Genomic DNA, 72,089 nt, shown 5'->3' with positions numbered 1-72,089 from the left:
CGAGGGAGCACCAATTATGTCAGGTACATTCTCTATAAACCATCACCCCACAATTATCTTATTTGATTCTGGTGCATCTCATAGCTTCATTAGTTCTAAATTTGGAGCAAGAGTTGGGTTAGATTTTTGTCACACTAAAGGTTCATATATGATCTCTACACCGGGTGGTAAAGTCGCATCGAATTAAATCGTTAATAACGCACCACTTAAGTTGGGTAGTAAAACAATTTCTACCTAATCCTATTACCACTCGAAGGGATGGATGTTATTCTAGGAATGGATTGGATGAATAAACATGGGGTACTGTTAGATATCTCTTCCCGAGCTGTCGAAATTAATTCACCTACCCATGGCCATTCGGTTCTATATCTACCTCATTCGGAACATGTCAATTCGTGTGCTTATGCCATGAAAGATATTCGTATCAAAGATATTCCCGTAGTCCGTGAATATGCAGATGTTTTTCTGGATGATTTATCTGGTATACCACCAGACCGGGATATCGAATTTGTCATCGAACTACAGCCTGGTATAGCACCTATATCAAAAAGGCCGCACCGAATGCTGCCCAAAGAGTTGGCAGAGCTAAAAATCCAATTGCAAGAACTGTTGGACAAAGGTTTTATCCGTCCAAGTGCTTCACCTTGGCGCTGTCCAGCATTGTTCGTGAAGAAGAAGGATGACAGTCTGAGGTTGTGTGTCGACTACCAGCCTCTCAATGAGGTAACCGTCAAAAATAAATACCCACTTCCCCGCATTGATGTATTGTTCGATCAATTGGCTGGAGCAAAGATCTTCTCTAAGATTGATCTTCATTCAGGGTATCATCAAATAAAAATCAGACCTTGCGATATTCCCAAAACCACATTCTCAACCAGATATGGTCTCTACGAATATTTGGTTATGTCTTTTGGTCTCACAAATGCTCCCGCATATTTTATGTATCTTATGAATTTGGTGTTTATGCCGAAACTTGACAAGTTCGTCGTGGTTTTCATCGACGACATTCTGATCTATTCCAAAAATGAGGAGGAACATGAGAAATATATGCGCATTGTTCTTCAACGCCTCCGAGATCATCAGTTGTATGCTAAATTCTCTAAGTGTGAATTTTGGCTGGACATAGTCAAATTTTTGGGTCACACTATATCTAGTGAAGGTATCTCAGTTGACCCCAGCAAAGTTCAAGAAGTGATGGACTGGAAGCCTCCTACTTCTGTTCATCAGATTCGCAGTTTCCTCGGATTGGCGGGATATTACCGCAGGTTTACTACGGACTTCTCCAGAATAGCCAAGCCAATGACGGAGCTACTTAAGAAGGACGTCAAATTTAAATGGGACGCGAAGTGCAATGAAGCATTCCATACACTGAGAGCACATCTCACCACAGCCCCAGTCTTAGCTCAACCGGAGAACAGCAAGTCCTACGATGTTTATTGTGATGCATCGGGCACTAGTCTTGGTTGTGTCCTAATGCAAGACAATTGAGTTATTGCATATGCTTCCCGAGCCCTTCGACCACACAAACTGAATTATCCCACTCATGATCTTGAGCTAGCAGCGGTTATTCATGCTCTAAAAATTTAGAGACATTATCTTATGGGTTCTCATTGCAATATTTTCACCGACCATTAGAGTCTCAAATATATCTTCACTCAAAGTGAGCTGAATATGAGGCATTGAAGATGGCTGGAATTAATCAAAGATTATGACCAAGAAGTTCATTATCATCCGGGCAAAGCCAATGTCGTAGCCGATGCGCTCAGTCGTAAGGTGAGGGGCAGTGGAGGCCTGCTCCTTGGTGTGATGAGTGATTGCCAACACGTGGAGTGGACTAACTGTATGTAGTCGCGACTTTGTGGAGATTGCGCCAGTTCTTGGTCTGTGGTGTGCAGGTACACGGATGGCGCGGTGGCAGCGAGATGGTTTGGACAAGAGCGAGGCGCGTGCCGATGGACCATGCGGCGGCGTTGCGGTGGCAGGGAGCTCGATGACCATGCGGAGGCGGGAGACCTTGCGGTGGCATTGGAGGCCCGACCGGATGACCGTGCGGTGGAGAAGGGCGGCCCAGATGCTTGGGCCACTGCTGGGCCGCGTTGCGATCCACCCCTGGCGCCAAGGCGGGACGGCGTGGAGTTTGTTGGTAGCTCGCGAAAAACCAACGGCGGGGATGCGTCGACGTCGGCCAAGTCGGACAGAGATGGCGATGGCGTCAGGTATGACGAAGGCGCTAGGGTTCCGGCGGGAGGTCGGACACGTGGCGACATCGCGCTTGGCGGGTGTGCCTGGAAACATCGCGCGGGAAGGTTTCGCGGTTCCTCCAAAACCGCACCCAAACTCGGTTTCGGCAGTTTTCCCAAAACTGCCCCCATGAAGATTCCAGAAGGACGCGTGGCGACATCAGAGGAATTGCGTCGGGTAGAAGCAAACTTCACCAAGTCGTTGTAGCCGTCGGATGGTCTTCAATGTATCTTTTCCTGTTTTGCCCCTAAGGGCCTTCTAGTTTTATTTCAGCACTTAGGGGTATTGTAGTCTTTTAGAAGAAGGCTTGGAAGGCAAGGAAAGGAGGTAGCAGGGAGTGGGTGGTGGTCTGTTGGAACAAAAGGAGCGCCCTCCTCTCCCTGGTCGTGAGTGCGCTGGAAAAACAGAAGTCAGGAGCCAGGCGCCACCCCCTTTTCTTCTCTTCTCTCCCTCTCTTCTTCCTCCCTCTTCTCTCTAAGGATTAGAGGTATGTATTCTTGAGGATTTTGTACTGAATTCGTGTGGGAAAGGAGGCCCTTCCCTCCTTGTGCCCTCCGGGGTTTTGAAATGGAATTCATTCCATGTCCTTTGGAGCTTTTTGGTGCTTGAATCCTCCAAGTTCTTGAGTTCTTGTTCTCGGGATTTAATCACTTGTTTCCGTGTTCCTTGATGCTCTTTTGTGCGACCTGAATTGTCCTAACCAAATGCTAAAACCCATCTAGGTCGCGATCCCTCAAGAACACAATTTTTGCAAAATCCTGAAAACCCCGTTCTTGCTCGGTTTCTCGTCGATTCCTCTCAAACCATGGAGTGAATCGTTGATTCCTTTGGTGGGTAGGTTCACAAAGTCTTTGTGATTGTGCCTGCAAATTTTGGTGAGCTTTCAACTTGATTTGGGCCTTCAATCGTCGAGATTTTCGAGGAACGTGGGCTGGAAAAACTCTGCTCTGCTCGGGCAGGATTTTTCGTAATCGCCGGTTGAACCGACGCTTGCTTCCTGTGTGTCGGATCAACCGGTGAGTGATTTTGTCACCTGTTAGGGTTTTTGGGGTTTTCTGTGGTTGCACCGGTGTATCAGTCCTCACATGCATCGGATCAACCGGTGTTACCGTGGTACTTGCAGTTTTTCATCGTTCGACCGGCGTACACAGTGTTGCTAGTGTCGGTTGAACCGGTGCTCTACACTTGATGTTTTTGCTGACTCTCTGGACAACCGCACCGATGTTTTGGGTTAGCCATCGTCAGTTAAACCGGTGCTAGTTGAGTTCGTTTTCGAGTCTCTCTGGACAACTGCACTGGTGATCGATTGTGATTTTGTCGGATCATCCGGTGCAGGGGCGTCGGTTCAACCGACGCAGTTCAAAACGTTGCGTCGGATCAACCGGTGCTTGCTGTTTGCAGCTGCCGGCTCTGTGACACCGGATAGACCGTTGGGGCATTTCAATATGCGTCGGTTCAACCGGTGTTAGTATACCGTGCTGATTCTTGCGCTGTTTCATGTGTTTGCTTCCGCGCTTGATCACTCTCGTTCCTTAGGTCTTTTAGTGTTAGTGTAGCTCCTCTACACTATGCCTAGGACTCTAGGGTTGGGGTGCGCACTTGGATTCTGAGCCGAAGCTTTCCTTGCGAGAATTTTTATTGGCTCACATTCACCCCCCTCTGGTCGCATTTCTCGGTCCTACAATTGGTATCAGAGCCAGGACGGTTTCTCTATAGCCTTCTCTAGTTCGAAACCGTTGTGCGACCATGGGTTCACCGGGCAAACGCCCGATTTTTGATGGAACTGATTATGACTATTGGAAGGTGCGCATGCGTGCCAATCTCTTGAGTCTAGGTTCCGAAGTCTGGGAGATTTGCGTGGACCCTGACTATGTGAACCTTGCAGTCTGCACGACTGAACTTCAGGTCAGGAGACATGAGTATAACAGCAAGGCGTACAACGCTCTCATTGCTTGTCTTGCTCGCCCTGAGTTCGATCGTGTCAGCGACCTTCTCACAGCCCGGGAGATTTGGGCACGGTTGGCCAACTTCCATGAAGGAACCAACCATGTCAAGTCTAGGCTGTATGAGACTCACCGGCGGGAGTATGAGAACTTTTCTCAGTTGTCCGGTGAGAGCATCGACACCATGTTCAGTCATTTCCAGTCGATTGTGAACAAGGTGCGTGCGAACCAGCCACAGGGCACCCAGGCCTACTCCGATCATGAGAAGGCTATGAAGCTTCTCTATGCTCTTGATCGCAAAGTCTGGGAGGTGAAGGTCTAGACTATCATAGAGTCTGCTGGCTATGAGACCCTCACCGTGGATGAGCTGTTCAGCAAGCTCAAGGCTTCGGAGGTGGAGAAGCTCTCTCGAGCTAAGATGGAAGGCAATCATGCTGATGCCTCTGCCTCCAAGTCTATGGCCCTGGTAGGCACCTCTGGAGCTAACTCTGACCCTTCTCTTGGAGGCTTTTGCTTGTCTTCTCTTATGTCTGTTACAGATGAGCAGTTGGAGGTGCTGGGAAACGAGGAGCTTGCGCTGATCATTCACAAGTTCCAGCGCGCCTTCAACAACGGACAAGCACGAGCGAAGACCTGCTTCAACTGCGGCAAGACCGGCCACTTTGCCGCCGAGTGCCCCAAGAAGAAGAGCTCCAGGGAGGAGGACGACCGCTCCAGGCACGAGGAGTACCGCGAGCACCGCCACAAGCACAAGAGTGGGCACTCCCACAAGAAGAATAGCAGACGCTCCAAGTGGCACCATGAGCGGAAGAAGAAGAACGTCGGCAAGTACAAGAACAAGCAGGCGTTCGTCGCCCAGAGCGAGGATCACTCCTCCACCAGCCAGATTTCGACGTCTTCGTCCTCTTCCAGCTCCAGCGACTCCGACTCACACCACCGCGGCGAGAAGAAGCGGAGCACCAAGAAGAAGGCCACGGAAGGCTTCACCAGCCTTTACCTCCATACTAGGAAGGCGGCTGGTTTCTGCTCCATGGCCATCGACTCCGACGCCGACGGAACTCCTTCCACAACTGCAGAGCCTGCAACTCAGCCAGAGCTAAGCTCTGAGGTACGTCCTGAGCACCCCACTCCTGAGGAGTTGGAGGATCTTTACACTGCTCTAGATAATCAGGACTTGATCATTAAGGATGCTAAGAGGTAGTTTAGAGCTTTGAGATAGGAGTTGAAGGAAGTTAAGCTAGCTCTAGAGATTGCTCAGTCTGCTCCTGTTGTGGAGGATTGTGTTGAGGAGAATGAGTGCAGTCAGTGCATCGGATTGATGTCTGACCTTTCCGAGCTCAGGAGCAAGTATGATGAGAACTTGCTCAAGCTCGAGGAGGGAAAGAAGGCCTTGGACGAGCTCAAGTCCTGGCCTACCCTCATGGGTGCTTGTAAGGAGTGCCCAGCACTTAGAGAAGAGCTTAAGGAGAAGAATGCTGCTTTGAGGAAGTTGGAGAAATCCGCAGTTCCTAGCTCTTGCTCTGCTAATTGTACTGTGTGCCCAAGCCTGATCTCTGAGCTTGAGGAGGCACGGAAGGACAAGACCCGGATGGAGGAGAAGAACTCCCACCTTCGGGAGATTCTCAGTTGGGTGTCCGCCCGTGAGCCTCAGTTGGGCATGATGGTTCAGCAGTTTAAGCGTCCTGATGGTGTTGGGGTTGGTTTTGCTTTTACTCCTGCTGACTTTGCCCAGCCCTATGGCAAGATTGGTGAGATGCTTGAGCCAAGTGTGAGTGCACTTTCTTCTTCCACAGCTCCACCAGTTCCTAAGCCAGCACCAGTTAAGGATGGAATCCTCACTGAGCCACCAAAAGCTCCACCTAAGAATCCAGTGTGGGTTCCCAAGCCTAACCATCTCAAGAACCGACTGGATACACTCCCTCCTAGTGGTAAGCCAATTCCTAAGCCCAAGGTGAGGACTCAGCCCCCCAGAGTACCTCAGAGAGCCCCAGCTCCTACACCACAGCCTACACACAAGAGAGTGCCTTACCAGTGTGAGTGGTGCGAAAGGGAGGGTCACTTGGCAGAGTTTTGCTTCCAGAGGTTGAGGTTTGAGCGCAGGTAGCCTGAGAGGCGCACTCCGAAGGTGTTCCACCAGCCTACAGGTGGACGCACTCCAGCTCTACGTGGGCAGAGGCGGGATGCCAGGCCACGTCGTGTAGGTGAAGGAGGGGGAGGCGGTGGTGGATACCGCGCTCCTGTTGGTGGTTTCGCCGGCCCTGTTCCACACCGTGCTTTCGGTGGTGGTCAGCGTGGCCGAGGCCTTGGTGGCGGAGGCGCACCACGTTTTCCTCAGCGTGGTGGTCGCTAGCCACAGTTTTCGTTGGAGGATACTTACCCTGCTTTCGAGCAGATGGCACGACACTGGTTTGCTTCTTTCTATGCTAACCCCAGTGTCGGGCCATTTGCCCGCTCTTTCTCTTCCTACTGAGCAGGACACTCGAGGCCTAGAGGACATATGGCTCATGGACTCCGGTTGTTCGCGCCACATGACCGGAAGTCACAGATGGTTCTCCAGCCTCACCCCGATGAAGGACAAAGAGTACATCACCTTCGGGGATAACAGCAGAGGAAAGGTACGTGGAGTTGGTGCTATTCGGATTTCTGATGACTTCACCTTGAGAGAAGTTGCTCTTGTTGATAAGCTGGGTTTTAATCTGCTCTCTGTTTCGCAACTTCTTGATGATGGGTTTGAAGTGAGTTTCAAGAGAGGTTGCTCGCGTGTTCTTGATTCCAGAGGGGAGTTTGTGTGCGGCATTGTTCCTCTTGGCCGTGTGTTTCGCATTGACTTTTCTGGATCTTCTTCAAGCACTTCTCACTATCTGGTGACGGGTCAGTCTTCTGAGCTCTGGAAGTGGCATAGGAGGCTTGGTCACTTGAGTTTTGACCTACTAGTTAGGCTATGCTCACTTGATTTGATCCGAGGATTGCCCAAGCTCAAGTTGGACAAGGACCTTGTTTGTCACCCGTGTCGTCACGGGAAGATGGTTTCCCTTCCGCACCCACCTGTGAATCAAGTGATGACATCACATCCAGGCGAGCTTCTTCACATGGGCACCGTTGGTCCTGCTCGTGTGCGCTCTATCGGTGGGAAATGGTACATTCTTGTGATCGTGGACGACTTCTCGCGATACTCTTGGGTTTTCTTCTTGGAGACTAAGGATGAGGCTTTTCAGTACTTTCGAGACCTTGCCTTGAGGTTACAGAACGAGCTTCCACATGCCATGAGGGCTATCCACAGTGATAATGGCTATGAATTTAAGAACGCTCGTTTTGATAACTTTTGTCGTGGCTTTGGTCTTGATCACCAGTACTCCTCTCCTTATGTTCCTCCACAGAATGGCATGGTTGAACGCAAGAATCGGACCCTAGTGGAGATGGCCAGGATGATGCTCGATGAGCATAGGACTCCTAGGCGTTTTTGGGCCGAGGCGATCAACACCGCATGCTATGTTGCCAACCACATCTTCCTTCGCTCATTCATGAAACAGACTTCGTATGAGTTGCGGTTTGGTCCACAGCCCAGAGTGTCCCACCTGCGTGCTTTTGGTTGCAGATGCTTTGTTCTGAAGGAGGGAAATCTTGATAAGTTCGAGTCTAGGAGCTCTGATGGCATTCTTCTTGGCTATGCTCTTCTATCTAGAGGCTATCGAGTTCTTATTCTTGAGAGTAACCGGATCGTCGAAACTTGTAATGTAACCTTCGACGAGTCCACTCCTTCCTTGTCTGCTTCTTTGGAGTGTGCAGGTGATGATGAGTTTGGCCAGGACATCTTCAAGGATGAGGATGAGCTTGAGGCCTTTGAGGGTGATGGTGGTGTCCCTGCGCCGGCTGCAGGCCCACTTCCTGGAGATTCGAGTTCTGACGACGATGGCGGCCCGCTCCCCACAACTTCGACTACGGCCGATCCACGTCCAGCTCAAGGTTCTTCCTCCAGGACCCATGCTGAGGGCAGTGGCGAGGTGACTTCACCTCAGCGAGTACACCACCGAGCCCTGCAGGATCATCCTCCAGAGAGGATACTTGGGGACCTTCACCATGGAGTTCAGACGCGGTCGAAGGTTACCTCTACCGCTTTCTGTGCTCACTCTGCTTTCGTAGCCACCTTTGAGCCCAAAGATGTTGGACATGCTTTATCTGATTCTAACTGGTCAATGCCATGCATGAGGAGCTAGAAAACTTTGAGCAAAACCAAGTCTGGGTCCTTGTAGAGCCTCCACCAGATTGCCACCCTATAGGTACCAAATGGATTTTCAAGAACAAACAGGGTGAGGATGGGATGGTTGTGAGGAACAAGGCTAGGTTAGTAGCTCAGGGTTACAGCCAGCAGGAGGGGATAGATTATGAGGAGACCTTTGCTCCTGTAGCTCGTTTAGAGGCCATCCAGATCTTTTTAGCCTATGCAGCTTAGAAAGGGTTCAAGCTGTATCAGATGGATGTGAAGAGTGCTTTTTTGAATGGGTTTATAGAGGAGGAGGTCTATGTGAAGCAACCTCCTGGCTTTGAGAGTCCCAAGTTTCCAGACCGAGTCTTCAAGCTTCAGAAGGCTTTGTATGGTCTGAAGCAAGCCCCTAGAGCCTGGTATGCGAGATTGAGAGCCTTTTTGCTTAAGCAGGGGTTTGTCATGGGATCGGTAGATAAGACTTTGTTTCTCCTCAGGCGTGGTGCTGATTTTCTGTTGGTTCAGATTTACGTGGATGATATCATCTTTGGTGGCTCCTCTCACTCTCTTGTTTCTCACTTTTCTGATGATATGAGCAGGGAGTTTGAGATGTCGATGATGGGTGAGCTTCAGTTCTTCCTCGGGTTGCACATCAAGCAAACCCGGGATGGCACCTTCGTCCACCAGGCCAAGTACACCAAGGACATGCTCAAGAAATTCGACTTCGGGGATCTCAGTCCCATGCCGACTCCGATGAGCACTTCTACGGCGCTGGATGAGGACACTGAAGGTGTGGCTGTGGACCAGAAGGAGTACAAGAGCACGATCGGCTCGCTCCTGTACCTGACGGCCACCAGACCCGACATCCAGTTCGCGGTCTGCCTCTGCGCGAGGTTCCAGGCTTCTCCACGCACTTCTCACAGGAACGCAGTGAAGAGGATTTTCAGGTACCTTCGATACACTCCTGAGTTTGGCTTATGGTACTCTGCTTCCTCTTCTCTTGCGTTGGTTGGCTTTTCTGATGCTGATCATGGTGGGTGTCGGATTGATCGCAAGTCGACTTCAGGCACCTGTCAGTTTATTGGAACTTCTCTTGTGTCTTGGTCTGCCCGCAAGCAAACTAGTGTAGCTCTTTCCACCACAGAAGCCGAATACATAGCTGCTGCTAGTTGCTGCTCCCAGATCCTTTGGATGAGACACACTCTCAGCGATTTTGGCCTAACCTATGGCAGAGTTCCCATTTTCATTGACAGCACCTCAGCCATTAGCTTAGCCAAGAACCCCGTCCTACACTCTCACTCCAAGCATATAGACGTGAGGTTCCACTTCCTGAGAGATCACTATGAGAAGGGTGATGTCGAGCTGACCCATGTGTCCACTGATAATCAAGTAGCCGACATCTTGACCAAGCCCCTAGAACAAGCCACCTATGCTCGCTTGCGGGGAGAGCTTGGCGTGTGCTACCCATTTTGAGTTGGGTAGTTGTTTTGTAGTTTAGGATTTGTTTTTCCTTCTTTTCGCTTTTTCTTGCATTTTGTGTACATACCATCTTGCATTGCATTTGCTCATATGCATTACACTTGCACTAAGCTTCTCATGTATGATATGCTTTGTGCTATGCTATGAGTTGTATATATGCTTTGACCATGAGTAGCTAGCTCCTTTGAATATGTTGTATATTGGCTTTGAGCTTAGCTATTTTATTCTTTGAAAATCATAAAACATGGTCACCTTTTGGATCTGCTACTAGCATGTGTAGGCTCGTAGGCTTTTGCTACCTTGTTTCATGTTTAGTGGCTAGGTCTTCTGCTATCACATGCAACAAGATACCCTCTTTTGCTTCGTGTTGGAATGTATTAATTGGACTCTAATTTCAAAAATCCAACTCTTCCTTTGCTCTGAGTGAAAAGATCCAGGTGGGATTGCTTGCACCACTAATCTTGTACTGAGACTACTCCTCTGGAGAACTTGGACAAGGCGGTGGATGACTGAGAGTGTTGTCTTAAGCTTCTAATGGTCATTGACCTAGGCTTGGCACATTCGCTAAGTTAAGCACTTGCAAGTTTTCAACCCCTGGCACCAATTCTTTATGTTTGAGAATTTGAGAGTTTTTCAATTGGTTTCAAGGTTACTTGAGTGGCAGTTGCTGTGATATGCTTTGGGCAGCTCACCTGTATGTTCTTGCTAGCACTAGCATGCTTGCTTACCTTCTAGTATGCTAAGTCCTTTATGGTGATGCATTTCTTTTACAAATGACAAATGCTTGCTCATGATCTGTATAGATATATTCTTATGAGCTTCTTCATACATTGTCTTTGTATATGCACCCTCATATGCTATGTTGTTTCGACCCTTGCAAATGTTTTTGTTCTGTACCTGGAAGCTTTTAGGCACGCATGCACTGCACTTCATGGCATATTTCCAGGGGGAGCATCTAGGCAGGGGGAGTTTCCTTGACGTGTGCCTTGTCAACAAGGGGGAGAGATTGTTGTTTGGTGTCTCACCTTAGGTTGTTGGTTGGTGTGAACCTTGATCTACGGCCGATCCACGTCCAGCTCAAGGGGAGACACCAACCAACAACCTAAGAAACATGGTTGGTGTCTCACATTAGGGGTTAGGGGGAGAATTTCTTGATCCTTGTCCTAAGGGGGAGAGATAGTTTGTTTGGTCTCAGGGAGAGATTCAGACTTTGAGTGTGCACACATCGGGGGAGAGTTGCATAGTGAGGGGGAGCTGCATTTCAGGGGGAGTTTTGATCTTTTTCATGATCTTTGCTGGTTGCGTTGAGCTTTGCCTCTTTCTGGAGGGACCAGCTTTGCACATGCTTGGCTGTGTTGAGCCCTGCCTCCTTCTTGAGGGGTCAAGCATGTTTTGGAGTCAGTGCGTCGAGCCGTTGCCCTTGTCTTAGGGGCTGACTTTTTTGGCTTTGCTATCTCCAAGTGATCTTTTCTGGCTTTCATTCGCTTTTGATCACTGGAATTAGCTCTCTTTGTTTTCTATTTCTTTTTGGTTATCTCTTTCTTTCACCAGTGCCCGTGTGGGGTGTGGTGTTGACAATGCACTCATCAAGGGGGAGTGTAACACCCTAATTTAATTTTCAGTATTTAATAATAAATTTAATTGGCTTTATTTAAAATTCTAAGGTTTATTGTGTTTAGACTTTCATTTAATCTAATTTTGATCCTCCAGTAACTAAAATTTATCATAGGTTTAATTTTTATTGTTGCATCATGCTGGAGCATTGTTTTATTTGTTGAGTGCTTGTGTGAATTCAAATTCAAATTTGAATTCATTTGCCTTGAGTTTGAAATAGAATTAGAATTAGAAAGGAAAAGAAATAGAAAGAGAAAGAAAAACCCAAAACCCAAACTCAAACCCAATCCCGTGGCCACTTCTCTCACTCAAGCCCAACCCTTTTTCCCACGCGGCCCATATCCACCCCGACGGCCCAGCCCGTCTCCTCCTCTCCATCTCTCCCGGGCCTGCAGCCCACCAGTTTCCGTAATCAGAAACCAACCCAGGAAAACCGGAGGCAGCCCAACCCTTCTTTCCTTCCCAGCCCGCTACCCACCGCAGCCTAGTTTCCTAGCCCCGCCGCGAAGCGCAGCAGCCAGCGAGCCGCTCGCTCGGTCCGGCTCGCACCCTCCAGCGCTCGGCCCACCCCCTTCTCCCACAGACCCAATGACCCAACGCTCTCCCGCTCGCTCTCCACAGCTCGCGCGTCGCCGCGTTCCCTGTGAGCCGCTGACACCGCGGCCCCAGCCCGTCAGGGCCTAACCGCGACCCTCGCGCAGCACGCATTCCCCGCCTCAGTCCCGCGTCCCCGCTATCGCGCCAGGCCCAGCAGTCAGCGTCCCACACCCCAGCTTGGCCCGCACTCCAGTCCCGCGCTGGCCTGCTCCCACGCACTCGGCCTGGCTCCACCCGCCTCCCTCCGCAAAGGCCCAACCCGCTCTCACCCTCATCCCAGCGCCCACACCCCGCTCAGGCCGGCCCAGAACGCAGCGCACCAGCCCAGCTCACCCCTCGCCCTCAGCCCGCGCGGAGCGCTCAGCCCGCTCGCTCGCGACCGCGTCGCCCTCCCCCACTGCGCGCCCGACCCCACCAGCCAGCACCCGCAGCCCAGCCCCGTGCGCGTCGCCTTCCCTCGCTGCCCGCCCGGACCCACGGGACAGGGTCATCTCCTTCCTTTCTCCGTTCCGCGCCCTTCGCTCACGCCCGAACGACCTCACCGTGATTCTCGCGCGCGATCCACCCCGCACGCCGAGGATCCCTTGCCGTCTTAAATGCCCCAGCCCACGGATCCCTGCGTCCTCATCTCCACCCCGCAGCCCCAACGCCGAGGCCCAGAGACCCCGCACAGCTCCGCCGCGCAGAAGGCCGTGCGCCGCCGTGGTCCCGCACTCCCAATCCACCTCCGCCACCAAGAGCCGCCGCAGGAGCTCCTCCTTGGCGCCAGGAGCCTCCTCAAGCCCGAATCCGCCGACTCCGGCCCCTACACGCACGGGAAATCACTGCGGAGGAGGAGCCAACCACCTCTGCGCCGCCCCGATTTCTGCCCTGCGCCACCTCTCGTCGACTTCTACGGCCGACATCAGCTTCGCCCGTTCCCTGGCCGGCCCCTTCCCCCTTCTGCTGCACCTAGTTGGCCTCGCCGACGAGCTAGCGCCGCCTGCACCGCCGCGAGCCCCCAACCGAGCTGCAATCCCCCGACCTGAGGGCACAGGTGGGTTACACGTATCCCGCCGATGCTCCTTGACCCAACCGCGACCCGAATCGAGCCCGGGAACGCCGGATTCGGTTTACACCGACGATCCCCCACCGCGGGAGCACGCCGCCGGCGCGTTCCGCCGCCGCCCCGCGCCCTGCTGAATCTGGTGTGTCCGATCCGAAACTAGCGCTCTAGATTAGATCGAAGTTTCAATAGATCTAAACCGTTAGATCCAGATCCAGCGGCCTGGATCCACTCGTACCGGTTCAGCCTTGGAATTTTGTTAAAGAGACCCCTGCCTTTCCGAATATCAACCCGCAGTCCTTGCCTGTGTAAACATATTTACAGATCAGCCCAAATTTTTACACGGAACCCCCTGACCTTTCCAGATTTCAAACCCGCGGTCCAGCACCTGGTCTTTTGCACGCTGGCCCTCATATCTAACCTTGAATTATGTTTAGGCCCTTGGTTTTTGCAGAAAAGCCCCTGGAACCTTAGATTTCTTACAGTTTAGTCCATGAACCTTGTTTTTAGCCTAGAAAATGCGTTTTAGCTCCGATTTAGGCGTTCTTTATGTCCGCGCGATCGTTGTAACATGTAGAATAGTTTTAGACTAGTTTAGTGTGCTGTTTTTATATATTGTTGTACTATTTCTTAGTTTTTGCTAGTGTTTGCATGTATGTTTACTGTCGTGCCTTGTTTTGGCCATGTGTTCGTGAGTAGACGTTGATCCATCTGAGGAGCCCCAGTACCAGTACCCGGAGCAGCTGTCTTCTGAGCACTTTGAGCAGCAGCAGGAGCAGTACGAGGAAGGCAAGTATAACATGAACAACACCTATCACTTTAAATACATTTTCATACTGCATGTTAATACTGTATGCCTATAAGGACTTTCCTAGCCACTTTATATCCTTTTATATATATCCCTTGGGTTGCATTTTGGTTAGTTGTGCTAGGTGCCGCGCTATAACACACTCTGGTCCTTTTTAATTAATTTGATTAATGGTTTACTTAAATTTATTTCTGAGAGTGGCCCTCTGTGCTTCGTGCTTGGGTGGCTCACGTCTCGTTAAAATATGGTTTTTTGTAGAAACATGGTTTAGGGGGCCAGCACGGTGCTTAGTGCTTGGTTGGCCACTCTCCATAAGGACCGGTTCATAGAGCGATAACCTGGGACAACAGCGCTACCACAAGGCTAGAATGGGATAGACTTGGCGTAATAATTAGATCTTTTTGGTTTGGAGTAACTTACCTGCGGAGCAGGGGCAGTAAGCTTCTATGTCCCTCGTACTGACTGGCCTCGTCTGTGCTTCGTGTCTTGACGCCCACTAGACCTGCTCCATAGTCGCTGATCCACCCTCGCGGTTACTCCCTACCAACGAGATTCTTTGTAAAGGCCTCGTAGTGAGTCGCTAGCCATCTCACCTAAGGAAGTGTGATGAACAACTGGCGTAGCTCACGGCTTGTGGGTAAAGATGTGCAACCTCTGCAGAGTGTAAAACTGGTATACTAGCCGTGCTCACGGTTATGAGCGGCCCAGATCCTCCTTTTGATTAGTGGGGTTGTCTCCTTCCGACGAGGGAGGTGCCTCTCGGGGTTACCTTGGTATGGTTTTGGTATGGTTCTCAGTAGTTACATAATTAATTCTGATTAACTACTATGTAACTGGGTTAATGGTAATTCATCAACTCGTAGTAAATAGCTTTAATAAAATTTTGCCAAGATTAAAAGCTAATGCAGTTGAGTCAGCTAACCTTAGAGCCTCATAGTTTGTGTTATACTTGTTGAGTACAAGTTGTGTACTCACTCTTGCCTCTTCTCTACTTTTTCCTCTTGGTTACGCTACTGCTGCTCAGTTCCTGCTGACACGAGGGAGTTCGTCCAGCACTACAGGGACTACGAGGACTTCTAGGTGTTCATCTCCCAGTCGACGTCCCTGTGGCGCCCTGCTCAGCTTCGGAGAGTTTTTATCGTACTTGTACTTCGCTTCCGCTGTCTGAGACATTTTTGTCTTTAATGTAATAAATAACATCCGTATTTTGATTTATTATGTCTTATTCGTGATATGTGCTGTGATATACTGTTGATTCTGTTGTATATACGTGTGACTTGATCCTGGCACGTATATGATTGCTCGGCTTATGTTCTTTTATAAACCGGGTGCTACAGGGAGATTGAGGGGCAGTGGAGGCCTGCTCCTTGGTGTGATGAGTGATCGCCAACACGTGGAGTGGACTAACTGTATGTAGTCGCGACTCTGTGGAGATTGCGCCAGTTCTTGGTGTGTGGTGTGCAGGTACACGGATGGCGCGGTGGCAGCGAGATGGTTTGGACAAGAGCGAGGCGCGTGCCAATGGACCATGCGGCGGCGTTGCGGTGGCAGGGAGCTCGATGACCATGAGGAGGCGGGAGACCTTGCGGTGGCATTGGAGGCCCGACCGGATGACCGTGCGGTGGAGAAGGGCGGCCCAGTTTCTTGGGCCACTGCTGGGCCGTGTTGCGATCCACTCCTGGCGCCAAGGCGGGACGGCGTGGAGTTTGTTGGTAGCTCGCGAAAAACCAACGGCGGGGATGCGTCGACGTCGGCCAAGTCGAACAGAGACGGCGATGGCGTCTGGGATGACGAAGGCGCTAGGGTTCCGGCGGGAGGTCGGACACGTGGCTACCTCGGGCTTGGCGGGTGTGCCCGGAAACATCGCGTGGGAAGGTTTCGCGGTTCCTCCAAAACCGCACCCGAACTCGGTTTCGGCAGTTTTCCCAAAACTGCCCCCGTGAAGATTCCAGAAGGACGCATGGCGACATTAGAGGAATTGCGTCGGGTAGAAGCAAACTTCTCCAAGTCGTTGCAGCCATCGGATGGTCTTCAATGTATCTTTTCCTGTTTTGCCCCTAAGGGCCTTCTAGTTTTATTTCAGCACTTAGGGGTATTGTAGTCTTTTAGAAGAAGGCTTGGAAGGCAAGGAAAGGAGGCAGCAGGGAGTGGGTGGCAGTCTGTTGGAACAAAAGGAGCGCCCTCCTCTCCCTGGTCGTGAGTGCGCTGGAAAAACAGAAGTCAGGAGCCAGGCGCCGCCCCCTTTTCTTCTCTTCTCTCCCTCTCTTCTTCCTCCCTCTTCTCTCTAAGGATTAGAGGTATGTATTCTTGAGGATTTTGTACTGAATTCGTGTGGGAAAGGAGGCCCTTCCCTCCTTGTGCCCTCCGGGGTTTTGAAATCGAATTCATTCCATGTCCTTTGGAGCTTTTTGGTGCTTGAATCCTCCAAGTTCTCGAGTTCTTGTTCTCGCGATTTAATCACTTGTTTCCGTGTTCCTTGATGCTCTTTTGTGCGACCTGAATTGTCCCAACCAAATGCTAAAACCCATCTAGGCCGCGATCCCTCAAGAACACAGTTTTTGCAAAATCCTGAAAACCCCGTTCTTGCTCGGTTTCTCGTCGATTCCTCTCAAACCATGGAGTGAATCATTGATTCCTTTGGTGGGTAGGTTCACAAAGTCTTTGTGATTGTGACTACAAATTTTGGTGAGCTTTCAACTTGATTTGGGCCTTCAATCATCGAGATTTTCGAGGAACGTGGGCTGGAAAAACTCTGCTCTGCTCGGGCAGGATTTTTCGTTATCGCCGGTTGAACCAACGCTTGCTTCCTGTGTGTCGGATCAACCGGTGAGTAATTTTGTGACCTGTTAGGGTTTTTGGGGTTTTCTGTGGTTGCACCAGTGTATCAGTCCTCACTTGCATCGGATCAACCGGTGTTACCGTGGTACTCGCAGTTTTTCATCGTTCGACCGGCGTACACAGTGTTGCTAGCGTCGGTTGAACCGGTGCTCTACACTTGATGTTTTTGCTGACTCTCTGGACAACCGCACCGATGTTTTGGGTTAGCCATCGTCGGTTAAACCGGTGCTAGTTGAGTTCGTTTTCGAGTCTCTCTGGACAACTGCACCAGTGATCGATTGTGATTTTGTCGGATCATCTGGTGCAGGGGCGTCGGATCAACCGGTGCTTGCTATTTGCAGCTGCCGGCTCTGTGACACCGGATAGACAGTTGGGGGCATTTCAATATGCGTCGGTTCAACCGGTGTTAGTATACCGTGCTGATTCTTGCGCTGTTTTGTGTGTTTGCTTCCGCGCTTGATCACTCTCGTTCCTTAGGCCTTTTAGTGTTAGTGTAGCTCCTCTACACTATGCCTAGGACTCTAGGGTTGGGGTGCGCACTTGGATTCTGAGCCGAAGCTTTCCTTGCGAGAATTTTTATTGGCTCCCATTCACCCCCCCTCTGGTCGCATTTCTCGGTCCTACATAAGGTTCACTGCAATTGTCTTTCAGCAGAATCATACAATGACTCCTTGTGTTCTGAAATGCAAATGCTGAAATTTGAAATCATTCCTCAAGGTTTGCTGACTCAAATTTCTATGGAATCGACGCTCCATGACCAATTCATCATGGCACAATTGCATGATAAGAGTGTCGGGATCATCAAACAAAAAGTGCTAGAAGGCGAAAATAAATACAAGTGTTTCCGTGTGGACCATAAAGGAATTTTGTGGTTCGAGGATCGCCTAGTCGTTCCCAAAAATCATGAGCTGTGGAAACAAACCTTGGACGAAGCACATCTCTCTTAATTTTCCATTCATCTGGCAGCACCAAAACGTACCAAGATCTCAGACAAAATTTTTGGTGGACTCGAATGAAGAGAGAAATTGCTAAATATGTTGCAGAGTGTGACACCTGTCAGAGAGTGAAAGCTAGTCACTTGAAAGTTGCTGGAACTCTCCAACCTCTGCCAATTCCATCCTAAAAATGGGAAGATTTCAGTATGGATTTCATTGTGGGCTTACCCAATACCTCTCAACATCATGATTCCATCTGGGTTATTGTGGACAGGCTCACAAAGACCGCTCATTTTATTCCAGTTCATACGGAATATCAAGCTAAGAAGTATGCTGAAATCTATATCGATCGAAATGTTTGTCTACACGGGGTACCAAAAGCCATTATCTTAGATCGTGGTACTCAGTTTGTGGCATGGTTTTGGGAGCAACTCCAAGAGGCTCTCGGAACTAAATTAATTCGAAGCTCAGCTTACCACCCACAAACTGATGGGCAAACCGAAAGGGTAAATCAAATTCTTGAAGACATGTTTCGAGCGTGTGTCATTCATTATGACAAAAATTGGGACAAATGTTTGGCTTTGGCTGAATTCTCCTATAACAACAGCTATCGGGCTAGTCTAAAAATGGCACCATTTGAAGCTTTGTATGGTCGACGGTGTCGAAATATTCGGACCCGAATTAGTAGTCGAGGCGGAGGAGAAAGTGAAAATCATACAAGCAAATCTCTGAGCAGCCCAATCTTGGCAAAAGAGTTATTTTGACAAGCGGAGGAAACCTTTGAAATTTAGCGTTGGTTATCATGTCTATTTACGAGTTTCACCAACTCGAGGCGTTCAATGCTTCGGAGTCAAAGGCAAGTTAGCACCTCGCTATGTCGGGGCTTATGAAATTATTGAAGAATGTGGACCCGTGGCTTACCGTTGCGACTTCCTTCATGACTCACAGCCATCCATGATGTTTTCCACATATCTCAACTCAAGAAATGCATCCGAGTTCCTACCGAGATCATCGATCAACAGGAAATATTGGTGGAACCCGATCTCTCTTATAATGAATATCCACTCAGAATCTTGGATCAAAAAGAGAGAGGTACTCATCGAAAGATGGTAAAAATGTATAAAATTCAGTGGTCTCATCACACTGAAGAAGAAGCCACCTGGGAGACAGAAGATTATCTCAATCGACATTATCCAGGTTTTCTTAGCTTCACCCCTGGTATCCTATTCTCTGTCCTAAATTAAATCATTCAATCACGGGACGAGATTCTTTTTAAGGGGGGTAGGCTGTGACACCTCTGGTGTCTGTGTACTAAAATACAGATCAACTCACTCAAATAAATTGTAGAAAGGTTTGGAAATTAAATTGAGAAAGAAAAGGTCAAATAAAAGTCAAACTATATTTTTGGAAAATGGAATGTGACAATAAAGGGGTTAAAAACCTTGTCAAAATCCTATTAAAAATGTTCACAAAAATATGTTTGGGTTATAAATGGTACCTTAAATGACATGTGCTCATTTCAACTTTCAGCAAAATCCCACCAAAAAATCAGATAAAAATCAAAGCCCTTTAGTGTAAGTTTGAAATTTTAAAATAGATCAAAATGTGGACTTCAAATAAAAATTTGCCTAAAACAAAAGTTGTAGATCTTGAAAAGTTACACAAGTTTGTTATTCAACACTTTTTCATTTGAGCCCCGGAAAATAGAAAAAAATTTTGTTTACCGAGAGGTCCTTGAGAATTTAGAAATTACAAATAGGTCCCTACCTCCATCTCCCTCTCTGTTCCGCCGCCGCTCGCCCGTACGCCACCGGTGGACCTCGTCCACAGCGCGCCCGCGGGCATTTGGGCCCAGGAAAGCCGTTGAGGACACCTGGATGTCCGCTTGGCCTCTCCTCGCGCCTACACGCATCCGTGACCCCTTGTCAAGGAGCCACGCGTCCCGGCCTAGACCAACCTTCCCCAGGCGCGATTAGCTTCGCCTCGACGCCCTCTCGCCGATAAATCAGACCCAAACCCCCGCCGTCGCGCGACCCCTTGATTTTCCCCTTACTCCGCCACCCGCCATCGCCGGCGAGCTCGAGCTCGTGCGGACAGGCCAACCCCGACCCACATTGCCCCCTCTAACCACACCAGCAGCCTCACCTAACCCCAGAGCAGCTCACGCGCACTCCAAATCTCACTAGAACCCACCCAATTGCTGCCGCCCAATCGCGCCGCCGCCGGTGAGCTCGAGGCTCGCCGTGGACCGGTCGATTCCGGCAAAGACCGAGCACGACATCTACCCCAGAAGCTTCCTCACTCTCTCGTGGTGCTCGTGCGCTCGATGTTCGTCCACCCGAGCCCTTCTTCACCCACACCGTCGATGACTCGAGCGCCACCGCCGCCATCGACGCCGACGAGCACGATTCCGGCCACCCCAACCCTCGGCATTGGTAGGTAGCTCTCAAACTCCTCTACTCAGCGTGTCTCCCCATTGTAGCCCCGGTAAGCCCTGTCTAGCAGAACACCATCGGCAAGATGCAACGGCGGAGAAGGCCGGTGAAGGACCCGGTTGTAATTTTTCTTTTTCGTTCGAGGGTCTGGATGCAAGTTTTACACAGTTTGGCAGTGAACTTCAAAAATGCATAACAAATCACAGAAAAATCGTAAAAATGGAAACTCAAATGATCTGGAATCCTGAGAACGAAATCTACAAGTTTTATTACATACAAATCTGTAGAATCCATACACATTTTAATCTATGAAAAAGAATAGCAAAAACACCAAAGGTTTGTTCTGGAAGTTCTGCTCATGGAATGACCTGGATTTTTGGATATGTTGGTTCTGGTAGAATATTAGGCTTATGGTACAAGTAAGACACACAGTTGATTCTGTTAACTTGCTTAAACAGCCAAGATTCTCAAATCTGTTAATACACTTCATTTTTTAATACCGGAAAACATATACCTGATCTAGCTCTGCAATTTTTCCTGGATGCATATATAACTAAATTGCTGATCTATAAGTTTCAGAAATATTAGTCATTTTGCTATATACCATGTTTAATGCTTATTTAAACAACTTAATTCATCATATATAGTTGTTATGCTCAAAAAAATCTAGATTTATTTCTGGAGTCTTATTTTGGTTCTGTAATCATGCCTGCAAAGTTTGAGCTATAGTTACTGAGTTTTGCTTCAGTTAAAAATCATGCTTAGTATATCGTGGCTAGGTTTACTATTTTTGTTCAGAGTAAAGTAGACCCTATTTTATCATGATTTTTGAACATGTTTTTAGTAAGAGCACATACTTGCTATGGTAAACGTTTCACACACAGTACTGATCATCTTGAACCTTGAATTAATATGTTAGCTCATGTAAAGTTAAATGCATAATTAATTTATATTGTAGAGGTAATGCTTGATAATTTTTCTAGAACATGTCTAGGACATATCTAGGTTCTGGTAAAATTTTGAGATCCATATTCCTGGTATAACTCTCTATAGAAATTATCTCGCTTAATAGCTTAGTTATTTGTTAATTTTATAACCCCGGATACCTAAGGAAATAAAACCTCAAAAATTGAAAGTACTGAGTAGATGATAGCTAGATGCTCCTGTAAATTATGTAGCACCAGAACCCATGTAAATCATTCTGTGCAAATTGGTGAAGTCTTTATAGTGAACTGCGTACAAGAATTCTCATGATTAAATGCTTTATAGTTAGATGCTGAAATTTATACAGTAGATGCTAGATTACCTAAGTTATTCTACATTAAATATTCATCACTAGATTATGAGTGGATTTTCTATTATGAAATTGTGAAAACATGCTATGTTGTAATGTTAAAAATGAAAACCAACCCACACCTGATTCATGAAGAAACATAATGGCAATTACTACTCCAGAAATGACTGCCCAGTAAATGAACTCAGTAAGATCATCATTATGTTAATTTTGTTGAACTACAACTTTATCGTGAAGGAAAGAAATCATTTATCCTATAGTAACCATGATAATCTTGCATTGCATATAGAAACGGTTAATCTTGCTGACGGAGAATACGAGCTGGTGCCCGCGGACTCTCTTGCTTCTTAGGAGGTTAATCTGAATTGCACTAACTTAGCTCAAGACCTGGGCCAAGCCCCAGAAGACTCTCAGCATGACAGTGCCCAGGAAGGCAAGCCCCGGTGCATAATCCCATTATTTTTAGCATTATTATTCATCTAACTATTCATAAGTGTTGTAATAATTTTATTTCTGCATTTACATTTTATAGGAGTTGATCGAAAACCTTAGATACATGATCCCTAGGTACCTATGTTTGACATCCGGATCTTTTTATCGACTAATTGCCCTGCTAATTAGGAACGGTAGAAGTCGAGTGATTTCCTGCCTCTCGCGAGCATATAGGACTTGACTGACATTAAATTCTTGCTGAAATATAAGGACAATGGGCGAGGTTGTGTAGTTGTGATACCCCGTTGGTGTAGTCAAAAATGGTTAAGGTCGCGGTGTGTGGCTCATTTCGTTAAATGTTTGAAAGTACTAGCCACATACCGAGAAATATGGTAATCGGTAAGCTTAAGTACCTGATTGGACCAGCGAGTGGAACGATGTGGCACCCTCTTGGTAGAAGTAGGTTTTATTTTTATCTGGACGTACGGGTACAGAGTGGTCAGACTCTGTAGTCAGGGAGGGTGTCCCGAATCCACGACCTGGAAAGAAAGAGGAACAATAGAGTGGGCGGGAGCGAAGTCGATCCTCATGCGTGTGGTTTAGGTTCCCCTGGCCAGGTTGAAATTCGATTCAGAATTGTCCACCTCTCATGGCATGAGATTGCTTAATATTTTCGGCCACATAGAGTAAAAAGTGGAACAAATGTTGATAATACTGCTGGATGATTAAATGTTTGCTCTACCATGTTTTGAGTAGAGATAGTTGCAAACTTAGAATGGTTAATCCAACTAGAAAGTGGCTAAAATAAAATCTGAAAGTAAGAATCCACTCTTAGTGGCATTTTTGGCAAAACAAACCCCACAAACCAAAAAGCCTTGCATGTCTAGTTATCGGACTATGGTATATCCGGTGACGGGTAATTCTTGCTGAGTATTAGTATACTCAGCCTTGCTTGTGGCACTGTTTTCAGGTACTAACTTCGAAGATATGATTGCAAGTCTGACTTGGCCTTATACTCTGCCTTGGGGCTGGTCTGTTGAGTGGAATGGTCCTTTAGCTAGTGCTGACCACCTCCCACTGAGTGACGTGTTTTGTATGGGTTTTATCGATGCGTCACATCCTTTCGCTAGTTATCTTTTACTGCTTCCGCTGAAACAATGAGACTTGAATAATTTGAGTAGTTGAACTCTGTAGTACTTTACTACTCAGAACTTGGTTTGTAATAAATTTATTTTCCGCTGCAATCACTCTGAGATGTATGAGATGTTCTGTGTTGTAATCTCTGGGCTCACCTTCGTGTGAGTGTTGTCTGCACAATCCTGGAATAGCGTGGCTTTTATCGAGGCTTCACTCGAGGAACTACAGATGCATGCCGATTTGGGTCCGAGTTGCTTAGCAACGAAGATCAGTGCACCCGGGCCCAGTCTTTTGGGTGGTTCCGCCACAACGATCAGTCGCTCGCTGATCGTCACGTCGGCCGACTGCTGTAGCACCAGCCTCAGGTTGAGGCTACGGCGCGCCAGCGCCGCGCCACACACCTTGTCTCTCATGAGAGAGCAAGCGCCCCGGAGGTGACGGAGATCGTCCATGGGGTTCTCGGACGAGGCCGCGACGTAGGCGGCTGTAACACCCGGTTTATAAAGGACATAAACCGAGCAATCATATACGTGCCAGGATCAAGTCACACGTATATACAATAGAATGAACAGTATATCACAGCACATATCACGAATAAGACATAGTAAATCGAAATACGAATGTTATTTATTACATTAATGAAAAAAATGTCTGATACAGCGGAAGCGTAGAATACATATACGAAGAAACTCTCGGAAGCAGGGCACCACAGGGACGTCGACTGGGAGACGAACGCCTAGAAATCCTCGTAGTCCTGGTAGCTCCGGGTGAACTCCTTCGCGTCGGCAGGAACTGAGCAGCAGTAGCGTATCCAAGAGGAAAAAGTAGAGAAGAGGCAAGGGTGAGTACACAACTTGTACTCAACAAGTATAACACAAACTATGAGGCTCTAAGGTTGGCTGACTGACTGCATTAGCTTTTAAGTGTTGGCAAAATTTTATTAAAGCTATTTACTACGAGTTGATTAATTACCATTAACCCAGTTACATAATAATTAATCAAAATTAATCATGTTACTACTGAGAACCAAACCACAACCATACCAAAACCCCGAGAGGCACCCCCTCGTCGGAAGGAGCTAACCCCACTAATCAAAAGGAGGATCTGGGCCGCTCATGACCGTGAGCACGGCTAGTATACTAGTTATACACTCTGCAGAGGTTGCACATCTTTACCCACAAGTCGTGAGCTACACTAGTTCATCACACTCCCTTAGGTGAGATGACTAGCGACTCACTACGAGGCCGTTACAAAGGACACGTTGGTAAGGTGTAACCGCTAAGGAATCAGGCTCCGCAACGATGGTAACCACCTCGAGACATACGCATACCAAGCCTCTTAGCCTGGCCACCATTGAAGCTCACCACCCCCCATGCCCTGTCGGTAAGTTACTCCCGAACCAAAATGACCTAATTAGTAAGCCAAGATCGTCCCATTCCAGTCTTGTGGTAGCGCTGTTGTCCCAGGTTGTCGCTCTATGAACCGGTCCTTATGGAGAGTGGCCAACCAGGCAGTAAGCACCGTGCTGGCCCCCTAAACCATGTTTCTATCAAAAACCAATTTTAACGAGAAGTGAGCCACTCAAGCCACACAGAGGGCCACTCTCAGAATTAAGTTGCATATACCATTAGTCAGATTAATTAAAAAGGACCATTATGTGTTATAGCGCGGCACCTAGCACAACTAACCAAAATGCAACCCAAAGGATATATATAAAGGATATAAAGTGACTAGGAAATCCTTATAGGCATACAGTATTAAAATGCAGTATGAAATTGTATTTAAAAGTGATAGGTTGTTCATGTTACACTTGCCTTCCTCGTACTGCTCCTGCTGCTGCTCAAAGTGCTCGGAAGATGGCTGCTTTGGGTACTGGTACTGGGGCTCCTCAGATGGATCAGCGTCTACTCATGAACACATGGCCAAAACAATGCACAATAATAAGCATACAAGCAAACACTAACAAAAACTAAGAAACAATACATCAATACATAAAAACAGCACACTAAACTAGTCTAAAACTATTCTACGCGTTACAACGATCGCGTGGACATAAAGAACGCCTAAAACGGAGCTAAAACGCATTTTCTAGGCTAAAAACAAGGTTCAGGGACTAAACTGCAAGAAAAACTAAGTTCCAAGGGGTTTTCTGCAAAAACCGAGGACTAAAATGTAATTAATCGTTAAATCTAAGGGCTAGCATGCAAAATACCAGGTGCTGGACGGCGGGTTCAATATTTAAAAAGCTCAGGGGGCTGCTTGCTAAATTCTGGGCCAAACTGCAAATAGTTTTACACTATTATGGACTACGGGTTGAATTCCAAGAAAGGCAGGGACTCTTTAGCAAAAGTAGCAGCGCGAAGGGGTAAGTTTAGATCCGATCCGCTGAATCTCGATCCGGCGGCTCAGATCTAAAGGGCCTGGGTTCTAATCTTGAGCGCCCGTTCTTGATCGGACGGCTGAGGTCGAACGCGACCGACGGCGGCGGCGAGTTTCACCGGGATTCTTCTCCCGCGGCGGCGCGTGGGGAAAGACTCGCCGGAGTTCGCTAATCCGGCACTCAGGGGGTCGATTTGACCCGGGCTTGGGCCGGGGAGCATGCCCGCGGTATGCGTGATGCACTGGTGACAATGGGGTGGCTGCTCGGGGCTCGGACGGGGCTTGTGGCGGAGCGAGGCGGCGCTAGCTCGCCGGCGAGCGGCGTTGTGCAGCCGGGGATGCGCTATGGGCTACGCTATCTTGCACAAAAGGACCAGGAGGCTGAGGAGATGCTCACCGAGCTTGGAATCGGACGGAGAGGTGGCGCAGGGCAGAAATCGGGGCGGACTGGCGGCGGAGCTCGATGCGGCGGTCGCGGGCGGAGCTTCGCGGTCCGGACAGAGCAGGACTTCCCCGGGTTCCTGGGCTTCACCCGTGGACGTGCGGTGTCCCTACGAAGCAAAATCCGGGGTCAGCTGGGGTCGATCCGCATCGGCGGCGAGAAATCGCGGCGGAGGAGCTATCTCACCTCCGGGCGGCACAAAACAGGGGTACGAACGGCGTGCTCTGGCTCTGGATGCGCAGGTAGAGGGAGAGTGGGGTGCAGGGAGGTTCACGGGGCCAATTAAAGAAGGAGGCCGTGAACCTCGGCGCGGAACGATGGCAGGCGCTCCGGTGATCTCGGCGGGATTGGGTTGCCGTTTTGCGGATCGCGCAGATCACACAACTGCCCGGCGCGATCCCGATCTCGGGCGGCTTCTAGAAGCGGAGGGCGCGGTTGTACTGGGCGCTGCCTGTTGGGTCTACAGGGCTAGGGTGGGCCACGGCTTGCTCCACGGCTCAGGGGTGAAGCGAGCGAAGCGGAGCAGCAGCTCGGCGGGGAAGACGGGGCTGACAGCGGACCCTGCTGGTCAGTGGCTGAAGCGGTGAGCGCGGAACCAGGCGGCTGGCAGGTGGGTCCAGGGGCGCAGCCGAGTGTGGGAGAGGGGGAGCGCGGGGTGCTGGGCCGCGTTGGGAGCGGGGCGTGCGAGAATGGGCTCAGGCGCGTGCTGCCGTGGGTCCGTGCGGAGGGTGAGGGGTGAGCGGGCTACGCTGGGCCGTGCGGGATCGGGCCGCGTGTGGGGTGAGGGTGAGAACGGGTTGGGCCCACGGAGAGGGGTTGGGCCGGAGTTGCTGGGCTGGGTTTGGGTTTCTATTTTCTGGTTTTCTTCTCTATTACTTCTTCTATTTCTTTTCCTATTCAAACTAACTCAACCAAATCTATTTGAATTCAAAATTGAATTTGAATTCAACTCTAACACTCAAACAAATAAATCAATGCTCCAGCATGGATGCAACATTAAAAGTAAACCTAGGAAAAATTTTAATTACTTGAGGAACAAAATTTTAGTTTAAATGCAAGACTAAGCAAATAAACCTTAGAAAAATAAATAAAGCTATTTAAATTTATTATTAAATGCTGGAATTTAAATTAGGGTGTTACAGACCCTACCCCCTTAAAGAAATCTCGTCCCCGAGATTTAGCCGGGCTGGCTAGAAAAGAGATCTGGATATGTCTTCTTCAACTCATCTTCTCGCTCCCATGTAGCCTCAGCTTCACTGTGATGACTCAACTGAACTCTGCACATCTTGATGCGCTTGTTCCGCGTAACCCTCTCTGATGTCTCTATAATCTTCACCGGATGCTCAGTATAAGTCAGATCTTCCTGCACATCTACTCCATCCAGTGGTGCCTGCTCCTCGGGTACTCGCAGACACCTCTTCAGCTGAGATATATGGAAGACATCATGAACTCCTGATAGGCTGAGAGGTAACTCCAGGCGATAAGCAACTTCGCCTTTCCGCTCTAGCACCTTGAATGGCCCCACATACCGAGGTGCTAACTTTCCCTTGACATTGTATCTGCGAATTCCTCTCATCGGAGACACCTTCAGGTACACATAATCACCGACACTGAAGGTCAGATCTCTCTGTTTGCCATCAGCATAGCTCTTCTATCTGCTCTGTGCAATCCTTAGATTTTCTCGCATAGCTTGAACCATCTGCTCTGCATCATCTATGATCTCAGGGCCAAAGAGCTGCTTCTCACCAATCTGATCCCAATAGAGCGGAGTTCTGCACTTTCTGCCATATAATGCCTCAAAGGGGGACCTCTTCAGACTGGCCTGGTAGCTGTTGTTATATGAGAACTCAGCATAAGACAGGCACTTATCCCAACTAGTACCGTACTGAATGGCACAAGCTCTCAGCATATCCTCCAACACTTGGTTGGTTCTCTCTGTCTGCCCATCTGTCTAAGGGTGATAAGCCGTACTGAAACGTAGCTTCGTATCCAACGAATCATGGAGCTGCTCCTAGAACCGAGAAGTGAACTGAGACCCTCTGTCAGATATAATCTTCTTGGGCACACCATGCAAGCAGACAATCCGAGAGATGTACAACTCTGCAAGTCTAGCACCGGAGTAAGTAGTGTTCACTGGAATGAAGTGAGCAACCTTCGTCAGATGATCCACTACTACCCATATGGAGTTGTACCCTTTCTGAGTACGAGGCAATCCGACTATGAAATCCATCGTGATCTCCTCCCCATTCCACTCTGGAATCTTCAAAGGCTGTAATAGGCCTGCTGGCCTCTGATGCTCAGCCTTGACACGCTGACAGGTGTCACAAATAGCCACGTACTCTGCCACTAAACGCTTCATTCCATACCACCAGAAATGTTCCTTCAGATCATAGTACATCTTCGTGCTGCCCGGATGAATAGAGTAAGCTGTATCATGGGCCTCACTCAGAATCAACTTCCAGAGATCATGCACATCAGGCACGCAGATCCGGTTCTTGTACCACAAGGTACCCTGATCATCCTCTCTTAAATGTGGGGCCTTGCCCTTCTTGAGCAACTCACGGATCTCCTGCAGCTTCTCATCTTCTTTCTGATGCTGCCTGATCTCTGACTCTAGAGTCGGTACTGCCTCAAACGCTGCACTGGAGGTATGATGCAAGAAGCCCAGACTCAACTGCTCGAACTCCTCGCATAATTCTGGAGGCATCTGGAAAGCCACGGCCATGTTGACATAGCTTCTCCTGCTCAAAGCATCTGCTGCAACATTGGCCTTACCCGGATGATAGTGAATCTCCAGGTCATAATCCTTGATCAACTCTAACCATCTTCTCTGCCGTATGTTCAGCTCATTCTGCGTGAAAATGTACTTGAGGCTCTTGTGATCAGTGTAGATATCACACTGCTGCCCATACAAGTAATGCCTCCAAATCTTCAGAGCATGCACGACTGCGGCTAACTCAAGATCATGAGTGGGATAATTCAGCTCATGCCGACGTAACTGCCGTGAAGCATAAGCAATCACTCTGCCTTCCTACATCAGAACACAACCAAGACCATCCTTCGAAGCATCACAATACACCGTGAACCTCTTGGTCTGGTCTAGCAGAGTCAGGACTGGCGCCGTAGTCAACCTTTTCTTCAGCTCATCGAAGGCCCTCTGATGCTCATTAGTCCATATGAAAGCCACATTTTTCTCCAGCAAAGAAGTCAAAGGCTTCGCGATCTTGGAGAAATTCTCAATGAACCTCCGATAATATCCAGCTAAGCCCAAGAATGACCTGACTTCCTTTACTGTCTGCGGTGTCTCCCACTCGAGTACATCCTTCACCTTGCTCGGATCGACAGCAATGCCTCCCTGAGAGATAACATGACCGAGGAATGGAACCTCGTCAATCCAGAACTCGCACTTGCTGAACTTGGCATACAACTGATGCTCCCTCAGTCTTTGCAATACGAGTCTCAGATGCTCCTCATGCTTTTCTTCGGTCTTGGAGAAGATCAGAATATCATCAATGAAAATCACCACAAAGACATCCAGATAATCCATGAAGACCATGTTCATCAGATGCATGAAGAAAGCCGGGGCATTAGTCAAGCCGAAGGACATGACCGTGTACTCATATAGCCTGTACTTGCAGGTGAATGCCGTCTTCGGAATATCCCCAGGACGGATCCTCAGCTGAAAATAACCCGAGCGAAGATCAATCTTCGAGCACCTCGAAGCAGATCAAAGGGATCCTCAATACGGGGCAGTGGATGCTTGTTCTTGATAGTAACTGCATTCAGCTCCCGATAATCAACACACATTCTCTTCGAGCCATCCTTCTTATCTACCAGCAACAATGGAAAAGCCCAAGGAGAGAAGCTGCGATGGATATAGCCTTTGGCTAGCAACTCATAAATAGTTTTCTTGACTTCTTCATGCTCTATAGGTGCCATACGGTAGGGCCGCTTTGCAATAGGAGCTGTGCCAGGCAAGAGATCAATACAAAACTCAATGGCGCGTTCAGGCGGCATACCTGGCAAATCATCCGGAAAGACATCCGAGAATTCGGACACCACGCGAATACCATCCGTGGGTCTAGCCTCCATCTGAGAAAGAAATCCAGAAGGCTCTGAAGCACTGACTGTCACCTCTTGGCCATCAGATGCTGTCAGGTGAACTGCCCGATGAGCACAATCAATTCTGACTCCCCACTTGGCAAGAGTATCCATTCCCAGAATCACATCGATACCCTTGGTGTCTAGCACCCTCAGATCAGCACTGAATGTTGCCCCCCTTATGGCTATACTGACTCGAGGGCTAACAATATGGGATCTCAACTCCCCTCCCGGTGAAGAGACTAGCAGATACTTCTTTAATGGGGTGGTAAAGAAACTATGCTGCTCAACATATGACTTAGTGATGAATGAATGTGTAGCACCAGTATCGAAAAGCACTGTAGCTGGATGGGAGTTGACCATGAACGTACCAATAACCACGTTAGGAGCCTCGGCCGCTGACTCGGCCGTCACGTGGTTTACTCTGCCCTGAAGTGGCGCCCTGGGCTGAGCTGGGCGCCCCTGCTGTCCCGCCTGCGCCTTCCGGGGGCAAGCGTTGGCGTAGTGCCCCGGCTGGCCGCAATGAAAGCACGTGCGAGGAGGTGCCTGCTGTCCGGCAGGGGGAGCAGCCTGCCGTGGAGCCTGAGGTGCTAGCGGAGCTGGTAGAGCAGCACGAGCCGGAGGTGCCGGTAACCTCGGGCCCTGACCTGCCTGCTGCTGCTGTCGAGGCGGGTACTGCTGCGGCCTCTGCTGGTACTGCTGGGGAGGCCGGTACTGCTGCTGCTGGTACTGCTGAGGCGGCTGGAGGCGAGGACGAGTGTTGCTGCCGGAAGCAACGGGGACAATCTTCCTCTTCTTGTCCTCAATCTCCAGGTACTTGCGCTCCGTGTTGAGCGCACTGTCAACCAGATGGTTGAAGTCGTCGAAGCGGAGGTTGAGCAGCGCGTACTGGAGGTAGTCCTCAAGGCCCTCCATGAAGTGCTCCTGCTTCTTGCGGTCATCCGCAACATCGGCAAGGGCGTAGCAAGCAAGCTGCAGAAAACGATCACGATACTCCGTGACCGTCATAGTCCCCTGAAGTGAAAAAGACAGATATATATATTGAAGGATTAATTCATGACTCAGAAAGATAGAACAAGGGGGTATTAGCTCAAAAGGAAACACTGAATGATTATATCTGGATTACCTGCTTCAGTGCAAGGAACTCCTTCTTCTTCATCTTCATAACGCCCGCGGGGACGTTGTGGCTGCGGAACCGCTCCCGGAACTGGAGCCAGGTGAGAGACTCGCGGTCCTGAACTGGGTGGGACTCCCACCAGTCCAAAGCTGCCCCTCGCAGTTGTCCTGCTGTGTACAAGACGGGCTCACGATCATCGCACTGGGCGATGTCCAGCTGACGCTCCACTGCACGAAGCCAGTCGTCAGCCTGAAGAGGGTCGGACGTGTGAGAAAACGTCGGCGGGTGACCCCTCAGGAACTCAGCACGCCTGTCGCGAGGCTGCAGCGGTGGAGGAGGTGGAGGCTGAGTGTGAGCCTGCTGAAGAGCCTGAACAGTGTTGTTCAGGGTGGCCATCATCTGCATCTGGAGCTGGAAGTACTGCTCCGGAGTCAAAGGTGGAGGCATCGGGATCCCGGTCCCCTGGGTGTTCTGACCCTGGTTGTTCTGCCCCTGCTGGACAGAATCACGCCTGGTGTTCACCATCTGATTTTGGACAAAAGATTTCACGAGTAAGGATATTGCAGGAATAAATTCAGATGGATATGATAACTCTTTGCGGAAAAAGACTCAGCCATGATAAAGTAGACATGATAGAGTGGACTATTTTACCCCCAATGATCTAACTCATTTTATTAATTAGTTAACTTTAACATGAGAGTAATTTTCTTTAAACAAATTTAAACTGCTAAGCTATGCAATCATTCAAAAATCCAAATCAAACATGTAGCATAATAACAAACAGACAATTTTCACAACTTAGCCGAGTTTAACATTCGACTCGACTAACACAATGCGTCGCAGAACGTACTACCGTATTATTATAAAAGGGTCACCTAGCTAATACTCATGGTGGTCAGATGACTGATTCAGGCCAAATCTACGAAAACTATTCTTCAGAAAGAGAAATCAAGGCAAGATGGGTAAAAGTCATAGAATTCAAGGGGTATAATAGTAAAATAGTTTCAACAGACAAGGATTGGAGAGAAGAAGTCCTTCAACTCGACCAGTTCTATCTAGGCTTCGTCCTACAATCGATACGGCTCTGCTACAACTCTGTAACACCCGGTTTATAGAGGACATAAACCGAGCAATCAAATACGTGCCAGGTTCAAGTCACACTTATATACAACAGAATGAACAGTATATCACAGCACATATCACGAATAAGACATAGTAAATCAAAATACGAATGTTATTTATTACATTAATGACAAAAATGTCTGATACAGCGGAAGCGTAGAATACATATACGAAGAAACTCTCGGAAGCAGGGCGCCACAGGGACGTCGACTGGGAGACGAACGCCTAGAAGTCCTCGTAGTCCTGGTAGCTCCAGGTGAACTCCCTCATGTCGGCAGGAACTGAGCAGCAGTAGCGTATCCAAGAGGAAAAAGTAGAGAAGAGACAAGGGTGAGTACACAACTTGTACTCAACAAGTATAACACAAACTATGAGGCTCTAAGGTTGGCTGACTGACTGCATTAGCTTTTAAGTGTTGGCAAAATTTTATTAAAGCTATTTACTACGAGTTGATTAATTACTATTAACCCAGTTACATAATAATTAATCAAAATTAATCATGTTACTACTGAGAACCAAACCACAACGATACCAAAACCCCGAGAGGCACCCCCTCGTCGGAAGGAGCTAACCCCACTAATCAAAAGGAGGATCTGGGCCGCTCATGACCGTGAGCATGGCTAGTATACCAGTTTTACACTCTGCAGAGGTTGCACATCTTTACCCACAAGTCGTGAGCTACGCTAGTTGTTCATCACACTTCCTTAGGTGAGATGACTAGCGACTCACTACGAGGCCGTTACAAAGGACACGTTGGTAAGGTGTAACCGCTAAGGAATCAGGCTTCACAACGATGGTAACCACCTCGAGAGGTACGCATACCAAGCCTCGTAGCCTGGCCACCATTGAAGCTCACCACCCCCCATGCCCCGTCGGTAAGTTACTCCCGAACCAAAATGACCTAATTAGTAAGCCAAGACCGTCCCATTCCAGTCTTGTGGTAGCGCTATTGTCTCAGGTTGTCGCTCTATGAACCAGTCCTTATGGAGAGTGGCCAACTAGGCAGTAAGCACCGTGTTGTCCCCCTAAACCATGTTTCTAACAAAAACCAATTTTAACGAGAAGTGAGCCACTCAAGCCACACAGAGGGCCACTCTCAGAATTAAGTTGCATATACCATTAGTCAGATTAATTAAAAAGGACCATTATGTATTATAGCGCGGCACCTAGCACAACTAACCAAAATGCAACCCAAAGGATATATATAAAGGATATAAAGTGGCTAGGAAATCCTTATAGGCATACAGTATTAAAATGCAGTATGAAATTGTATTTAAAAGTGATAGGTTGTTCATGTTACACTTGCCTTCCTCGTACTGCTCCTGCTGCTGCTCAAAGTGCTCGGAAGACGGCTGCTCCGGGTACTGGTACTGGGGCTCCTCAGATGGATCAGCGTCTACTCACGAACACATGGCCAAAACAATGCACAATAATAAGCATACAAGCAAACACTAACAAAAACTAAGAAACAATACATCAATACATAAAAACAGCACACTAAATGAGTCTAAAACTATTCTACGCGTTACAACGATCGCGTGGACATAAAGAATGCCTAAAACGGAGCTAAAACGCATTTTCTAGGCTAAAAACAAGGTTCAGGGACTAAACTGCAAGAAAAACTAAGTTCCAAGGGGTTTTCTGCAAAAACCGAGGACTAAAACGTAATTAATCGTTAAATTTAAGGGCTAGCGTGCAAAAGACCAGGTGCTGGATGGCGGGTTCAATATTTAAAAAGCTCAAGGGGCTGCTTGCTAAATTCTAGGCCAAACTGCAAATAGTTTTACACTATTATGGACTGCGGGTTGAATTCCAAGAAAGGCAGGGACTCTTTAGCAAAAGTAGCAGCGCGAAGGGGTAAGTTTAGATCCGATCCGCTGAATCTCGATCCGGCGGCTCAGATCTAAAGGGCCTGGGTTCTAATCTTGGGCGCCCGTTCTTGATCGGACGGCTGAGGTCGAACGCGACCGACGGCGGCGGCGAGTCTCGCCGGGATTCTTCTCCCGCGGCGGCGCATGGGGAAAGACTCGCCGGAGTCCCGCGGCGGCGCGTGGGGAAAGACTCGCCGGAGTTCGCTAATCCGGAACTCAGGGGTCGATTTGACCCGGGCTTGGGCCGGGGAGCATGCCTGCAGTATGCGTGATGCACTGGTGACAATGGGGTGGCTGCTCGGGGCTCGGACGGGGCTTGTGGCGGAGCGAGGTGGCGCTAGCTCGCCGGCGAGCGGCGTTGTGCGGCCGGGGATGCGCTACGGGCTACGCTATCTTGCGCAAAAGGACCAGGAGGCTGAGGAGATGCTCACCGAGCTTGGAATCGGACGGGGAGGTGGCGTAGGGCAGAAATCGGGGCGGATCGGCGGCGAAGCTCGATGCGGCGGTGGCGGGCGGAGCTTCGCGGTCCGGACAGAGCAGGACTTCCCCGGGTTCCTGGGCTTCACGTGTGGACGTGCGGTGTCCCTACGAAGCAAAATCCGAGGTCAGCTGGGGTCGATCCGCATCGGCGGCGAGAAATCGCGGCGGAGGAGCTATCTCACCTCCGGGTGGCACAAAACAGGGGTACGAACGGCGTGCTCTGGCCCTGGATGCGCAGGTAGAGGGAGAGTGGGGTGCAGGGAGGTTCACGGGGCCAATTAAAGAAGGAGGCCGTGAACCTCGGCGCGGAACGATGGCAGGCGCTCCGGTGATCTCGGCAGGATTGGGTTGCCGTTTTGCGGATCGCGCAGATCACGCAACTGCCCGGCGCGATCCCGATCTCGGGCGGCTTCTAGAAGCGGAGAGCGCGGTTGTACTGGGCGCTGCCTGGTGCGTCTGCAGGGCTAGGGTGGGCACGGCTTGGTCCACGGCGCAGGGGTGAAGCGAGCGAAGCGGAGCAGCAGCTCGGCGGGGAAGACGGGGCTGACAGCGGGCCCTGCTGGTCAGCGGCTGAAGCGGTGAGCGCGGAACCGGGCGGCTGGCAGGTGGGTCCAGGGGCGCGGCCGAGTGTGGGAGAGGGGGAGCGCGGGGTGCTAGGCCGCGCTGGGAGCGGGGCATGCGAGACTGGGCTCAGGCGCGTGCTGCCGTGGGTCCGTGCGGAGGGTGAGGGGTGAGCGGGCTGCGCTGGGCCGTGCGGGATCGGGCCGCGTGTGGGGTGAGGGTGAGAACGGGTTGGGCCCGCGGAGAGGGGTTGGGCCGGGGTTGCTGGGCTGGGTTTGGGTTTCTATTTTCTGGTTTTCTTCTCTATTACTTCTTCTATTTCTTTTCCTATTCAAACTAACTCAACCAAATCTATTTGAATTCAAAATTGAATTTGAATTCAACTCTAACACTCAAACAAATAAATCAATGCTCCAGCATGGATGCAACATTAAAAGTAAACCTAGGAAAAAATTTAATTACTTGAGGAACAAAATTTTAGTTTGAATGCAAGACTAAGCAAATAAACCTTAGAAAAATAAATAAAGCCATTTAAATTTATTATTAAATGCTGGAATTTAAATTAGGGTGTTACAGCGGCGACGTGGATGAGCATCTCCTCAGGAAGGTCGGCGAGGGATCTCGCAGGCGCCATACGCCGCCTAGCAATGAGAGGAGGGCGAGGTTCTGGTCGGTATGGTCGATGACAAAAAGAGGGCAAGAGCGCAATGATGGCAAATGGATGAGACGAAGTGGGAAGAAAGGCGAAGGGACGTGGAGGCCGTTCGGCTTCGTAAAGAAACTGGCAACACAGCAATTGTTCCCATCCAAAGCCACTGACATGTGAGCCTGACAAGACAAGGCCCACAAACAAGTGGGACGAAGCATTGAAGCCGCGACAACGGAACGCGACACGCCCACCAGGAAGCGCGCCCATTCCCTCGCGTGCGGTTTTGCTTCTGGTTTTCTCATGCGGGTCCCATCTTTGCTACTTGTTCATCAGTTGTTCAAATAATAGAATGAATTGAGTGAACAATGATGTAGAATAAAAATAAATTTCGAACATATTATCTATGAAACACGGCCACGACCATGTGTCTGAATGGCTTTTAAATTTTAAAAAAAGCAAACAAAGTCTGAAAATCATGAGATTTGTCGTGATATCGAAATATCATATGTGGAGATTGCGGTAAAAAATTGGGTACGATTCGCAAAAGTTGACACGTATGTTGCTTACAAATCGAAGTACGCATCTCCGAATAAGTTCTATGAATGTTGACACGTATGTTGCATTATTCTATGAATGTTAGAGGGATGATGAGTATCTCATTGTATGTGCATATGATCATTGTAGTGGAAATTGAAGGAGAAGATGAACACTCCAAAGTGTTGGTTCTTTTTTAAAGGTGCATCGGAAATGCAACTTCCAGGGAGGTGTAAGTTATGCTTAAAAACAAAAGCACATTGCCAAAATACAAAGTCTTTAGGATAATCTATTTATAACAAACTAGTAAATGAAACTTTTTTTTATTAAACTAGTAAATGAAACTAGTGTAACACGATGCTATGGCCTCGAAGTGATAGATGATCTTCTCCTAAGAATTTAGGAAAAAAACACCTGATTTGGAATATAGATGACAAATCTTTACATGTTTGTAGTTTTCATTAAGAATCCAAAAAAAAAATATGAACGTGAGTGAACAACTGAGTGCACAACTCATGGACAAGGTGGGACCCACTTGACAATCCCACAGCCGCATCCGCACGTACAGAAGGTGCCTCTCCTGGTCGGCGAATCGAGTGCCATGCGGTGTGACGTCACTTGCTTGTGGGCCTAGGCTACTGGGGCCAATATGTTAGTGGCTTTGGGGTGGGCACAACTGCTGGGAATTCGATGGGGACACCACTGATGTTTCCCTCCAAAAGTTGAAGCCCTTTTGCCTACGACATGTGGGACCCAGTGGCATCACCACGTGGGTCGCGGCGCACACTGACCAGCGGTTCGGCTAAACGTTGTTGTACTTTGATTCATAATGAAAACTTTAAACTTGTATAGATTTCTCAATTCTTGTCCGAATCAGTTGCTTTTTTTTTGCGTATTTCATGGAAAATGTTCACATAGCAAATGGATACAATTTCATCGAGTGTAACTAGTTCGATTTTGTACCTTAATAGAAATATGTCTTAGCATTGCGTACACTAAGTTACAACACGGCAATGAAGGGGAAGTTGCCAACGACATTTGGTGTCTAGGCAATCCTAACCTATATGCAGTCTTTTGATACTGTGAAGTGCATTTTTCTATGAATGTTAGAGGGATGATGAGTATCTCATCGTATGTGCATATGATCATTGTAGTGGAAATTGAAGGAGAAGATGAACACTCCAAAGTGTTGGTTTTTTTAAATGTGCATCGTAAATGCTACTTACAGGGAGGTCTTTTTGCACTGTGCCTGCAGATTGTCCTCATCCCCACTCTAATAATTTTATAGAGTTTTTTGTACGCCACGTCAATTGGTCAAGTTGCATCTATCAGTCACAAAGAGTGCTGACCAGGGGGATGGGACGATGACCTGTCGGTAGACCATGATGGACGACGACCCATCACGTTGACCAGTAGGCGCCTTCCTTGCGCGCGTTCTGTTTTGGAGTAGTACTATGAGACTGACATGCTAGTTCATGTATGGTTCTGTTATGGAAATGAATGATTCCCTTCAAGTTTGAATATAAGACTGAAATTAGACTGAACTGAGTTTCAAATTTCTTGCCAGCACTTTCGCATGCCCAAATTTTGGTAACCAAAATATATATAATTAAAGTTTGATAATGCCAGATAGATATATGATACATCACCACAATATAACAGACAAATAATATACAAAACAACAGAGCAAACCAGTTTCAAACAAGAGACAACGAAATAAATTAAAGCAAACAAATTAAACCATCTCCACGCGGCTCACATCCTGCTGACGGCGTACTCTAGCTGGCTATTCATGCGCCCCGTCCAGAGGTCGCACTTATGACGGATGCGGCACCCCGTGCTGTAGTATCGGATGATCAAGGTCCCATCTCCATAGCGCCTGCATTCCGCCCATGTGCAGACGTGGGTATCATCGACGAGCAGGTCGATGTCGCAGTTCCGGAAGCCAGAGCCGGGATGCAATGATCTCGAGGTCCCGTTGGATCGAGTGGCAGAGCCCCGGCAGGCCGCGGTTCTCCCATCAGCCGTCAACCTGCGATGGGCCGCCGCTGATTGTGTGGAGCACCACCAGCGTTTCGGGGTCCGCGGGGTTCCGACGGTATCGTAGCATCGCCAAGAAGTACGCCACGCAGGAGTCCCCAGCAATAGCGGCTTGGTTGACGAGCGCCTGCCCACCGGCGAGATCCTGCCGCTCCAACATCATCTGCATCCCAGCGATGCAGATGGCCTTGCGATTACAGGCGAGGCGCAAGCGATCCTCGAAGCACGATGTAACACCCTAATTTAAATTTCAGCATTTAATAATAAATTTAATTAGCTTTATTTAATTTTCTAAGGTTTTATACGCTTAGTCTTGCATTTGAATTAATTTTCTTTCATAAGTAATTAAAATTTTTCTTGGTTAAATACGTTTGTGCATTCATGCTGGTGCATGGTTTTATTTTGGTTGAGTGTTAGGGTTGAATTCAAATTTGAATTTAAATTCAAATAGGTTGTGTGGTTTAGAAAAAGAAAAGAAGAAGTGGACCAAACCTCAAATCCCAGCAAACCCAACCCACGCAGCCCAACCCAGTTCGGCCAAACCCTTCTTCCCTTTCCCGCCGAAGCCCAACACCCAGCCCAGTCCAACAGCCTGGCCCAGCAAACAACGCTCTCCGCACTCAGCCCGAGCGCCCGCGCACGCGCTCCCCGCCTCCGACTGACATGGCCACCCCACCTGTCAGCCGCCCTCCTCCGCTCGCGCATCGCCCGTCTCCGTGCTCGCTCGCTGACTCCGCGGCCCCACCTGTCATCAGCTTCCTTTCCCCATCGTGATCCTCGCCCGCTCGCTCGCGCAGCTCCGCCCCGCTGCCGCGCTACCCGTGGATCGACCCCAACCCCGCAGACCCACCGGCCAGCCACACCGCGCCCCCTTCCATCTAGAACCATCATCGCCCGAACCAGGATCACGCCGAGTTGTTGGGCGATCCGCTTCACCCGCGCACGGATCACGCCCGCGATCTCCGCTGCGTCCATGCCGGGCACACATGCCCAAGATCCCCGGACCCCTCCTTAAGTGGCCTGTGATCCTCTTCTGCGCCTCCCCTCCCTATCCCGCAGCCACCGCCGAGCCCTAGAGCGCCGCATCACTCCAGCACCTCTGCGCCGGTGCGGCTTCTCTGCGCCGCCGTGGACCCGCCGCCCTGCTGCACCTGAACCCCTAAAAACTCTGCAAGAGCTTTGCCACGATGCCAGAAAGCTTCTCGGGCTCCTTGTCCCCGACCATGAACCCCACCTAAGCCAGAATTTTCGCCCGGACGCATCTTAGGTGAGTTCGGTCCACCGCCGCATTTCCCCACCACCGGTGAATTCCAGGCTGCCCTGACCCCCTGTCCTGCTCCACAGCGCCGCCAACCGTCGACCCGTGAAACCCAAACGCAGGAGGAGCTCTACATCGACAGGTCCCCGTGCACAGCACCGAGAGCTGCTGCCGGACCTCGACGTCGACACCCCTGCACGGCCACGCAACTCGAGTTCGAGCCTTGGTGAGCACCAGCTCGGCTTCTTCTCTCTGTCGCGCTATATCCTAGAGCTCGTAGGTCACCCCGGTGGCCGGAACACCGGTCGCCGGCGACACACGCCACTGCTCCGCCTTGGCGGGCCCTCTGCAGCACAACCCGGCACCGCGCGACCCTTGTTCAGGTATGCTTTAGCCTTGCGCATGCACACAAGACCCTTCGCGTCCAGATCCAGCCCAGCCACGCGTGAGTGCGCGCACGCCGGTGAGCTCCGCCACTGCAGAACCACCCCCGACGCTGTGCAAGCCGCCCAGTATCCCGTAGCCCCGCACAAACAGCACAGATGGTTTACACATCTCATGCCGGTGCTCCCTGACCCAAAACAGAGCCGTATCGAAGCCCGGATGGCCGGAAACGGCGAAGTCCGGCAAGCCCGAGCCGCGCGCCGCCGCAGGATCAGAATGCCAGCGCGTTCCGCTGCCGACCTGCTCCCAAATGCACCTGAGTCGTCCGATCTGTGGCAAGCGTACGAGATTAGAACGGCATACTGGTTCGATCTCAGCCGCGAAATCAAGATCCAACGGCTCAGATCTACGCGTACCCCTTCTGCCGGCAGTTTTGCTAAAGAGCCCCTGCCTTTCTTTGAAATCAACCCGCAGTCCTATACAGATCAAAAGTAATTCCAGAGAAGCCCAGGTTTTAACATTTAGGACCCTAAGCTTTCCAGAAATAGAACCCGCAGTCCAGCCTTGTCGGTTTTGCACATTAGACCCCTGATCTATCCGTTAATTATGTTTTAGTACCTGATTTTTGCCTAGAACCCCCCCTGTAGCTCAGTTTTTCTCACAGATAGGTCCCTGAATCTTGTTTTAAGCGTAGTTTTCACGTTCTAGCTCCGTTTTAGGTGTTCTTTATGTCCACGCGATCGTTATAATGTGTAGAACAGTTCTAGCTTAGTTTTGTTTGCTGTTTTTATGTATGGTTGTGCTGTTTCTTAGTGTTTGCTCTTGTTTGCATGTATGTGTATGTGCTGGACTTGTTTTGGCGTTGCGCTCGTGCGTAGACGTTGATCCTTCGAAGGAATACCAGTACCCGGAGCAGCCACCATCTTCTGAGTAGTTTGAGTGGTAGGAACAGTTTGAGGAAGGCAAGTATAACATGAACACCACCTATCACTTTTAAATACAATTTCATACTGCATTTTAATATTGCATGCCTATAAGGATCATCCTAGCCAATTTCTTACCTTATATATATCCCTTGGGTTGCATTTTGGTTAGTTGTGCTAGGTGCTGCGCTCTCACACATGGTCCTTTTTAATTAAATTATTAATGGTCTTATGCAACTTAATTCTGAGCGTTACCCTCTGTGCTCTGTACTTGAGTGGCTTACGTCTCCTTAAAACATGTTTTTCTGGAAACTTGGTTTAGGGGGCTCGCACTGTGTTTTGTGCTAGCTACTCTCCATAAGGACCGTATGTCATTAGAGCTACAACCTGGGACAACCGCGCAACCACAAGACTGGAATGAGACGGTCTTGGCTTACTAATTAGGTCTTTTTGGTTTGGAGTAACTTACCTGCGGGGCAAGGGTGGTAAGCTTCTATGGCCCTCGTACTGAGTGGCCTCGTCTGTGCTCTGTGTCTTGACGCCCAATAGACCTGCTCCATAGTCTCCGATCCAACCCTTGCGGTTACTCCTTACCAACGAGATTCTTTGTAACGGCCTCGTAGTGAGTTTGTGTGGCAGCACCGCCCGAATTAATCCGGCTCAAGTGCGCTAACCATCACCATAACGGTAATTCCCGGCTAACACGCACTTCAAATGGAGTAATCCGACAGTCCAGTCGGGTAACGTCCCGATAAAACCACCTGAGCTGCATTCGAAACCCAAAGCTTACATGCAACTCACACGAAGGTGAGTCCAGAGAGTACAACATTTCACAAATATATTACATTACCGAGTCTTAACTTAATTATTACAAACCAAGTTTGAAATCTTAAAAAGGTACTTGAAATTCAAATTGAAAGTAGTTCAGAGTTCAACTGCAGCGGAAAATAAAGCGAGTTCTAAACGACGATACAAGATATCATGATGAAGCCCGTACATGACATCACTTGGCATTGCCATCGCTGGCCGGAGTCGTGTCCCATTCCACCGACCAACCAGGAGGTAAAACACACGGCCAAGTCAAGCTAGCTACCTTATCTTCAAACGAATCACCTGAAAACAAAATTGAGCCACAAGCAAGGCTGAGTATACTAATACTCAGCAAGGCTTACCCGACTAAGGGTATACTTAGCCCTTAATCTAGACATGCAAGGCTTTTGGCTTGAGGGGTTTGTTTTGCCGCAAAGCATTAAAGAGTAGATCCTTAATTTCGGGTTTTAGCTTCCAAATTCTAGTTCAATTAACCATTCTAGGTGAGCATCTATCCAATAGCATACATGGTGGGAAACAATTATCTTTCATCATTCAACCATATTCATCATCCTCATTGTTCCACTTCTTACTCTATGTGGCAAAAGGGTTAAGCAGTCCCAATATCCGTGAGAGGCGGACGATTCGAATCGAATTTGTTAACCTGGCCAGGCAGACCTAAACACACGCATGGGAACAGAGTCACCCACGCAACAGTTCCCTTCAATTCCCGATTCACGGAACAGGCCCACCGCCCTCAAGTACAGCAGTACGACGACTCCGTACTCGCCATTAGCTAGATGTGAACGAGTTCAAGACGGTGGGGAGTATGTTCCGGCCTCGGTTCAATCCAGTACTTAAGCTTACCGATTACCATATTCTCGGCATGTGGTTAGTACGTTCAAAAGCTTAACCACCACTACCAGACACTGTGGCCTTATCCATTTTTACTAAACAGACGGGGTATCTCAAGTACCACAACCCCGCCCGTGAGCCTTATAGTTGCAATATGTAGTGGACATTCAAATCCTATAATTCTCGCGAGTGACAGGAAATCACTCGACTTCTACCGAACTATTAGCCTAGCCAACTAGCGACCTAAACCATCTAGTGTTCAAGCATAGGTACCTAGGATCATGCAACAAAGGTTTCAATCAACTCCTGTAAACGTAAATGCACAAGTATATAGAAATATAAGTAGTTGCATAAATCTGTAGTAGATAGGACATGCTCCGGGGCTTGCCTAGGAATAACACTAGGTCAGTGTTAGTTAGAGAACAACTGCTCGGCGAACATCTTCCTTCGGTCGTGCACATCGGGATCCATCCGTCCATCTTCTGGATGTTTCCACCATTTACCCCCTTCTGGCTTGGCTCCAACATCACATCCTTCACGTGGTTCATCTATCGTACCTAAATGAAATGCAACAATGCATATGTATGAATGCACAGTTTCGAGTTGCTCAACAATGTAGATGTTATTATTTTTCCTTCACGATAAAGTTGTAGTCCAACATGATGTGAGTTTGGATGTGAACTTCTTAATTAACATCTCCTGGGCAGTCATTTATAGAGTAGTAATTTTATCTATACTAACTCATAAAAGAGCCGGGTGTATTGCTTTTCGTTTATATTAGTACAGAAAAATGCAGAAAAAGTGTCTTTCATCATATTAGCACATGGAAAACAAGGGAAAACTATAACTAAAGCTGAAAACATAGAATGGTGCTGATATTGTTATGAGAGATGCTTTACTGGGTCACTAGTGTGCAGTAAAATTTTCAGGTCATTTGATGTAACAAATAAATCATAAAAACTCATGAATCTATCACTACTAGTGTACAAAAACAAATCTCTAGGGTAAAGAATGCAAGTTCTAGTAATGAAATTTTACCAGTAGGTTAAATTCCTTAAGATGAGCTTGTGGTAAAGTTTTCATAATTTATCGAGCTATACAACAAGCATAGGAATCTAGATTCCTTTCCTAGACATTTATCTAACTACAAATATATAGAGTAAACTACTTAGTTTCAGTGGCTAAAATTTTACAGGCATGATCATGTTCTGAAAAACAAGCTCTAGTAAAAATATGAGATTTTTCTAATGAAGGAAACTAGGGTTTTTGATTTACAAAATTTATTCATAAATAAAACAAAAGGACTAGTTATACAGCACTAAAAATTCCCAAAATTTTTCTATAGCATATAGAAACTAGAGTAAGGCTTCTGTAAAAATTTCAGCTCGGCAAAACTAAAATGGAACCCTGTGTATTTAATTCTATTTAACATAGGCATAAACCAAGATCTAATGAAACATATAGCTAGATTTGTCAAAATGTCATTAAATTTTTACAGTAAGATACTCATCTAGGGTATAGCACACTGTCCAAAAACTAGCCTTAGTCCATGACTACAACAGGAGATACATTTGTGTGCTATTTAATCTAATCCTTATTCTAGATTAAAATAGAAGCATAATATGAATATGTGACTGTAACAAAAGTTGTAGGTTTGATCTAAGGATTCCAAAACATTTTAGTTTGCATTTTTTTGATTTTTCTACGATTTTATATGGAATTTACAAGTTTGCTATTTTTGAAAACAAAAGAAAAAGGAAACGAACTTTTGCATCTAGGCCCCTGGAAGTTTGTTTCTTCTCAGGGAAGGTCCCTGACGGACGAGACAGAACAGAGGAGAGTTTGTGCGGCGTTTTCCGGCGAGGGGAGGCACCGGAGGTGGGGGCTAGGTTGGGGGAAATGAAGAGGAGTTCGAGCCGCACCTGCAGAGGGTCTCGGTGGGCGTTGGGGTGGCCCGTAGCGGGCTGTCCGCGGGCGCCGGCGACGGCCCTGTGCCGCGGCTGCGGCACTCCGGCGAGGGGGAGGCAGCTTGCCTGGGCTTGGGAGCTCCATTGGGGCGAGGTGAAACCGTTCCCGGGGTTGATTGGAGCTGTGGGAGGGCGGAGGTGGGAGCTCGACGTGGAGCGGGCAGCCGGCGGCGGTCTGAACCGCGGCGGCGCTCTCCGGCGGCCCTGTGCAGAGGTGAGCAGGTCGAGGAGCTGCGCCATGGTGAGAGGAAGCTTGCTGCGGGGTCTACTCGGGCGGAAAGGTGCCGGAGGTGGGGTCTCCGCGGTGAGCCCGTGCTGTGCGGCAACAATGGCGGCGGCAGCTCTGGGCGCGCGCGTGCCGGGTCCGAGCTCGGCCTCGGCTTTTAGGGGTGAGCATGGTGAAGGAGGAGGGGATGGGTGCGGGCAGCTCGGGCAGCGCGGGCAGCGGCCGTGGTGCTCGGCCGGACGCGGCTGTCGCCGAGTCGTGGCATGCGCGGCGGAGCGGGAAGTCAGCGAGGGCGGCCTTCGCGCTCGAGTGGGGGTGATGGCGCGGCGCAGCGAGGCAGCGGCGCAGCGGCAGCAGGCGCAGCGAGGCAGCAGCGCGGCGTCGTGCGGGCGGCGCAGTGAGGGCAGGCGCTCGAGTGCTCTGCCCTGCTCGGCCCTGCGCTCGGGAAACAGGGAAGCAGGAGGAGGGAGAAAGGAGGGAGAGAGAGAGAAGAGAGAGAAAGTAAGGGTGAAAAAGTCAACTGCTTGACTCGATTTAAACTCCAAATTTTCAATTGAAACTCGAAAAAGTTTGAACACGAAAGTTGTTTAAAATGTCGAAATCTACAACTTTCGTTTCAGGCCAAAATTCGTTTGAAGCCTAGTTTAAGAATTAAATTTTAAATGTTCAAAGAATATGAATTATTGCCCTATTCGAGTTCAATTTCAAAATTCTCTTAAATTTTTGTGTAGCAACTTGAAAAACTTTGAACATGAAAGTTGTTCATCATTTGAAACTATTCAACCTTGGTTTTGGGCAAAAGTTTAGTTGAGCTATGGTTTGAAAATTATTTTTAAAGCATGTTGGTAAAGATTTGAATTATTTCATCATTTCAAGTGACCACTCTAAAATTTGAACTTGATTATTCTTGCAAAAATTTTAAACATCACCTAAGGTGTATATCATTGCATTCTATTTGTCATTTCATGGTGAGGGTGAAAAATACATGAGCACTCTATTCTACACATATCTTGCACACATACACCTAGATACACATACATACACATGCATTTGTAAACATACCAGAAATGCATTATTTAATTTAATCTTGATGATTACGCATGATGCTATGTTTAATATTTTATGTTTAGTGTTTTAAACACCCGGGGTGTTACAGTTTGCTAGTCATCTCACCTACGGAAATGTGATGAACAACTAGCATAGCTCACGACTTGTGGGTAAAGATGTGCAACCTCTACAGAGTGTAAAACTGGTATACTAGCCGTGCTCACGGTCATGAGCGGCCCGGATCCTCCCTTTGATTAGTGGGTTACCATGGTGGTTTCGGTGTGGTTCTCAGAAGTTCTTAATTAATTTGATTAATTTCTATGCAACTGGGTTATGGTAATTTCATCAACTTGTAGTAATTAGCTTTAATAAAATTTTGCCAAGATTAAAAGCTAATGCAGTTGAGTCAGCCAACCTTAGAGCCTCATGGTTTGTGTTATACTTGTTGAGTACAAGTTGTGTACTCACTCTTGCCTACTCTACTCTTTTCCTCTTGTTCTCTTTGGGGACACCCTACTGCTGCTCAGTTCCTGGCGACGCGGAGGAATTCACCCGGAGCTATTAGGAGTACGAGGATTTCTAGGCGGTCGTCTCCCAGTTGACGTCCCTGTGGTGCCCAGCTTCCGAGAGTTCCGTACTTGTTTTACGCTTCCGCATACTCTGTATCAGACATTTTGTCATTATTGTAATAAATAACATTTGAACTCGCTTTATTATATCTTTTTACATGATATGTGCTGTGATATACTGTTCATTATATTGTATATATGTGTGACTTGATCCTGGCACGTATATGATTGCTCGGTTTATGTCCTTTTGTAAACCGGGTGTTACAGAGTGGTATCAGAGCTATATCGACTATAGGACGAAAGCCTAGATAGAACTGGTCGAATTTTAGGTCTTCTTCTCTCTATCCTTGTGTGCTGAAAGTATTTTGCTATTATATTCCTTGAATTCTAAGATTTTTACTCGTCTTACCTTGATTTTTCTCTATAGAATTAGTTTCCGTAGCTTTGGCCCTGAAGTATCTCACCGACCCTTTTCAGTCTAGGATTCCCTGACCTCAACACGATAGACCGTTTTGCGACGCGTTGTGTTAGTCGAGTCGTGTGCTAACCTCGACTAAAGTGTAAAATTTGTATGCTTGTTATTATGCCAATGTTTGATTTGGTTCTTTGGTTGATTGCATAGCTTAGTAGTTAAATTTGTTTAGTGAAGATCAGTTCCTAAGTTAAAGTCTAATCAATTAATAACACTGAGTTAGATCGTTGGGGCTAAAACCAAGCACTCTATCTTGTCTACTTTATCATGCCTAAGTTTCCCTTGCAGAAAATATCATATCCGTCTGAAATTAAATCTGCAATATCTTTGCTCATACATCTTTTGTTCAAATCAGATGGTGAACACCAGGATCACCGGTTCCGGTTCTAGCTAGCAGGGGCAGAACAACCAGGGTACCGGAATGCCGATGCCTCCACCCTTGACTCCGGAGCAGTTCTTACAGCTCCAGATGCAGATGATGGCCACCCTGAACAACATGGTTCAGGCACTGCAACAGGTCCACGCTCAGCCGCAGCCTCCGCCTCCACCACAGCAGCCCCGCGACAGGCGTGCGGAATTTCTGAGGGGACACCCACCGACGTTCTCCCATACGTCTGACCCACTCCAGCTGACGACTGGCTCCATGCAGTGGAGCTCCAGCTGGACATCACACAGTGCGATGATCGAGAGCGTGTCTTGTACGCAGCAGGACAGCTGCGAGGGGTAGCTTTGGACTGCTGGGAGTCCCATCAGATTCAGGACCGCGAGGCTTTCACCTAGATCCAGTTCCGGGAGCGGTTCCGCAGCCGCAACGTCCCCACGGGCGTGATGAAGACAAAGAAGAAGGAGTTCCTTGCACTTAAGCAGGGGACTATGACGGTCATGGAGTACCGCGATCATTTCCTTCAGCTCGCTCGCTACTCCCCTACCGAGGTCGCGGATGACCGCGAGAAGCAGGAGCACTTCATGGAGGGTCTTGAGGACTACATCCAGTACGCGCTGCTCAACCTCCGCTTCGACGACTTCAACCATCTGGTTGACAGCGCGCTTAACACGGAGCACAAGCACCGGGAGATGGAGGATAAGAAGAGGAAAATCACTCTAGTTGCTTCCGGCAGCAACACCCGTCCTCGCTTCCAGCCATCCCAGCAGCAGCAGCAGTTCCTGGCCTCCCCAGCAGTACCAGCAGCGGCCACAGCAGTACCCGCCTCGACAGGAGCAGCAGGCGAGCCAGGGCCAGAGGTTTCCAGCACCTCCGGCTCGTGTCGCTCCACCAGCTCCGCCAGCACCTCAGGCTCCACGGCAGGCAGCTCCTCCTGCCGGACAGCAGGCTCCAGCACTCCCTCGCGTGTGCTATCACTACGGCCAGTTGGGGCACTACGCCAACTCTTGCCCCCGGAAGGCGCAGGCGGGACAGCAGGGGTGCCCAGTTCAGCCCAGGGCGCCTGCACAGGGTCGGGTGAACCACGTGACGGCCGAGTCAGCGGTCGAGGCTCCTAACGTGGTTATGGGTACATTCATGGTCAACTCCCACCCCACTACAGTGCTTTTTGATACCGGTGCTACTCATTCTTTTATTTCCAAGTCATTTGCCGAGCAGCATCGTATACCAGTTTCTTGTATGAGGATAGCTATGGTAGTGTAACACCCGGTTTATAAAAGAACATAAATCGAGCAATCATATACGTGCCAGGATCAAGTCACACGTATATACAACAGAATGAACAGTATATCATAGCACATATCACGTAAAAAGATATAATAAAGCGAATACGAATGTTATTTATTACAAAAATGACATAAATGTCTGATACAGCGGAAGCGAAGTACAAAAATACGATAAAAGCTCTCTGAAGCTGAAGCAGGGCGCCACAGGGACGTCGACTGGGAGACGAACACCTAGAAGTCCTCGTAGTCCTGGTAGCGCTGGACGAACTCCCTCGTGTCGGCAGGAACTGAGCAGCAGTAGCGTAGCGAAGAGGAAAAAGTAGAGAAGAGACAAGGGTGAGTACACAACTTGTACTCAATAAGTATAACACAAACTATGAGGCTCTAGGCTGGCTGACTGACTGCATTAGCTTTTAAGTGTTGGCAAAATTTTATTAAAGCTATTTACTACAAGTTGATGAATTACCATTAACCCAGTTACATAGTACTTAATCAAGATTAAACATGTTACTACTGAGAACCAAACCAAAACCAAGCCACCAAGGTAAACCCCGAGAAGCACCTCCCTCGTCGGAAGGAGATAACTTCACTAATCAAAAGGAGGATCTGGGCCGCTCATAACCGTGAGCACGGCTAGTATACCAGTTTTACACTCTGCAGAGGTTGCACATCTTTACCCACAAGTCGTGAGCTACGCCAGTTGTTCATCACACTTCCTTAGGTGAGATGGCCAGCGACTCACTACGAGGCCTTTAAAAAGAATCTCGTTGGTAAGGCGTAACCGCGAGAGTTAGGTCGACGACGATGGGGCCCACCTCCGGGGGTACAAGCACAGGTACGCAAACCAAGCACAGACCAGCCGGAGGAGCAGGGACCATTGAAGCTTACTACTCTTGCCCCGCAGGTAAGTTACTCCAAACCAAAAAGATCTAATTATTACGCCAAGTCTATCCCATTCTAGCCTTGTGGTAGCGCTGTTGTCCCAGGTTGTCGCTCTATGAACCGGTCCTTATGGAGAGTGGCCAACCAGGCAGTAAGCACCATGCTGGCCCCCTAAACCATGTTTCTAACAAAAGCCAATTTTAACGAGACGTGAGCCACTCAAGCCACACAGAGTGCCACTCTCAGAGTTAAGTTCAAGTAAACCATTAATCAATTTAATTAAAACGGACCAGAGTGTGTTATAGCGCAGCAACCTAGCACAACTAACCAAAATGCAACCCAAAGGTATATTTGAAGGATATAAACTGGCTAGGAAATCCTTAAAGGCATACAGTATTAAAATGCAGTATGAAAATGTATTTAAAAGTGATAGGTTGTTCATGTTACACTTGCCTTCCTCGTACTGCTCTGGCTGCTGCTCAAAGTGCTCGGAAGACGGCTGCTCCGGGTACTGGTACTGGGGCTCCTCAGATGGACCAACGTCTACTCACGAACACATGGCCAAAACAATGCACAAAATAAGCATACAAACAAACATTAACAAAAACTAAGAAACAATACACCAATACATAAAAACAGCACACTAAACTGGTCTAAAGCTATACTACGCGTTACAACAATCGCGTGGACATAAAGAACGCTAAAATCGGAGCTAAAACGCATTTTCTAGCCCAAAAACAAGTTCTAGGGGCTTATTTGTAAGAAAACTGAAGTTCCAGGGGGCTTTCTGCTAAAACTGAGGACTAAAACATAAATAAACTAAAGATCTAGGGTCCAACGTGCAAAAACTACAACTCTGGACCGCGGGTTCTAATAGGGAAAGGCTCAGGGTCCTATTCGTTAAAAACCGGACCTAACTGGAAATATTTTTGAACTATACTGGATGGCGGGTTAAATTGAAGAAAGTTGGAGGGCTCTTTAGCAAAAAGGCCAGCGAACCGGTATTCCTAGGATATTGGCCGTTGGATCGCGATCTGGCGGCCTGGATCTGAATGGAGGTTGATCTAATCGTGGCCATCGCTTTTGGATCCGATGGCTGAGAACAGAAGGGCGCGCGGGCGGCGGCGGAGCTCGCCGGAGCTCTGCTCCGCGGCGGCAAGCTCGACGGGGAAGGCCAAAACAGCGCTCCAGGGGTCACTTCAAGCCGGGTTTTGGTCGTGGGGCAAGCCCGTGGCACGCGCAAGCCACTGGGACGCTCAGGGGAAGGGATTGGGCCGCGGGACGCCGTGCACGGCGGAGATGGCGGGCGAACACGGCGGGGCATCGCCGGGGCGAGCTCGCGCGGCCTCAGGGGTGCGCTACAGACCTAAGCAACTAGCGCAAAAGCACGGCGGGGCCTTGGGGTGCTCACCGAGGGTGCGGGATGGTCGGGGTCGCAGCGCAGCGGGGCGCCGGCGGCGAGGTTGATCCGCGGGTCGCGGCGGCGCTCGAGGAAGAGGCTGCTGCAGTGGAGCTCCGGCCCTTCTGACCTTCGGGGAAGATCGACGCGGCCCTGTGGAAGGACTAAGGGGGTCAGGGGGGCTCCAGTGTCGCCGGCGGCGAGGAAAACCGGTGGCGGCGCTTGCTCACCTGCGGGTGGATGAGACGCGGCGCAGCGGGGTGGGCGGCGCTGCTTCTCTGGATCTCGGCTGCGGAATGGGAGACGCAGGGGCCGTGGGAGGCTAATTAAGGACCCGCGGGGATCCTGGGGAGGCGCGCCCGGCGGGGGAAAATCGCGGTGATTGCGGCGGGGCGGAGCAGAGTACCTCGGCGCGGGGAGGAAGGAAGGAAGGGGGGAAAGGGGCGCTGACCTGTGGGGCCCGGTGGCAGGTGGGTGAGAGCGGCCCGTGAACGGAGCGGGAGTGCGGGGCGGACCGGGGCGGTCTGGGCCGGCGTGGGGAAGAGGGAGCGCGAGAGTCGGGCTGGGCCGGTGTGGTCTGTTGAGCCAGGGGGAAGGAGGAAAAAGAGAGATGGGCCATGGGCCAGATGGACTGCCACCTGGGTTTGGTTTCTTCCTCTTTTCTTTTCCTTTTCTAATTCTAATTCAAACAAGGTTTGAATTCAAACACAGATTTGAATTCAACCACACTCAAACAATTAAAGTTATGCACTAGCATGAATGCAACACAAAAATTTAAACCTATGATAAAATTTTAATTAATTAAGGAACAAAAATTAGATTAAATGCCAACTAAACACAATAAACCTTAGAAAATTTAACTAAAGCCAATTAATTTATTAATAAATACTGAAATTTAAAATTAGGGTGTTACATACCCTACCCCCTTAAAGAAATCTCGTCCCGAGATTTAGCTGGGCTGGCTAGCAAAGAGATCTGGATATGTCTTCTTCAACTCATCTTCTCGCTCCCAAGTAGCCTCAGCTTCACTGTGATGACTCCACTGAACTCTGCACATCTTGATGCGCTTGTTCCGAGTAACCCTCTCTGATGTCTCCAGAATCTTCACCGGATGCTCAGTATAAGTCAGATCCTCCTGGACATCGACTCCATCCAGGGGTGCCTGCTCCTCGGGTACTCGCAAACACCTCTTCAGCTGAGATATATGGAAGACATCATGAACTCCTGAGAGGCTGAGAGGTAACTCCAGGTGATAAGCAACTTCGCCTTTCCGCTCTAGCACCTTGAATGGCCCCACATACCGAGGTGCTAACTTTCCCTTGACATTAAATCTGCGAATTCCTCTCATCGGAGATACCTTCAGATACACATAATCACCAACACTGAAAGTCAAATCTCTCCGCTTGCCATCAGCATAGCTCTTCTGTCTGCTCTGTGCAATCCTCAGATTTTCTCGCACAGCCTGAACCATCTGCTCTGCATCATCTATGATCTCAGGACCGAAGAGCTGCTTTTCACCAATCTGATCCCAATAGAGAGGAGTCCTGCACTTTCTGCCATACAATGCCTCAAAGGGAGACTTCTTCAGACTGGCCTGATAGCTGTTGTTATATGAAAACTCAGCATATGACAGGCACTTATCCCAACTAGTACCATACTGGATAGCACAAGCTCTCAGCATATCCTCCAACACTTGGTTGGTTCTCTCTGTCTGCCCATCCGTCTGAGGGTGATAAGCCGTACTGAAACGCAGCTTCGTATCTAATGAGTCATGGAGCTGCTCCCAGAACCGAGAAGTGAACTGAGACCCTCTGTCAGATATGATCTTCTTGGGCACACCATGCAAGCAGACAATCCGAGAGATGTACAACTCTGCAAGTCTAGCACCGGAGTAAGTAGTGTTCACTGGAATGAAGTGAGCAACCTTCGTCAGACGGTCCACTACTACCCAAATGGAGTTGTACCCTTTCTGAGTACGAGGCAATCCAACAATGAAGTCCATAGTGATTTCCTCCCATTTCCACTCTGGAATCTTCAAAGGCTGTAACAGACCTGCTGGCCTCTGATGCTCAGCCTTGACACGCTGACAGGTGTCACAAATAGCCACGTACTCTGCCACTGAACGCTTCATCCCATACCACCAGAAACGTTCCTTCAGATCATAATACATCTTCGTGCTGCCCGGATGAATAGAGTAAGCTGTATCATGGGCCTCACTCAGAATCAACTTCCGAAGATCATGCACATCAGGCACGCAGATCCGGTTCTTGTACCACAAAGTACCCTGATCATCCTCTCTGAAATGAGGAGCCTTGCCCTTCTTGAGCAACTCACGAATCTCCTGCAGCTTCTCATCATCTTTCTGATGCTGCCTAATCTCTGACTCTAGAGTCGGTACTGCCTCAAATGCTGCACTAGAAGTATGATGCAAGAAGCCCAGACTCAACTGCTCGAACTCCTCGCATAACTCTGGAGGCATCTGGAAAGCCACGGCCATGTTGACATAACTTCTTCTGCTCAGAGCATCTGCTACAACATTGGCCTTGCTCGGATGATAGTGAATCTCCAGATCATAGTCCTTGACCAACTCTAGCCATCTTCTCTGCCGCATGTTCAGCTCATTCTGCGTGAAAATATACTTGAGGCTCTTGTGATCAGTGTAGATATCACACCGCTGCCCATACAAGTAGTGCCTCCAAATCTTCAGAGCATGCACAACTGCGGCTAACTCAAGATCATGAGTGGGATAGTTCAGCTCATGCCGACGTAACTGCCGTGAAGCATAAGCAATCACTCTGCCCTCCTGCATCAGAACACACCCAAGACCATCCTTCGAAGCATCACAATATACCGTGAACCTCTTCGTCTGGTCTGGCAGAGTCAGGACTGGCGCCGTAGTCAACCTTTTCTTCAACTCATCAAAGGCCATCTGACGCTCATCAGTCCATACAAAAGCCACATTCTTCTCTAGCAAAGAAGTCAAAGGCTTCGCGATCTTGGAGAAATTCTCAATGAACCTCCGATAATATCCAGCTAAGCCCAAGAAAGACCTGACTTCCTTCACTGTCTGCGGTGTCTCCCACTCGAGCACATCCTTCACCTTGCTTGGATCAACAGCAATGCCTCCCTGAGAGATAACATGACCGAGGAATGGAACCTCGTCAATCCAGAACTCGCACTTGCTGAACTTGGCATACAGCTGATGCTCTCTCAATCTCTGCAATACAAGTCTCAGATGCTCCTCATGCTCTTCTTCTGTCTTGGAGAAGATCAGAATATCATCAATAAAGATCACCACGAAGACATCCAGATAGTCCATGAAAACCATGTTCATCAGATGCATGAAGTAAGCCGGGGCATTAGTCAAGCCGAAGGACATGACTGTATACTCATATAGCCCGTACTTGCAGGTGAATGCCGTCTTCGGAATATCCCCAGGACGGATCCTCAGCTGAAAATATCCCGAACGAAGATCAATCTTCGAGAATATACGAGCACCTCGAAGCAAATCGAAGAGATCCTCAATACGGGGCAGTGGATGCTTGTTCTTGATAGTAACTGCATTCAGCTCCCGATAATCCACACACATCCTCTTCGAGCCATCCTTCTTATCTACCAGCAATAATGGAAAAGCCCAAGGAGAGAAGCTGCGACGGATATAGCCCTTGGCTAGCAACTCATCAATAGTCTTCTTTACTTCTTCATGCTCTATAGGCGCCATACGGTAGGGCCGCTTTGCAATAGGAGCTGTGCCAGGCAAGAGATCAATACAAAACTCAATGGCGCGTTCAGGCGGCATACCTGGCAGATCATCCGGAAAGACATCCGGGAATTCAGACACCACGCGAATACCGTCCGTGGGTCTAGCCTCCATCTGATGAAGAAATCCCGAAGGCTCTACTGCACTGATAACAACCTCTTGGCCACTGGAAGCTGATAACAAGACTGTCCTCTGAGCACAATCTATCCGAACTCCCCATTTGGCCAGAGTTTCCATTCCCAGAATGACATCAATGCCCTTGGTGTCTAGCACCATCAGATCAGTACAGAACTCTACTCCCCTCAAAGAAACACTGACTCTCGGGCAGTAAGTGTGAGACCTCAACTGTCCTCCCGGTGAAGATACTAACAGGCACCTCTTTAATGTGCTAGTATGAATACCATGATGCTCGACAAAAGACTGAGTAATGAAGGAATGCGTAGCACCAGTATCAAAAAGCACTGTAGCTGGATATGAATTAACCATGAACGTACCAATAACCACGTTGGGAGCCTCGGCCGCTGACTCGGCCGTCACGTGGTTCACCCTGCCCTGTGCTGGCGCCCTGGGCTGAGCTGGGCGTCCCTGCTGTCCCGCCTGCGCCTTCCGGGGGCAAGCGTTGGCGTAGTGCCCCGGCTGGCCGCAGTGAAAGCAGGTGCGAGGAGGTCCCTGAGCCTGCTGTCCGGTAGGAGCTGCCGGACGTGGAGCCTGCGGTGCCGGTGGAGCTGGTGGAGCACGAGCCGGAGGTGCTGGTAACCTCTGGCCCTGACCTGCCTGCTATCGAGGCGGGTACTGCTGCGGTGGCCTCTACTGGTACTGCTGAGGAGGCCGGTACTGAGGCTGGTACTGCTGGGGCTGCTGGAGTCGGGGGCGAGTGTTGCTGCCAGAAGCAACGGGGACAATCTTCCTCTTCTTGTCCTCCATCTCCAGGTGCTTACGCTCAGTGTTGAGCGCGCTGTCAACCAGATGGTTGAAGTCGTCGAAGCGGAGGTTGAGCAGCGCGTACTGGAGGTAGTCCTCAAGACCCTCCATGAAGTGCTCCTGCTTCTTGCGGTCATCCGCAACCTCGGCAGGGGCGTAGCGTGCCAGCTGAAGAAAGCGATCACGATACTCCGTGACCGACATAGTCCCCTGAATTCACAAAGACAGATAGATATCGGAAGATTAACTCAAGATTCATAAGGATAGAACAAGGGGTATTAGCTCAAAAGAAAACGCTGAATGATTATACTTAAGATTACCTGCTTCAGTGCAAGGAACTCCTTCTGTTTCATCTTCATAACGCCCGCGGGGACGTTGTGGCTGCGAAAGCGCTCCCTGAACTGGAGCCAAGTGAGAGACTCGCGGTCATGGACCGGGTGGGACTCCCACCAGTCCAAAGCTGCCCCTCGCAGCTGTCCTGCTGCGTACAAGACGCGCTCACGATCATCGCACTGGGCGATGTCCAGCTGATGCTCCACTGCACGGAGCCAGTCGTCAGCCTGAAGAGGGTCGGACGTGTGAGAGAACGTCGGCGGGTGACCCCTCAGAAACTCAGCACGCCTGTCGCGAGGCTGCGGCGGTGGAGGAGGCGGAGGCTGAGTGTGAGCGTGCTGGAGAGCCTGAACAGTGTTGTTCAGGGTAGCCATCATCTGCATCTGGAGCTGGAAGTACTGCTCCGGAGTCAAAGGCGGCGGCATCGGGATCCCGGTACCCTGGTTGTTCTGACCCTGCTGCTGGCCAGAACCTGAACCGGTGCTCCTGGTGTTCACCATCTGATTTGAACAAAAGATTTCACGAGTAAGGATATTGCAGGAATAAATTCAGACCGATATGATAACTCTTTGCGGAAAAGACTCAGCCATGATAAAGTAGACAGGATAGAGTTGACTGTTTTACCCCCAATGATCTAACTCATTTTATTAATTAGTTAACTTTAACATCTGAGTGATTTCCTTTAAACAAAAATTAAGCTACTAAGCTATGCAATCAGTCAAAAATCCAAATCAACCATGTAGCATAATAACAAGCAGACAATTTTCACAACCTAGCCGAGTTTAGCAAAAAGACTCGACTAACACCACGCGTCGCAGAACGTGCTATCGTGTTATTATAAAAAGGTCACCTAGCTATACTCAAGGTGGTCAGATGACTGATTCAGGCCAAAATCTACGAAACTATTCTTCAGAGAGAGAAATCAAGGCAAGAAGGGTAAAAAGTCAAAGAAGTCAAGGGGTATAACAGTAAAATAGTTTCAGCAGACAAGGATTGGTGAGAAGAAGTCCTAAAACTCGACCAGTTCTATCTAGGCTTCGTCCTACAGTCGATATGGCTCTGATACCACTATGTAACACCCGGTTTATAAAAGAACATAAACCGAGCAATCATATACGTGCCAGGATCAAGTCACACGTATATACAACAGAATGAACAGTATATCATAGCACATATCACGTAAAAAGATATAATAAAGTGAATACGAATGTTATTTATTACAAAAATGACATAAATGTCTGATACAGCGGAAGCGAAGTACAAAAATACGATAAAAGCTCTCTGAAGCTGAAGCAGGGCGCCACAGGGACGTCGACTGGGAGACGAACACCTAGAAGTCCTCGTAGTCCTGGTAGCGCTGGACGAACTCCCTCGTGTCGGCAGGAACTGAGCAGCAGTAGCGTAGCGAAGAGGAAAAAATAGAGAAGAGACAAGGGTGAGTACACAACTTGTACTCAACAAGTATAACACAAACTATGAGGCTCTAGGCTGGCTGACTGACTGCATTAGCTTTTAAGTGTTGGCAAAATTTTATTAAAGCTATTTACTACAAGTTGATGAATTACCATTAACCCAGTTACATAGTACTTAATCAAGATTAAACATGTTACTACTGAGAACCAAACCAAAACCAAGCCACCAAGGTAAACCCCGAGAAGCACCTCCCTCGTCGGAAGGAGATAACTTCACTAATCAAAAGGAGGATCTGGGCCGCTCATAACCGTGAGCACGGCTAGTATACCAGTTTTACACTCTGCAGAGGTTGCACATCTTTACCCACAAGTCGTGAGCTACGCCAGTTGTTCATCACACTTCCTTAGGTGAGATGGCCAGCGACTCACTACGAGGCCTTTAAAAAGAATCTCGTTGGTAAGGCGTAACCGCGAGAGTTAGGTCGGCGACGATGGGGCCCACCTCCGGGGGTACAAGCACAGGTACGCAAACCAAGCACAGACCAGCCGGAGGAGCAGGGACCATTGAAGCTTACTACTCTTGCCCCGCAGGTAAGTTACTCCAAACCAAAAAGATCTAATTATTACGCCAAGTCTATCCCATTCTAGCCTTGTGGTAGCGCTGTTGTCCCAGGTTGTCGCTCTATGAACCGGTCCTTATGGAGAGTGGCCAACCAGGCAGTAAGCAACGTGCTGGCCCCCTAAACCATGTTTCTAACAAAAGCCAATTTTAACGAGACGTGAGCCACTCAAGCCACACAGAGTGCCACTCTCAGAGTTAAGTTCAAGTAAACCATTAATCAATTTAATTAAAAAGGACCAGAGTGTGTTATAGCGCAGCAACCTAGCACAACTAACCAAAATGCAACCCAAAGGTATATTTGAAGGATATAAACTGGCTAGGAAATCCTTAAAGGCATACAATATTAAAATGCAGTATGAAAATGTATTTAAAAGTGATAGGTTGTTCATGTTACACTTGCCTTCCTCGTACTACTCTGGCTGCTGCTCAAAGTGCTCGGAAGACGGCTGCTCTGGGTACTGGTACTGGGGCTCCTCAGATGGACCAATGTCTACTCACGAACACATGGCCAAAACAATGCACAAAATAAGCATACAAACAAACATTAACAAAAACTAAGAAACAATACACCAATACATAAAAACAGCACACTAAACTGGTCTAAAGCTATACTACGCGTTACAACAATCGCGTGGACATAAAGAACGCTAAAATCGGAGCTAAAACGCATTTTCTAGGCCAAAAACAAGTTCTAGGGGCTTATTTGTAAGAAAACTGAAGTTCCAGGGGGCTTTCTGCTAAAACCGAGGACTAAAACGTAAATAAACTAAAGATCTAGGGTCCAACGTGCAAAAACTACAGCTCTGGACCGCGGGTTCTAATAGGGAAAGGCTCAGGGTCCTATTCGTTAAAAACCGGACCTAACTGGAAATATTTTTGAACTATACTGGATGGCGGGTTAAATTGAAGAAAGTTGGAGGGCTCTTTAGCAAAAAGGCCAGCGAACCGGTATCCTAGGATATTGGCCGTTGGATCGCGATCTGGCGGCCTTGATCTGAATGGAGGTTGATCTAATCGTGGCCATCGCTTTTGGATCCGATGGCTGAGAACAGAAGGGCGCGTGGGCGGCGGCGGAGCTCGCCGGAGCTCTGCTCCGCGGCGGCAAGCTCGACGGGGAAGGCCAAAACAGCGCTCCAGGGGTCACTTCGAGCCGGGTTTTGGTCGTGGGGCAAGCCCGTGGCACGCGCAAGCCACTGGGACGCTCAGGGGAAGGGATTGGGCCGCGGGACGCCGTGCACGGCGGAGATGGCGGGCGAACACGGCGGGGCATCGCCGGGGCGAGCTCGCGCGGCCTCAAGGGTGCGCTACAGACCTAAGCAACTAGCGCAAAAGCACGGCGGGGCCTTGGGGTGCTCACCGAGGGTGCGGGATGGTCGGGGTCGCAGCGCAGCGGGGCGCCGGCGGCGAGGTTGATCCGCGGGTCGCGGCGGCGCTCGAGGAAGAGGCTGCTGCAGTGGAGCTCCGGCCCTTCTGACCTTCGGGGAAGATCGACGCGGCCCTGTGGAAGGACTAAGGGGGTCAGGGGGGCTCCAGTGTCGCCGGCGGCGAGGAAAACCGGTGGCGGCGCTTGCTCACCTGCGGGTGGATGAGACGCGGCGCAGCGGGGTGGGCGGCGCTGCTTCTCTGGATCTCGGCTGCGGAATGGGAGACGCAGGGGCCGTGGGAGGCTAATTAAGGACCCGCGGGGATCCTGGGGAGGCGCGCCCGGCGGGGGAAAATCGCGGTGATTGCGGCGGGGCGGAGCAGAGTACCTCGGCGCGGGGAGGAAGGAAGGAAGGGAGGAAAGGGGCGCTGACCTGTGGGGCCCGGTGGCAGGTGGGTGAGAGCGGCCCGTGAACGGAGCGGGAGTGTGGGGCGGACCGGGGCGGTCTGGGCCGGCGTGGGGAAGAGGGAGCGCGAGAGTCGGGCTGGGCCGGTGTGGTCTGTTGAGCCAGGGGGAAGGAGGAAAAAGAGAGATGGGCCATGGGCCAGATGGGCTGCCACCTGGGTTTGGTTTCTTCCTCTTTTCTTTTCCTTTTCTAATTCTAATTCAAACAAGGTTTGAATTCAAACACAGATTTGAATTCAACCACACTCAAACAATTAAAGTTATGCACCAGCATGAATGCAACACAAAAATTTAAACCTATGATAAAATTTTAATTAATTAAGGAACAAAAATTAGATTAAATGCCAACTAAACACAATAAACCTTAGAAAATTTAACTAAAGCCAATTAATTTATTAATAAATACTGAAATTTAAAATTAGGGTGTTACAGGTAGTTACCTCACCTGGGGGCCAGATACATACATGCTCTATATGCTCCAGAATTACTATTGCATAAGGGGGGTAGAATTCCGCACTGGTTTGATCGTCATTGACTCCTCGGGGATAGATGTGATTTTGGGCATGGAGACCCTTACCAGATGGGGAGTCCGTATTGATTGTGCTCAGCAGACAGTTCACTTGTCAGCATCTGATGGCTAAGAGGTGACAGTCAGTGCTACAGAGAATTTTGGATATCTTCATGAGATGGAGGCTTGACCCACGGATGGTATTCGCGTGGTGTCTGAATTGCCGGATGTCTTTCCGGATGATTTGCCAGGTATGCCGCCTGAACGCGACATTGAGTTTTCTATTGATCTCTTGCCTGGCACAGCTCCTATTGCGAAGCGGCCCTACCGCATGGCGCCTATAGAGCATGAGGAAGTCAAGAAGACCATTGATGAGTTGCTAGCCAAGGGCTATATCCGTCGCAGCTTTTCTCCTTGTGCTTTTCCGTTGCTATTAGTAGATAAGAAGGATGGTTCGAAGAGAATGTGTGTCGATTATCGGGATCTGAACGCAGTTACCATCAAGAACAAGCATCCACTGCCCCGTATTGAGGATCTCTTTGATCTGCTTCGTGGTGCTTGTGTACTCTCGAAGATTGATCTGCGTTCGGGTTATTTTCAGCTGAGGATCCATCCTGAGGATATTCCGAAGATGGCATTCACCTGCAAGTACGGGCTGTATGAGTACACAGTCATGTCTTTCGGCTTGACTAATGCCTCGGCTTTCTTCATGCACCTGATGAACAAGGTTTTCATGGATTATCTGGATGTCTTCGTGGTGATCTTTATTGATGATATCTTGATCTTTTCCAAGTCAGAGGCAGAGCATGAAGTTTATCTGAAGCTCGTGTTGCATAGATTGAGGGAGCATCAGCTGTATGCTAAGTTCAGCAAGTGCGAGTTCTGGATTGACGAGATTCCATTCCTCGGTCATATCATCTCCAAGGGAGGCATTGCAGTTGATCCGAGCAAGGTGAAGGATGTGCTCGAGTGGGAGACACCGCAGACGGTGAAGGAAGTCCGGTCATTCTTGGTCTTAGCAGGATATTATCGGAGGTTCATTGAGAATTTCTCCAAAATCGCGAAGCCCTTGACTTCTTTGCTAGAGAAGAATGTGGATTTCATATGGACTGATGAGCGTCAGATGGCCTTTGATGAGCTGAAGAAGAGGTTGACTACGGCACCAGTCCTTACTCTGCCAGACCAGAGCAAGAGGTTCACGGTGTATTGTGATGCTTCGAAGGATGGTCTTGGTTGTGTCTTGATGCAGGAGGGTAGAGTGATTGCTTATGCTTCACGGCAGTTATGTCGGCATGAGCTGAACTATCCCACTCATGACCTTGAGTTAGCTGCAGTTGTGCATGCTTTGAAGATTTGGAGGCATTACTTGTACGGGCAGCAGTGTGATATCTACACTGATCACAAGAGCCTCAAGTATATTTTCACGCAGAATGAGTTGAACATGCGGCAGAGGAGATGGTTAGAGCTGGTCAAGGATTATGACCTGGAGATTCACTATCATCCGGGAAAGGCCAATGTTGTGGCAGACGCTCTGAGCAGAAGAAGCTATGTCAACATGGCCGTGGCTTTCCAGATGCCTCCAGAGTTATGCGAGGAGTTTGAGCAGTTGAGTCTGGGTTTCTTGCATCATACTTCGAGTGCAGCATTCGAGGCAGAGCCCACTCTAGAGGCAGAGATCCGGCAGCATCAGAAGGAAGATGAGAAGCTGCAGGAGATTCGTGAGTTGCTCAAGAAAGGCAAGGCTCCTCATTTCAGAGAGGATGATCACGGTACTTCGTGGTACAAGAACTGGATTTGTGTGCCAGAGGGGAATGATCTCAGGAAGTTGATTCCGAGTGAGGCTCATGATACGGCTTACTCTATTCATCCGGGTAGTACTAAGATGTACTATGATCTTAAGGAGTGTTTCTGGTGGCCCGGGATGAAGCGTTCAGTCACCGAGTATGTGGCCATCTGCGACACATGTCAGCGTGTGAAGGCAGAGAGCATCAGAGGCCAGCCGGTTTGTTGCAGCCGTTGAAGATTCCCGAGTGGAAATGGGAGGAGATCACGATGGATTTCATAGTGGGATTGCCTCGTACTCAGCAGGGGTACAACTCTATATGGGTAGTAGTGGACCGTTTGACGAAGGTTGCTCACTTCATTTTGGTGAACACTACTTACTCCGGTGCCAGACTTGTAGAGTTGTATATCTCCCGGATTGTCTGTTTGCATGGTGTGCCCAAGAAGATCATATCTGATAGAGGATCACAGTTCACTTCACGGTTCTGGGAGCAGCTCCATGATTCGTTGGATACGAAGCTGCGCTTCAGTACCGCCTATCATCCTCAGACAGATGGGCAGACAGAGAGAACCAACCAAGTGTTGGAGGATATGCTGAGAGCTTGTGCTATTCAGTATGGTACCAGTTGGGATAAGTGCCTGTCGTATGCTAAGTTATCCTACAACAACAACTACCAGGCCAGTCTGAAGAAGTCCCCCTTTGAGGCATTGTATGGCAGAAAATGCAGGACTCCTCTTTATTGGGATCAGATTGGCGAGAAGCAGCTCTTTGGCCCTGACATTATAGAAAATGCAGAGCAGATGGTACAGACTGTGCAGAAAAATCTGAGGATTGCACAGACTAGGCAGAAGAGCTATGCAGATGGCAAATGGAGGGACCTGACCTTCAGGGTGAATGATTATGTGTACTTGAAGGTGTCACCAATGCGGGGAATCCGCAGGTTTAATATAAAAGGGAAATTAGCACCAAGGTACATTGGTCCATTCAGGGCGCTGCAGAGGAAAGGCAAAGTTGCTTGTCGCCTAGAGTTTCCCGTTGATCTCTCCGGAGTACATGATGTCTTCCATATCTCTCAGCTGAGGAAATGTCGACGAGTACCTGAGGAGCAGGCACCACTGGATGGGTTAGAAGTGTAGGAAGATCTGACCTATACTGAGCATCCGGTGAAGATTCTAGAGACATCGGAAAGAGTTACCCGGAACAAGCGCATCAAGATGTGCCGGGTCCAGTGGAAGCCATCACAGTGCAGCTGAGGCTACATGGGAGCGAGAAGATGAGCAGAGGAATACATATCCAGATCTCTTTGCTAGCCAGCCCAGCTGAATCTCGGGGATGAGATTCCTTTAAGGGGGTAGGGTATGTAACACCCTATTTTAAATTTCAGCATTTAATAATAAATTTAATTAGCTTTATTTAATTTTCTAAGGTTTTATATGCTTAGTCTTGCATTTAAATTAATTTTCTTTCATAAGTAATTAAATTTTTTCTAGGTTAAATATGTTTGTGCATTCATGCTGGTGCATGGTTTTATTTTGGCTGAGTGTTAGGGTTGAATTCAAATTTGAATTTGAATTCAAATAGGTTGTGTGGTTTAGAAAAAGAAAAGAAGTGGACCAAACCTCAAATCCCAGCAAACCCAACCTAGGCAGCCCAACCCAGTTCGGCCCAACCAATCTTCCCTTTCCCGCCGAAGCCCAACACCTAGCCCAGTCCAACATCCCGGCCCAACAAACACCGCTCTCCCCGCTCAGCCCGAGCGCCCGCGCGCGCGCTCCCTGCCTCCGACTGACATGGCCGCCCCACCTGTCAGCCGCCCTCCTCCGCTCGCGCGTCGCCCGTCTCCGCATTCGCTCGCTGACTCCACGGCCCCACATGTCATCACCTTCCCTTCCCCGCCGTGATCCTCGCCCGCTCGCTCTTGCAGCTCCGCCCCACTGCCCCGCTGCCCGTGGATCGACCCCAACCCCGCAGACCCACCGGCCAGCCACACCGCGCCCCCTTCCTTCTAGAACCTTCATCGCCCGAACCGGGATCACGCCGAGTTGTTGGGCGATCCGCTTCACCCGCGCATGGATCACGCCCACGATCTCCACTGCGTCCACGCCGGGCACGCATGCCCAAGATCCCCGGACCCCTCCTTAAGTGGCCCGTCACCCTCTTCTGCGTCTCCCATCCCTATCTCGCAGCCACCGCCGAGCCCTAGAGCACCGCATCCCTCCTGCACCTTTGCGCCGGTGCAGCTTCTCTGCGCCGCCATGGACCCGCCGCCCTGCTGTACCTGAACCCCGGAAAACTCTGCAGGAGGTTTGCCTCGACGCCAGAAAGCTTCTCGGGCTCCTTGTCCCCGACCACGAACCCCACCTAAGCCGGAATTTTTGCCTGGATGCATCTCAGGTGAGTTCGGTCTGCCGCGCATTTCCCCACCGTCGGTGAATTCCACACTGCCTTGACCCCCTGTCCTGCTCCACAGCGCCGCCACGCATCGATCCGTGAAGCCCAGACGCAGGAGGCGCTCTGCATCGACTGGTCCCCGCGCACAGCACCGAGAGCTGCCGCCGGACCTCGACGTCGACACCCCTGCACGGCCACGCAGCTCGAGTTCGAGCCTTGGTGAGCACCAGCTCGGCTTCTTCTCTTTGTCGCGCTAGATCCTAGAACCTGTAGGTCACCCCGGTGGCCGGAACACCGGTCGCCGGCGACACACGCCACTGCTCCGCCGTGGCGGGCCCTCTACAGCACAACCCGGCACCGCGTGACCCTTGTTCGGGTACGCTTTAGCCTTGCACACGCACACAGGACCCGTCGCGTCCTGATCCAGCCTAGCCACATGTGAGTGCGCGCACGCCGGCGAGCTCCGCCACTGCCGAACCGCCCCCGACGCTGCGCAAGCCGCCCAGTATCCCGTAGCCCCGCACAAACAGCACAGGTGGTGTACATGTCTCATGTCAGTGCTCCCTGACCCAAAACCAAGCCGTATCGAAGCCCGGATGGCCAGAAACGGTGAAGTCCGGCAAGCCCGAGCCACGCGCCGCCGAAGGATCAGAACTCTGGCGCGTTCCGCCGCCGACCTGCTCCCAAACAAACCTGAGTCGTCCGATTTGTAGCAAGTGTACGAGATTAGAACGGCATACCAGTACGATCTCAGCTACGGAATCAAGATCCAACAGCTCAAATCTGCACGTACCCCTTCGGCCGGCCATTTTGCTAAAGAGCCCCTGCCTTTCTTTGAAATCAACCCGCAGTCCTAGACAGTTCAAAAGTAATTCCAGAGAAGCCTTGGTTTTAACGTTTAGGACCCTGAGCTTTCCAGAAATAGAACCTGCAGTCCAGCCCCATCGGTTTTGCACGTTAGACCCTGGATCTATTTGTTAATTACATTTTAGTCCCTGGTTTTTGCCCAGAACCCCCCTGTAGCTCAGTTTTTCTCGTAGATCGGTCCCTAGATCTTGTTTTAAGAGTAGTTTTCACGTTCTAGCTCCGTTTTAGGTGTTCTTTATGTCCACGCGATCGTTATAACGCGTAGAACAGTTCTAGCTTAGTTTTGTTTGCTGTTTTATGTATGGTTGTGCTGTTTCTTAGTGTTTGCACTTGTTTGCATGTATGTGTATGTGTTGGACTTGTTTTGGCGTTGCGATCGTGAGTAGACGTTGATCCTTCGGAGGAGTACCAGTACCCGGAGCAGCCACCATCTTCTGAGCAGTTTGAGCAGTAGGAACAGTTTGAGGAAGGCAAGTATAACATGAACACCACCTATCACTTTTAAATACAATTTCATACTGCATTTTAATACTGTATGCCTATAAGGATCATCCTAGACACTTTATTACCTTATATATATCCCTTGGGTTGCATTTTGGCTAGTTGTGCTAGGTGCTGCGCTCTCACACATGGTCCTTTTTAATTAAATTGTTAATGGTCTTATGCAACTTAATTCTGAGCGTTACCCTCTGTGCTCTGTACTTGAGTGGTTTACGTCTCCTTAAAAATGTTTTTCTAGAAACTTGGTTTAGGGGGCTCGCACTGTGTTTTGTGCTAGCTACTCTCCATAAGGACCGTACGTCATTAGAGCGACAACCTGGGCCAACCGCGCAACCACAAGACTGGAATGGGGCGGTCTTGTCCTACTAATTAGGTCTTTTTGGTTGGAGTAACTTACCTGCGGGGCAAGGGTGGTAAGCTTCTATGGCCCTCGTACTGAGTGGCCTCGTCTGTGCTCTGTGTCTTGATGCCCACTAGACCTGCTCTATAGTCGCCGATCCAACCCTCGCGGTTACTCCTTACCAACGAGATTCTTTGTAACGGCCTCGTAGTGAGTTTGCTAGTCATCTCACCTACAGAAGTGTGATGAACAACTAGCGTAGCTCACGACTTGTGGGTAAAGATGTGCAACCTCTGCAGAGTGTAAAACTTGTATACTAGCCATGCTCATGGTCATGAGCGGCCCGGATCCTCCTTTTGATTAGTGGGTTACCATGGTGGTTTCGGTGTGGTTCTCAGAAGTTCTTAATTAATTTGATTAATTTCAATGCAACTGGGTTATGGTAATTTCATCAACTTGTAGTAATTAGCTTTAATAAAATTTTGCCAAGATTAAAAGCTAATGCAGTTGAGTCAGCCAACCTTAGAGCCTCATAGTTTGTGTTATACTTGTTGAGTACAAGTTGTGTACTCACTCTTGCCTACTCTACTCTTTTCCTATTGTTCTCTTTGGGGACACCCTACTGCTGCTCACTTCCCGGCGACGTGGAGAAATTCACCCGGAGCTATCAGGAGTACTAGGATTTCTAGGCGGTCGTCTCCCAGTCGACGTCCCAGTGCCGCCCAGCTTCCGAGAGTTCCGTACTTGTTTTACGCTTCCGCATACTCTGTATCAGACATTTTGTCATTATTGTAATAAATAACATTCGTACTCACTTTATTATATCTTTTTACGTGATATGTGCTGTGATATACTGTTCATTCTGTTGTATATACGTGTGACTTGATCCTGGCACGTATATGATTGCTCGGTTTATGTCCTTCTGTAAACCGGGTGTTACACACGACCAACCGACGCCGGGCCACCGCCTCATGTACTGACGAATGCCCCGGAGCTGCAGGCGGCGGAGCACCTTGGGGGAGTCACAGATCCGCCGAAACATGACGCAGACACGATGAAGCCCCTCGAACTGGGTCGAGGCCGCCATCCCATGCCGATCCTTAAGGTGGAGAAGGACGATCCGGATGATGAGATCCTCTGGCAGCAACAGCAATGGCGGTGAACTCCTTCTCCTTGATGATGAATCCATGGTCGCCGCTGCCCTCTTGCACTCTTGCCCTTTTGCCCTCGATTTAGATTGTTATAGGGATGCCGAGAAAGAGGTGATGCGGCAGCGTCCGGCGAGAGGAAGAAGGCGAAAAAACCCTGTTTGTGAGGGAACGTATTAGGGGAAGGGGGAAGAAAGGCGAAAGGACGGGACGACGAGGCAGTTTGGCTTCTAAAAGAAACTAGCAACACAGCAGTTGTTCCCATCCAAAGCCACTGACATGTGGGCCTGGCAAGCCAGGGCCCACAAGCGACCGAGAGGACGCATATAAATTGTTGTAGACATATTTTAGAGTTCAGTTTTTTATATTAATATAAGAAACTAGACTAGAGTACCTATGGTTCTCTTCACCCAAGGTGCAGTGATTATATTTTATAGGGGTACATATGTAATTTATAGCTACCATTTTGGGTGTGTTTAGATCCCAAATTTTTACACCCAAAAACATCACATTGAATATTTGGACATATGCATGGAGTACTAAATGAAGTCTATTTATAAAAGTTTTTTGCACGGATGGGTTGTAAATCGCGAGATGAATCTAATGAGCCTACTTAATCCGTGATTTGCAACAGTGATGCTACAGTAACTATCCCCTAATTATGGTTTAATCATTGATTAAGTAGGCTCATTAGATTCATCTCGCGATTTACAATCTATCTGTGCAGAAAGTTTTATAAATAGATCTTATTTAATACTCCATGCATGTGCTCAAACATTCGGTGTGACGTTTTTGGGTGTAAAATATTGGGATGAAAACTGTAGTTGCTTTTGTGTCATGGTACATTTATTAGAGCTGTCTCCAGAGAATACCTTTCCTACCACAAGCTGTCTCTAAAAAATATTATTCTATTTGGAGCACCGGGTGCAAAAGCAAGCACCATGGCTATTTGGATCACCCAGCTCTCAAGTAGTACGAAGTACTTGTCAATGTATGCATATATTTATTGTGTATGGTTGAAAATGCTAATTATCCTTCAAACTCAAGAGTTTTCGTGGGACATAGGTTCCCTTTTTGTACAAGTTGTAATAATACGTGGTATAAATTTTGGACATTATTTAACTTTGTTATGTAACAAAGCTTTATGTTTGAAAACTACACAAAAGGACTTGATAGTAGCATCAAACGTACTTGGTCATTAGTTAATTACACAAAAGCCATGATTCCTACTTGGACATTACACAAAAGCTAAAACATGGCTCCTATCCTACAGCTTCAACTTGAATCCTATCCTATGGGAAGAAATAAACCCAACACTTGATCGCCACGCGAAGGTCCTCCACCATAGCCTCGATCTGACATGTTAGAAGTATGCATTATTAGAGATAATTACAACAATATTGGCATATGGAACTATTGGAACAGAGGGAGTGAAGCAATTACCTCGGCATTAGGAGGGGCCCTACGCGTACGGGGCCGGCAGTGCTCTTCATCGCTGTCTTCAGAGCATTCCGCGAAAATCCACATTCGCGGAAAGCTAAGCTCATATGTCACCTTCGGCCCCAATCCCTAAATTAAGAAATCGAGACATGAATTAATACAAAATTATGTAATCACCCCCCCTACACACTATCGCCATGGTATATTAGCCAATAAATCTAGAAATTGAAGTCATAAAATTTATTACAACTCGAAACAATTTTGCACACACAGTAAGAATCACTTAAATACACTGAATAATCAGGAGACTTGTAGAATAAATACACTTAAATTATTAATAATCCCTTAAATAATGAGTTCTCCAATTGTAAAGGGGGCGATTTGGTAGGGGGAACAATACTTATCGGATGTTCCCAGTCAAAATCTGGCCATCTGCGTGGGTACTCCTCCTCCTCGTCCGATGAAGCCTCATTGTTCTTGGCCTTCTTGTTGTTGGGGTTTTGTAGGAAACCCTCATCGGCCTTGCGCTTCAAGGCCACCCGGGCGCGGTCGGCGTCCTCTTTCCTAAACGCCGGCGGAACATTGGGGATGGCCTCCCGTGACGCCCACTTCAAAGCCGCCAGACCCGCAACCTCCGCCGCTACCGTCTCTGCCCTCCTGAATGCTGTCACTACTGCCAATGCGGTCTTCGGCGCCCGACTCTTTGCACGAAGGCGTGCCGGAGCTCTAGACTCAGCCATCGACGAGGATGAGTCCATCTTCGCTCTGCAGGCCTCCGCTAGCTGGGATTGCAATGGGGGCTCGACTGTGTGGTGGTTTGCAAACTGATCGAACTTTGCACTATAGAGCAGCAAATGGGAGGCGAAAGGGCGGTGCCGGTTATTATGTTTGAAGTGGGTGGGAACAGTCCTCCAGAATTTAATCCCCTTATGTCCCTAACACGTGGACCCAGCCACGTCTTGGCTCACACATGGCCCACATAACAGTGACAAAGACAATCTGCTGTCCAGTATACATACATCGGGCAATGCTCAAGCCTTGCCAGGTGTGGGTACGCGACTGGCCCAGTTCTATGGGATGCAGATAGAGTTGGTATTTATCCTTTTAATCTAGAATTAAAATTTGTAACTGGTATTTCTCTGTCATACTTAATCCAAATTTGATGGTTATTTTCCTGAATTTTTCTAAAATCACTCTCCTTTCGTCAATGATGTTTTTAATTACACATTCTATTTTGTAGATCCAATTTCTATGCCTTATCTTCTTTCCTCTAAATGTCGTATAGAAAAAGCCTTTGTTTTCCACAACCATTACTTTATACAACATTGTATTTTGTAATATTAAGGTGAGAACAAGGTTATGTTCAAATTTGACATGCATATGAGTTCGAACATGTTGATAAGTATGGAAAACTTCAATGTTCAAGTAACATTGTATGGAACTATGTGAGAGATGTTGGCATTTGTACACAATGTAAATTCTTCCTTTATCGTAACCATTTGAAATTTTTATGTAATGTTTAGGGACCCAAATTAGGTCACCACATCAATTTATAGATTGTTTAGACCATATTAAGATGTTATTTAAATTACTATATCATAAATTTGAGATATAAGTTTGAATTATCCCTATCAAACTTGCACTTTTTTGAAGTATCTCCAAGATATGAGTTTGAATGGAAAATTTGACCATCGTAAGCATCATTTGGCCATAATTAGTGGAACATTCATTTAAGTGTATGCATATTTATTTATACAACATTCATCATCATGTAAAGCAAGTTTCATTTTTATGACGCAACTATGCCTCATGTTATTTGATACAAATACTAGATGTAAAATGATGAATTTGTGATATTTTTAATGAATTTTTATGTTTTTTTCCTGGTCTCTAAAATTAGTGGTACATTCAGTTTGGGCTATTTTTCTTTTTGAGTTGTGATCAAACCATAGCAGATCCAAGGGTGATCCATGTCTTAGATTGTTACCTCTACTTTAATCTTTCCAGAAACATTTTTGTTGAATTTTCGAACTCCAGTAGCTTAGGCATTTGAAGGCAGCGAGTTCAATTTCAAAATAATTTAAAGTTTTTATTATGAATCAAAGTACAACAATGATTAGCCGAGCCACCTGTCAGTGTGCTATGCGACCCACGCGGTGATGCTGCTGGGTCCCACATGTCGTAGGCAAAAAGGCTTCAGCTTTTGGAGGGAAACATCAGCGGTGACCCCACTTACATGTGGGCCTTTTGCCTCGCAGGGACCCACCTGTTTGCCACATGAGTCCCTCTGCCGTGTCCCCATTGCTTTATTAGAAGCCTAATCGTCTCGCCCCGAGTTGCCTTTTTGCTATCTTCCAAGTTCACGTCCCATCAATCTCACGGGTTTCCTTCCTCACTGGGGTTTCCTTCCTCCGTCGTCGCCGCCTGCCTTCCATGGTTCCACCCCTCCCATCGACACCCACCCCCTCCACACCTAGCTGCATTGTGAGGATGGCCTGTCGCAGGCGCACCTCCCGCACGCAGCCGCGAGAAGCTAGTGTTCCCTCTCCCGAAGTCCGGTGGCTCCGTCGAGGCAACGCCGCCCCTCATCCACCTGTGACACCTCAGGTGTCAATACTTTTAAATCCAATCAATACACCTTAGTTAAAGTTAAAAGAAAAATTTGGGAAACTAACTCAAAGAGAAAGAACCAAATAAGATACAAATCATACAAAAGAAATTAAAGGAAAAAGAGAAAGGAGTGAAAAACTACTCAAATTTTAATTCAAAAATGTGCACAAAATTTTTGTTGGCTCATGAGAGGTATTTCAATTGACATGTGCTCAATTGAACTTCAGCCAAAATCAAGTCAAAAACTGATTAAAACTAAAGTCCTTTTGTGCAAATATGTAAATGTACCAATAGTTCAAAATGTGAGTTTCAAACGAAAATTTGCATAACACAAAAGTTGTAGATCTTGAAAAGTTATGCAAAAATGGTATTCAACACTTTTCCATTTGAGCCCTCCAAATAGGAGATAATTTTTGTTTACCGAGAGGTCCCTGAAATTTTCAGAAATCGCAAAAGAGCCCCTACCTCCATCTCTCTCTCCCGGCTTGCTCTGTTTCGGCCGCCGCCTGCCGTACGCCGCCGATGGACTTCGTCCACCGCGCGCCCGCGGCCAAATGGACCCGGGGAAACCTCTCCACGCCACCTGGCCCGCCCCTTGGCACCTCCTCGCGCGCACACGCGTCCCAGGCCGCTCCCGAGCCGCCACGACACCCCGGCCGGCGCAGCGCCGCTGCCTCCTCCGCCCGCTCGCCGTCGAGCCGCCCAGGACCAAATCAACCGCCCCCAGTCACTGCATTCCTCCCCCAGTAGCTCCTTGGCCTATAAAGACCCCCAGAACCCCACAGCCGCGCCCCTTCTTCCCCTTCTTCCTCCTCCCGCCGCTCCGCCATGGCCGCCGAGATCCAGCTCGCGCGGACCGGCTAGCCCAGC

This window comes from Panicum virgatum, chromosome 3N (assembly GCF_016808335.1).
Source record: "Panicum virgatum strain AP13 chromosome 3N, P.virgatum_v5, whole genome shotgun sequence".
In the NCBI taxonomy this organism is placed as follows: domain Eukaryota; kingdom Viridiplantae; phylum Streptophyta; class Magnoliopsida; order Poales; family Poaceae; genus Panicum; species Panicum virgatum.
This window is presented reverse-complemented; position numbering follows the sequence as displayed.